This window comes from Caretta caretta, chromosome 2, assembly GCF_965140235.1.
Source record: "Caretta caretta isolate rCarCar2 chromosome 2, rCarCar1.hap1, whole genome shotgun sequence".
Lineage (NCBI taxonomy): Eukaryota > Metazoa > Chordata > Testudines > Cheloniidae > Caretta > Caretta caretta.
The window spans coordinates 164756580-164828668 of NC_134207.1; the positions used below are offsets into that span (position 1 = coordinate 164756580).

Here is a 72089-nt window from a genome sequence, read left to right on the forward strand (position 1 = left end):
GTAGCCTCCTGGAAAAATGCTTTGTACTGTTAGGGATGGGCAATTGTTTTTGAATTTGTAATTTTATTTGTTTTTACTGTGTTTCTGTACTGATTTTATTAAAAGTGTTTTAGAAGTGAGTATTTCTACCCCACCCCCATCCCATGACTGCTCTCTGTGGATAAATACTTAAGCAGTCACTAGGACAGAGTGAGAATGCACTTACACACATGCAAAAATGGACATGTGAGCTAAGTGGAGGCTTGAGGATGAAAATCACATTCTAAACGTCATTCAAAAAGAAGAGAGGGGACCAGATCCTCAGCTGGCATTGCTCCACTGAACTACCCCAGTGGAACTGGGGTAGTTACATTAGCTGAGGACCTGGCCCAGATTCTCAAGTTGAGGATCCCACATCAGAAGACTAATGGAAGTTTGGTAGTTTGGCATACTCTTTTGAATTGTACTATCCTATGACAGAGTAACCACTCACACACTAAAAATATATTGCAAAGCATAGTGTTCTGAGTTGTTACTGTAGCACAGTTGCATAAGGATAAAGACAATTACATCATAATCATTCAGGAAGTGCTAAAGTATTCTAAGAAACTGATAATTCTCCTGAAGTATTGTTTATCCAGCTCTGCTGATGATAACAAGCCTGCAAGGTAAACTATGCACACCTGTGTAATCCTATTCAAATTACGCTGTTCTCTGCTGGAGGCGGGGTGGGAGGAAGGAATGTTATTATTGTTTTGTTTTTTATTTGGTAGCCAACACGAGAATGTGCAGTTGGTGCCAATTATCTTGTACTCAAACATTCAGTAATACGACAGTGACTCAGGAGGGAGATGGCAAAGCCAAAGCTATAATACTTAACTTTTATTAGAAGGAGCCATAGCAATGGAATGGATGCCTTGTTCTACCTTCCCTATCAGTTGTGTGAGTGATTTATGCAGCTTTTTTCCTGCTCAAAAAGGAAGATGTGAGGAGACAGGCAAATGCCAGGATGAAGAGGGAAGCATGTTCCCAGTTCTCTGAAAGGAAAACTTAAAGGGAACAAAAATATTGAGGCCATGATGAGTAATAAAGTAAGTTAATAAATTGGTGGCTGCCCCTTTAGCTTTTCCTCTGGCACATTTTAGAAGGACGCCCATAGAACCAAACTGTTAAAAAAAAGTTTTAAAAAATGTTTATTAAACCAAATGAACTGTAAACTTCAATTGAAACAATCTTGACACTGAGATTAACAGCAATAAGTTAATAGAAATAAGCAATGTACAGTGCTTATCATCCTTAGATGCTCTATCATTTATTTATTTAACTTAGAAAAAATAAATAACAAGCCTATTCAAGGCTCTAGGCACCCTACCTCATCACTAATGACACATTAAAATCCCTGCAGTCTTAATGTAATCATTTCACAGAAACTCAGCCAGCCAGACATATGCACTAACTCCTTTCCACCCCTTCATCACTATGAGAAGCAAATCCTCAGCCCTATTGAAAGTGTTATGGCTGCTGATGACATACATCAATTGACGTCCTGCATGTACATCTGTGTTGAAAAGTTTGGCCACAATAGTCATTATTTACTAGCCTTATGTCCTCCATTGCCAATGGCTTCATTCTGTACTGTCTTCTGGTTAAAAAGAAGAAACAACAGGGACAATATTAAATCGCTGACATCGCTCAGTTCACTTTCAACTGCCACATAAACAAAACACCTCTTTTTTGCATTGATTTACTTTTAAATGTGCCTTTGATGCTTATATTTTGTCCTATTGCTAGCGGTAAGAATGAGTGCAGCTGCCATGTGATTAAGCTCACTCCTCAGAGTGGATGAAAGCTATACTCCTATAAAGAACCTTAACTATTTGATTACTACTTCTAATGGAATCTAATTAATGCTGTGAATTAACATAGGAACATAGCTATTGCCATACTGGATCAGACCTCTGATCCATCAGTCCAGTATTCTATCTGCAACCATGGCCACTACCAGTGGGTTCCAATTTCAAACTTGAGAGCCTAAATATGGTGCATGAAGCAGAATTAGATAGCTAAATACTGTGCTGTTCTAGGCACCTAAATGCTACAATGGAAATTGTTTAGGCTATAATTCTTTCACACTGAACATCCATGCTACTACCTCCTCCCCAGAAGCACACAGACATCTAATGGGATTCATGCACATAGGTTTTTGAAAGTCGGAGGGCCAATTTTTTAAGGTATTTAAGCATGTAAGGATGTAGATAGATGCCATTGATTTCAGGAGTTAGGCCCTAGACACTTCTTTGAAAATCCCATGGAGCATTTATCTGCCTCCGTAGGTGCATAAATACGTTTAAAAATTGTACCATTTAATTTCTTTAGATTCTTTACAGTGCTGAAGCTGTTGATTCTGAATCTTGTTTTTATGGTGTTCTGGTGATCTGTTTAATAAAGTACTTACTGTGTGTGCATTGAAAACAAAAATCCATGCTAACTTGTAAATATCCTATCCTGACCAACACCTTTCCACACTTGATCTCACATCTCTTTTGCATCTGGAGCAATATAAAGCAAAAAACCAACAAGAGCAACATACTGAAACTTGGAAAATCCTTATTAGGGGTTACACACTAGATCTGAAAAGGTGATCATAGAAAAACAAACAAGTTAATATGTTGTTTGCTGCAGAAAATTGGAAGGTAAAGGAAAAACATCTATGGATGTAAGAGAAAGGAAGTTAGATTAAGAAGCTGGCAGACTCAGCAGAGAAAGAAGCCAAGAAAGACAGATGCCAAATCTAAATACCAATTTTGCAGGAGCTAAATCACTTATTCAGCAACCATTCATTGACAGAGTACAATAATTGGCCTGGGTACAATGCTATTGTCTTCTAGGGGAAGAGTTTTTGCATAGTCAGATTGAAATGATTCAGAAGTCAAAAATGGCTGTGAAATCAACTATTTTTTATTCACACAGATACTATAATGATCCAGATGTTTCCCCTTCAACAGATCATAGAACGGTTATAGTAGGCCCTAAACATAGCTTTTCAAAAACATTTGATCATTGAGATTACTTACTACTGTGTGATACTTTCCATGGAGTGTGTGTGTGTGTATGTATGTGTATATATATCAAGTTATTTGCAATATCTATTATCTGTATGAGATGAGGAGCATTGTAAAAGTTTTGGATTTTCTAACAAGGGGACTGATCCTGAATTCACTGAAGTCAATTGAAAGGCTGCCATTAACTTGGTTTGGCACAAGTGCACAAGTCATCCTTACCATTTGACTTTGCCATGGATTGAACTTTATGAGTGAAGTTTGATTTTTTGAGTGAAGACTATTATAGAAGTTTGTTAATGGATAGTGAAATTATGACACCAGATCACTCAATATATCAAATAGATTTGAATGAAATATTAACTGTGATGTTTACGTTAAAATTTGTCCAGGTTTGAGTTGGTGAAAGATTTGAGAAATTGAGGCAATTTTAAGATTTTTTTTTTAATGTTTAGCAATATTTTATGCAAAAGCTTTTATGGTGCTGCCATGATGACTATCAAGATTTTGCAGCAAATTGTTGCATTACTTTTCAGATGTTGCGGTGGGTTGGTTTTTAATAGCCACATAGCCTGTATGGCATTGGGTTGTGGTTCCTGTCTGGTTTGGAGCAATCCACCACTGAAATAAAGGACGTATTGGGGGTTCAGTCAATGAAGATAATGGAGCGTTGCATCGTCAGTACCCCAGGATTCCAATGCACTCCAATGCAATTGGGCTGTAAGTCAATATTGAATAACAAAAATTCAGGCTGGCACCTTCTACTCTTATAATCTGGAAGTCTTTCTTTCTTAAGAAATATGAATCCAATGCCCTACCAGACACTTACTGTTCTTGCACACAAACAAACTGTGCATAGTGCTACAATAACCTATTCATTTTTTCTAGGTTGTTTTTTACACCAGTGTTATAGAGTTGTTGCCATTACAAGTCCATTTTTTCCAGCAGTTACCATACGGGTGGTTTCTGAAATGTGATAGCCATTCGCTAACCTCAATGCAGAGAATAAATGTTTTATCTCGTGCACCATTGAGTGGTAAATGTTCACTTTTTAACAGTGAACACTGAATAAGATGGAGAATCATAAGAATGTCAAATAAGATGAAAAGCTGTGACCACTTGCAGTCAATACATTTTCCATGGCACTCTTTGCAAGACTTAGGTGGTGGTCTGGCCATATTCCAACTTGCATAGTTCCATGCCATCCACATAAAATTTGTTTTGATATGGTAATCTCCACTGTCTTAAACCATTGTGATAGTGTTGCAGAGTGCTGTTAAAATGTTGCCAGGTTTCATTTGAGAGGTGGCTGCAATTTGGTGGCAAGTAAAGTGATTGCAGTACTGTATATCATTTTTAAAGTGCATTAGGACCCTTTGAGAGGAAAGACTGTATAAATCTAAGTTGTCATTATTATTAATAGTAGTAGAAATAGTAATAATTGAGAGAGAAATAAGGAAATGATATCGAGCCAACGATAAATCAGAGGCTCTTGAAGTTGGATACTAAAGTCAGATTTGACACCTTGAAAGGCAGACAAAGAAAGTTCATGGTCTTATTCATGGGAAAGTTGGCATTACCTACCCTGTCAAGACACAGAAAAAAAGTTTGCGTTATAACACTTCATAGAGAATAATGTTCCATACTAAAACCTATGCAAAGAGATGTTTGTAGTTGCACTGTTAGGATTGCATACACAACGTTCACATGGCACACTGGTGTGTGTAAGCATGCAAGATGATATACAACCTTTTCTACAACTCCAGATGCACATGTGTAGTGTCTTGTAATCTTTGTTTCATTCTTGTATACTTACGCTAATTTCATTGTCCTTATATATAGATATTTCCTTTCATAAATTGTCTTTTCTCAAAGGTTTGTATTTTGACAACTTTGTGGATCCCTGAGAACTAATATACCTTAAAAAAAAACAAGAAGAAACAAAACAGCACCATAGTCTGTCTTAGGTATAGTTCTTGGGATGGAGCAATTATTTATTAAGATAATCAGCCATTCCATCAAAGAATATGCAATGCTTTTTTCCGTGTCCTAAACAATTGCTGACAGTTTTTTGTCCTGTCATGTTTTCCCTCTTTCTCCCCCTGTATTAAGGTGCTCTTTTCTATCATCTTCACACTCTGTGAAGATTTTCTCCTGCCCTCAACGCCTCTGAACACCAAGACTTCTAGTCATTTTCACCTTCCTCTGCTTCGGTGCAGTGCCACTTTTAGACACCATCACCTTGCTTATTAATGGTACCTTTATCAGGACTCCTCATGGAACTAATAGATGCTGAAACTGATGATGCAGCAGATAGAAAGTCAACTACGCAGTAGCTACAATTGGTCATTCTAAACATGACTTCAGGCCAGATTCTCATCTGAGAGGAAAATTTGCCCCTAAAAAGCCTCCGGTCCACTAAAAAATTCCCTCTTGCCTGAATGAGAACAGAGTAAAAACATCAGACTTAGCCCTAATTGTGACTACTCCCTGTTTCTGGCTTAAGCACACACTTTCAGCTAGCAATGCTAATCTTATCTTAATTTGGTTACGGAATCATTTGAAATGATTGAAATATTAGTTCCTCTAGAGTCCTTTTCCCCCTTCATAATAGCTAATGTAAAGGCTATTTTATATTCATAAGCTTCCCTCTTTGATAAAGTGTCATTGTCTCTGTCTGGCTTTGGGGCTCCCTGCTCTCCAAATCCCAAGCCTCACGTGGCTTACAGGAAGCATTAGTATTTGTTGCTCTCAAGATTTTTAAAAGGCAACGTTCCAGTGAAGAGAGAGTCTTATTTTCTCTGTCAGGCTTGACACAGTATTCACATACTTCACATACTAAGCTGTCTTGCTCAACTGTATATGGGGACAAATATTTGTAGGTACATCAAGATGCATCTTATCACAGAAGAGACTCAAAGAACTATAACAGAAAAATGAGTGAATGAACTAACAAAAATACTAACAACAAAGAGATGTAAAGGAAAACACTCAGAAGATAATGGGAAGGAATTGGCATCCTGGTCAGCAGTCTCAATAGACAGGCAATGACAGGGTAGGCAAGAAGACCTCTAACATCCTAGAGATGATCCTTCCAGGACAATGCTGAGGACTGCTGGATGAACAATGTGGGGAAGCGGGCACAGCTGATCCTCACAAAGAACTTGTTGAACTTGTTCAGTAAATAATCAGACTATTTATCAATACCTATTAACTGATCCCCTACCTATTAATAGTGGCAACAGGACTAATATATCTTAGAGACAGTGCAGCAGGACTCACTGCAATGTTCAGTCAACGTTGCTGTTACCAAATGGGTTGTAGGACAAGCTGTCTAAATCCAAAAGACCTTCTCTTTGGATTGGGGGGATCAGTAGGCCCATATCCAACTTTTTCACAGCCAAGATAAAGTTGTATGGATCCCCTGCAGATGAAAGAGAATAGGGAGAAGGCCACTAGATCCCCACAGAAGACATCAATGGAAAGAGAGGTGAGCTTTGGACCTGAGGGAAGGAGGATCCAGATGTTGGAGTGAACCATCTTCACTTTCCTCCCCCTGGGATGAAGGAAGAGTGAGCCAGGCATCTTTACACACTCTTTGCAACAAAGGTGGCAGAAAAAGGAATCTAGCCAGTGTGTATTTCTTTTCTTTCCTCTTCTATGGGGACCATGAGAAGGGGAGCAGGTGAGGGGAATCCTCTTCTGTCATCTCAGCATGGAAAGTTTATTCTCCTAATATCTTCTTGTAGGGTGGGAGGAAGGGAAGTGTCCTGCGTAGAGAAGTGTAACACTATGTGCTCCTAACTTGGGCCCACTACTGGTTGGTAGTAAACACCTGTTCCTCAAAAGGTGCTGGCCTATATTTTCAGAACTGTGAAATGATTTTGCTTGCCTCAATTTTTGGGTGCTAAATATGAGACACTTTTATAAAGCCCCATTTTTTAGAAAGTGCTGAGTACCCTCAATCAGAAAATCAGTTTCCTTTAAGGTTTCTCAAGTTGAGCAACCAAAGTCACACATATGTTTTCAAAATTTAGTTTGAATCTTGTTCCTTATTTCAACTCCCTTGATTTTCAAGTGGTCTGACACTCTGCATGCTGTGTTCCTCCATCCCTAACGAAGGTGATAAAATCCTGTTGCTACATTCTATGGAGCAAGCAGTTACAATGTCTGATCAGTAGTTTGGATACAGATATGTCTTTGCCCTATCAAATAAAGAAAATATCCTTTGGGATTTGGATGTTTTTTTTATTATTCTAGCTTGATGTTTCAATGATAAAAGTCAAAGAATGTGGCTGATACAGAAGCTAGCTATATTTAGGCAAAACTCTAGAAGTGGGATTTGGTTCTAAGTCTCCTCTGTATTTTTGTTTCTTGCATTGCCTGCCAGGCTTGAATTATATAAAATTAATAATTGAGTGCTGGATGTTTTACATTTCTCTGCAATATATGAATGTCAGAGAAAAAGAAAAGAGGGGGGAAAGGGTTAGCAGCTTGGGGTAATAATGACAAAAGTATTCTTCAATGTGTCTGTCTGAAAGACTGAATTGAGCTGGTAGAGATGAAATAATAATGTAAAGTAATTCATCTATCAATCTACCTTTGCACAGTCTTTACATATTTATTCCTATGCTTCCTCACTTTCAGACATGACCTGTTTTCACCAGCTCCTATTTAAGTCAGTGGCAAGATTCCAATGACTTCCGTGGGAGCAAGATTGGGCTGTTTGTTCTTATTACAGTATATGCCATGTAGTAAGGGCAGAAAATAAGCCAAAGCAGATACAAACTACACAATGCATAGGTATGGTTGCACTGTTGTTCTCTTATGCCTCTCATAGCTGTGTGAAAATATTATACTCTAAGGGAAATGTACATTCTTTCTTAGTTTTGAGAAATAGATTCTAACTGTTTTGGCAGGCTTTGTGAAATTCATCTAAGTTGAGAGTATAGCCTTCACCAAGGGTTGGCCTACTGCTGAATCTTATAAAGTTAATAAAAAAAGGCAAAACCTCATATGCCCTTATACTGTTTCCAAGCCACCTGATTTTGCTAATCCTGATCTGTTGTGTATTTTTAATGACAGCTCCGACTAGCAGCCAGACCTATTCCTGGTCCCTTCAGTGCTGATAACAATGTATAGTGTAAACCTATGGGTCTGCTGTAAGAAAGGTTTAATATGATACAGTTTTGACTATCCTAACTGCAACTACCAAAAGAACTCCTGGACATGCTCATGTCCCAATTTCTTTTATTAATTACATTGAAAAATCTCTATAATTTCTGGAATCCCTGTTATCCAAAGCAGCCATACAAAGTCAGACAAGGGGTCCCCCTAACGCAATATCCTTTCTTTGAATGATGCCTATAAGTTAGTTTCTTCCTAACTACTAACAACTACTGGTTGGCTTATGGTCTGAAGCCCAAGGATTTTATATAAATTTACACAAACCTTTTAAAAACCTTTTTAATGTATCCAGTCTCATTATCCATTAAAAAAATCAGCTCTATTTAGAATCCTACTTTCTATCTTAACTATTTATATGGCCTCTACAACTGCACATCACAAGCTTTAAATGCACTTATCTTCACAACACGTTTCTGAGGTAAGGAAGGACTATTCTCCCTATTTTATTGATGTGGAACTGAGGAACAGAAAGAGGCCATGTCTTGAGCAAGATCACACAGAAGTCTGTGGCAGAACAGGGAATTTAACCTACATCTCCTAAGTCCCAGGTTAGCTCTCTAAACAGGAGACCATCCTTTCTACAAAGTGGTGGCCTTACCACTATTGATGGCAATGAGTTTCACAGGTTAATTTGTGTTCTTAAAAAAAAAAATCCTTTTACCATTTATAAATGTTTCTATCTCTCTTAATAATGAGAAAGGGTAAATAGGAGTGTCTTTTATAACCTCCTTTGTACCATTTGTTATTATGTATTCATCTTCTATATCCACTCTTACTTGTCTCTTCTTCAAGTTACAGTGCTATTTTTTTTCATTTTTTTAAAATGCAAGTCCATCCATAGCTCTAATCATTTTTCAACACTCACTATGGAACTCTTTCATTTTTCTGTTATACACACATCTATACCTAGATATATATTTGTAGATTCCAAGGACAGAAGAGACCATTGTGATCATCTAGCCTGACCTGTATAATCCCTAGAGCACCTCTTTTAGAAAAAACATCCAATCTTGATGTTAAAAATTATCAATGATGGATAATCCACCTTATCACTGGTAGATTGTTCCAATGGTTAATTATTCTCACAGTTAAAAAATTACACTTTTATTTCCAGTCTGAATGTGTCTGTCTTCAACTTCAAAGAACACTGGATAGTGTTCTACCTTTCTCTGATAGACTGAGGAGTCCATTATTAAATATTTGTTTGCGTGTAGCTACTTAGAGTTTAATCAAGTTACCCCTTAACCTTTTCTTTGGTAAACTATCACTATAAGGTATGCTTTTTAATCTCTTAATCATTCTTGTGGCTTCTCTTTGAACCCTCTTCAATTTATCAACATCCTCCTTAAATTGTGGGCACCAGAACAGGGCATAGTATTCCAGCAGCAGTTGCACCAGTGCCAAATTCAGAGGTAAAATAACCTCTCTACTCCTGTTCAAGATTCCCCTCTTTCTGCATCCCAGGATTGCATTAGCTCTTTTGGCCACAGCATCATACTGGAAGCTCATGTTTGGCTGATTATCTACCGCAATGGTCCCCAAACTCGTTCCGCTGCTTGTGCAGGGAAGGCCCCTGGCGGGTCGGGCCGGTTTGTTTACCTGCTACGTCTGCAGGTTCGGCCGATCGCGGCTCCCAGTGGCTGCAGTTCGCTGTTCCAGGCCAATGGGAGCTCCTGGAAGCAGCGGCCAGTACGTCCCGTGGCCCGCGCCGCTTCCAGCAGCTCCCATTGGCCTGGAACAGCGAACTGCAGCCACTGGGAGCAGCAATCGGCCGAACCTGCGGACGCAGCAGGTACAAACCGCCTGACCCGCCATGGGCTTTCCCTGCACAAACGGCGGAACGAGTTTGGGAACCACTGATCTACCACAACCCCCAAATCTTTTTCAGAGTCACTGCTTCCCAGTATAGTCCCCCACTCTGGAAGTGTGCCTACATTCTTTCTTCCTACTTGTACACATTTACATTTAGTAGTATTAAAAAAGCATATTATTTGCTTGTGCCAGTTTCCCAAATAATCCAGATAACTCTGAGTAAGTGACCTGTCCTCTTCATTATTTACCACTACTCCAATTTTTGTGTCATTTGCAAACTTTATCAATGATGATTTCATATTTTTTCCAGGTCATTGGTAGAAATGTTAAATAGTGTAGGGGCAAGAACCAGTCCCTGAGGGACCCCAAGGGAAACACACCCACTTCATGACGATTCCCAGTTTACAGTTCCATTTTGAGACCTATCAATTAGCCAGTTATTAATCCTTTTAATGTGTGCCAAGTCAATTTTATGTCATTCTAGTTTTTTAATCAAAATGTTGTGTGGTACCATGGCAAACACTTTACAGAAGTCTGTTACATCAACATGACCTTCATCAACCAAACTTGTAATATCATCAAAAAAGATATTTTTAGGTTGACAGCAATAAGTTTCCATAAACCCATGTTGATTTGCATTAATTACATTACACTCCTTTAATTCTTTATGAATCAAGTCCCATGCAGCCACTCCATTATCTTTCCAGGGATCGATGTCAGGCTGACAGGCCTATAATTATTTGGGCCATGCCATTTATCCTTTTAAATGATTGGCCCAACTTTAGCTTTCTTCCAATCTTCTGGAACTTCCTCAGTTCTCCATGACTTATTGAAAATCAATATTAACAGTCAACTCAGCTCCTCAACCAGACCTTTTAAAACTCGTGGATGCAAGTTATCTGGACCTGCTGATTTTTAAATGTCTAGCTTGGTAGCTTCTATTAAACATTTTTTCAGAAATGCTAGTGGAATGGAAAGAGGGGTATCATAATTATATGATAAGACTATATCATTCAATTTTTCCCAAAATATTTCTAAAATAGGGTGCCCAGAAATGCAAACAGTATTCCACGTCAGGACATAACAGCATTATAAAAACTGTTATATTTTCAGGTCTATTATCTATTCTGTTCCTTATACTACCTAACATTTGTCTCTCTGACTGCCAGTGTAGACTGAGTGATGATATTGTTTGAGTTAGCAACACTAAGGGCCAGGTTTTTTCCAGAGTGGTTACAGCTAATTTAGAAGTCAAAATATATAGTTGGAAGTTCAAATGATTCCCTGTAACATATATTATTTTGTCTTTCTTAACTGTGAATTTCATTTCTTATTGTGCTACCCAACCTAGCTGTATTATGTCCTTCTGAACTTCCTTCCAGTCTGCTCTAGTCTTGACTAGTGCTGGCTGGAAAACAAGAACTGCATTTTACAAAGAAAAAACAATACAAATATGTTTTGAGATTTGATTTTTGTTTTTCATTGGAATGAAGCTGAGACTTCAAAAATCGGGAGAGGGAGAGCCAAGTGGTACAGGCATTCACCTGGGCTGTAACAGACTCTAGTTCAAATCCCCACTCTGCTTGATTCCCCAGGATATTGTCTCTTCTGGGCTCAGTTGTTCTTGGATTTTCACCAGAAATTCCACCCTGAACCTGGAAAGTGTCACCAAAATCAATGCACTTCTACAAAGTTTCAGTTTTAACCAATTGACATTTTTAAAAAAAAACCCTTTACCCAAAAAATTCCTGACCAGCTCTAGTCTTGACTAACCTCAATACCTTTGTGACATCTGCCAATTTTGCTTCCTCATAGTTTATTTCCTTTTTGTGATCCCTGATAAATATATTAAACAATACAAACTTTAGCACAGACTCATGGGGCATCCCACAGTTAACCTTTTGTTATGTGTAAATTGACTATGTGTTCTTAGTGTTTTTCTGTCCGATGGACAGAAGTTAGCCATTCAACAAATATGTTCAATACCAGGTATTTAAATACTTGGTTGGAAGGATTATAATATTCACCTGAAAATATAGTACTGTTTCCAGAGTGCAGATATAATTATAAAAGTTAATGTAATTACCCTTACTCTTTAATTATAGTGTCAATAAAAGAATATCTGGGTTTGATCATATATTCCTTGTGAAAAAAGAATTCCCATTGACTTGAACAGGATTTACCCATATAAAAGCTGGTGATTGTTTGTCATATAACTTTCAACCTGGGTTATGATTCTATGTATTTTTCCTTTCATTCATCAGATATTTTTCTGTTCAAAAGTTTACATATACTTCATATCTGACATAATGCAAGTGACAGAGAATGAAAGCACTGGAGGTGGGCTGAATGATTCAACAGAAATGCTACTCTTCTATGTCCACCTACGGAAGCAACTATTGTTGTTACCCACACAACTCCTTATCAGTAGGGCAATCGCATTTCCAACATCATGAGCAGTTTAAAAAAAGTAGATTTGAAAAAAACAATTGTTTGGAGTTCTTTTTATTTCCCTTCTGCTTTTTGAGCCCTGACGGGGCACTCAGGTCACATTTTCAACCTTTTTTTCCCTGCAATTGTGAATGATAGAAACTCTGTCTAAATAAAAAAAGAAAGCTGAGATTTTCACATGAGTCCAGGACATAAACTTTTAACTAAAAGTACAACAATTGGAAAATTTGTGAGAAAATCACATGATTTGGCAACAATGTTGGCAACAGCTCTGAAACCCAAACCTCATTGTTTTAGGTCTCAGTCCTTCACAGGAATCCTCACAAAAGTAATCCATTTTGAACTCAGTGGGAGTGTTCCCAGGCATAAATTTGAGTACTGATATAAGGATTTGAAGTGCTGGACCATAAAATAGTTAGGTCAAAGCTGAAAATAAAACATAGTTACATAATTATATATTTTTAATTAATTTGAAATGAGCTGAACTGGGTTACACAATCCTTATTTTCCTTCTCTAAGTACCCTCATCACTGGCAATCAAGTATACTTTGGCAATCAAGTATTATTTTGGAGGGGCTGAATCCTCTAGGGTCTTGTCAAACTGCTGCCCTAGGCAAGCAGACCCCTTCCCCTACACAAGGCTTGAGTTATTAGGCCCTGATTCTGCATCTGATATGCATGGGACCCCACTCTCAATAGGGTTCTGCCAAATGCAGCAGTCCACTCACACACCGTCAGTTACAGGATGAGGAGCTCAGTCTTTACTTGGAGAAAACTACCATTGACATCAGTGGATGTTTTGCTTTGGTAAAGATTTGGCCTGTCAGCATCATTTTCAATAGCTGTTTGAGGATACTAGAGGGAATTGAGTCCTCCATTTTCTGTGTGTTGTGTTAGACTCCAATTAGTAGGCGAACCAGGTAGAATACTTCTCCAAACTTCTTTACCTCCTGTGTAAGCAGATAGCACACGGGGGAAACAGCTTTTGCTCTAATGTCTGGTTTAAATTAAATTAAAATGGTTCAAATAATGGTGAGGTAAATTTTAACAGAGTTTATTTTATTACAGAAATAAAGTGAGTGGGTATTTTTCTTTTAGTACAGCTGTGGGTGATTAACATCTCTGAAATTCAGGCCCCACATTGGTCACCCAAAACCTCAGGCACCCCAAAGCAATAGCCACTTTTGAAAATGTTGGCCTTGGTGTTTAAATATATCTCAAATTATAGTAACTCTTAAAACAGTTAACATTCAGAAAAGTTAGCATTAATTCAATGCTTTAACCCATTGCCTCTATGCCTGAAGTCACAAAATAGGTCAGTTGCAAATCCTGCAAATTATAAACAAAAGTTTCATGTAAACTGCACTGAATATTGCTTCAAAAGCTGAAAAATAAAATAATCATAGGAAAGACTATTGTTGTGGGTGACTTTTGTCAAAGAAATACTTGAGATTCTTCTTCCTTCTGAGATTTATATTAAGCAGTTTATTTTAAGTAGTTAGTTGTCAAACCCAATCATCTGTGGTATTTCTCAAGTTACATGGTATATAAAGAGTACAGAGGAATTAGTGGTCTATTATGTACATTCCAGCTTCATTGTGAGCTATCAATATATACAAGGCATGATTCTCATGTATACTAAGACCTCTTCACACACCAATATCTCCAATGAAAGGTGCTTTTAAATGGGCATACATTTCATTTGCTCCCACTTTAAGGCTCTTTGACATTCCTTGAGTGGTGTAAATGAGATTCAAACTCACAGAATTTCAGGCAGAAATGGGAGAAAAATATTTTCACCAAAATTCTTTTTTTTTCTGTTGAAAATTTTCAAATGTTGAGATTTTTCAAAAATCTCTAGCTTAAAGTGTTCTCTCAATTTTTTTCTAGGCCTTACTTCTGGCCTTCTTGAAACTGTTTTTATCCTATAGAGAAAGTATTCTGGGTTCATAGTTCATAGATTCCGAGGCCAGAAGGTACCATTAGATATCTAGTTTTATCTCCTGCATAACACAGGTCATGGAACTTCCCTGAAATGTAAAAAAATATTATTTTTAACACTCTGAATAGTCCATTGCTGACAATCTCTTTTAAAACTACATTTGTAAAGCTTACCAAATACATTTTGTTGGGCTTTTGTACTTAGCTCTCCAGCTACAATTAAATAATAGTATTTCCAGAACTGCACTGACAATATGATTGATGTCAAGTATCAGAGGGGTAGCTGTGTTAGTCCGGATCTGTAAAAGCGGCACAGTCCTGTGGCACCTGATAGACTAACAGAGGTATTGGAGCATGAGCTTTCGTGGGTGAATACCCACTTTGTCGGATGCATGTAGTGGAAATTTCCAGAGGCAGGTATAAATATGCAAGCAAGAATCAGGCTAGGGATTACAAGCTTAGTTCAATCAGGGAGGATGAGGCCCTCTTCTAGCAGTTGAGGTGTGAACACCAAGGAATGAGAAACTGCTTTTGTAGTTGGCTAGCCATTCACAGTCTTTGTTTAATCCTGAGCTGATGGTGTCAAATTTGCAGATGAACTGAAGCTTAGCAGTTTCTCTTTGAAGTCTGGTCCTAAAGTTTTTTTGCTGCAGGATGGCTACCTTTAAATCTGCTATTGTGTGTCCAGGGAGGTTGAAGTGTTCTCCTACAGGTTTTTGTATATTATCTTTCCTAATATCTGATTTGTGTCCATTTATCCTTTTGCGTAGAGACTGTCCAGTTTGGCCGATGTACACAGCAGTGGGGTATTGCTGGAACATGATGGCGTATATTACATTGGTGTACGTGAATGAACCGGTGATGGTGTGGCTGATCTGGTTAGGTCCTGTGATGGTGTTGCTGGGCAGAGTTGGCATTGAGGTTTGTTGCATGGATTGGTTTCTGAGTTAGAGTTACTATGGTGTGGTGTGTCATTGCTGGTGAGAATATGCTTCAGGTTGGCGGGCTGTCTGGGGGCGAGGACTGGCCTGCCTCCCAAGATGGTAAAAAATAAAGCTACTTTCTCCCCTCCCCCAAAATAAAAATCCCACCACTCCATCAAAGATATTTTGACATGATATAACACTATATAGATTTAAATTGTTGTTAAACAGAAACGGCCTAATTAATTGTAACTCCTTTCATAAACGAGAAAGGAAATTTTGCCTTATGCTGTAGAAGAGAAGTGCAGTATTGTCATGTCTGAGAGGGTAATATCAACAGAAAGGAATATTGTAGAATGGAGAAAATGAATTAAAATATTAACCTATGTTTGACAAGGTCCCTTACTTAACTTTCTAATTAAAAGGATAGCTAAGAGCTGGAATAGGTTACTGAACACCCATCATTCGAGAAAAGAAAAGGAGTACTAGTGGCACCTTAGAGACTAACCAATTTATTTGAGCATAAGCTTTCGTGAGCTACAGCTCACTTCATCGGATGTACCATCATTCGAGGTTTCTAAAAACAGGATAGACAAACAACTGTCAGGGATGTTTAAGGTATCGTTGGTTCTGCCTAAGCATGAGGGGATGGACTAGATGATCTCTTGAGGTCCCTTCCAGGCCTACATTTCTATTACGTCTATTTTTAAACATTCTTTCTTTTTAAACAATACTGATCCTTCTCTTTGTCTTTTATTTGCCTGTAATTCTTCCATTTCCTAATCTAGCTTTCTTCTTTTTTTAGTGCTGTCTCAAATTGGTGACATTAAGAGTACCAGACAACTATATAGCCTTTTCTGTCCATTATGTCTTCAACAAAACTTCATATCTAGGAAATCAAATAAAACAATGTTTGGGATGTTTGAAACAAGAGACTGATGCAGTTTCTGATGACCTGCATTAAACAATTTTCTGTGTGCTTATTGTTTAGCAAAGCTAATCTTGACAGATTAACCTTTAAAAATTTATATTGCAAGGTATTTGATCCCATTCTTGGATCTTAATACTTTTAGCTCTATGAGCAACATTTGACATTTACCAATAGTAATGTCAGGCACAAACATTCCACTACGAAGTTTTTGGCTGGCATTTTTTTTCCCCTCTTGGTGCTGGGAGGTGACGGAGGGAACATTTTCTTTATTTTTTAGCATATGATGACATAACTGCAGAGATTACTACTAAGAAGTTCAACTATTTAAAACTGCCATATGGCAATTTTAGGCTAATGCTGACTTTTTGGCTTTGACCACTCTATGATATGTGTTAAGAAGCAACTTGAAGATAATAAATTGGTTATTTCATCTTAGTGTCCATTTGTGTCCTGAATCAGCCGCATACGTAACCAAATGTGTGCGTTTAAGCACACAAATAGTCCTCCAGAAGTCAATGGCATGACGGCTCACATGCTTAAAGCTACCATTGTACTAAAGTACCATGCTGGCTTGGAATCTTTGTTTGTAACTAACTGACTGTGCTTCAGTCAGTAAGGTATTATATTGATTTCCTTTGTAAGAGATTATCAAGTAGCATATTGGTCTCAATGCACTGAAAGATAAAACTGAAATATCTTTACAGTATGAATGCCAGAGAAAATAATAATGCACATTCCCGAAAGTCAGTCTCCTGTAACCCATATGCTAATATGTGAAAAGAAGGTAATAAATTTGTCTTAAAAGTGAATTCACCAGGATTCAGTGCACTGTATATAAAACCTTTGTTTATAATTTGCAGGATTTGCAACTGACCTATTTTGTTACTTCAGGCATAAAGGCACTGGGTTAACTCATTTAATTTAATCTGACTTTTTTCACTGTTAACTGTTTTAAGAGTTACTTTGATTTGTGATATTTTTAAACACGAAGGCCAACATTTTCTTACCTGGTAGAGACTGTCTACTAATTTTGAGTGCTTCAGATTTTGGGTGACCAATGTGCAGTCTGAGTTTCAGAGGCAACTAATAAGAGAAATAACAAGAACCTTAAAATAATCGTTGTTTTTTTTTTAAATCTCATTTTTTTTTAAGCTGCCTTTGTGATGTTGGAAATCTGACTCATGATTTTGTATCTTTGGGGATTGCCCTACTGATAAGAAGTTATATGTGGGTAACAACAATATTGTCTAGGAGGACCTCCGTAGGTAGACATAGAAGAGTAGTGTTTTTTTCTGAATCATTCAGCCTATCTCCAGTGGTTTCATTCTGTCATTTGTGTTATGTTAATACGTGAAGTACATGTCAACATTTGAACAGAACAAATATCTGATGAATGAAGTGAAATGTACATTGAACCATAACCCATGTTTAAAATTATTTGAAGGAAACATCACCAGCTTTTATATGGGTAACTAATTTGAAATCTACAAAATCCTAATATTTTACACAGGAAAGGAAATTACTGCATTGCCATAATACTCTCCTAAGAGAAGTTTGGAATTTCTATTCTGTCATTGAAATTTGGTTCAAATAAGAGACCTAATCATTTAGTATGTGATATTTTAGTTTACATGATTTACTATGTAGAAGAAAAATGTCTAGACCTACAGCTTGAGTGGACACACAAGACGCAAAGAATTGTACATTAAATGAATCTGCACAAGGTAAGGCATTCCTTTTCCTCAGCAGAAGGATAACATGTTTTCTTTACACTCTTCTTACTGATCAAGAAATGATGAAATGACAACTACTGAACAGTGATGAAATGGTGTTAGATAAAAGTAGCACCACTATTTCCTCCCCTGAAACATATATGCTCCATTGATTGAGTTCCTTATATTAGCCATTTCCCCTCTCCAGAGGACTGGGATTTTAATCCCTCAGAAAAATATTTTTTTCAAAATGTGCACTTTACAAAGTAGTGCATGTTTTACTTTTCCCCAGGAAAACAATGCTTTATGGGCCTCATCTTGTAAAATGTGGAACTTTTTATGGGATGTGGAGTTATCTCAGCTACTAATGCATCCAATAGGGTTTGAGGACACTGAGGAAGAGGACCTTGCAGGAAGTGCTCAGTACCTAGCAGGATGAAGTCTTATATGAACTTGAATTGGATAATGGTTACCACAGTATATGCCACAAATGGACACACTTCTTGGAATACCATATATCTGCAGATTCGCCCTCCCCATTTTTAATTTCAGTTCTACCTCCCACTTTTTATTTTGTAGCTTTGCCTCTTGCCTTTCTCTACTTTTCTCCTTTTCTTTAATTCCATGTGTTTATACATCAAGCTCTTTCTATTTTGCATACAGTTTGTCCTCATTTGCATACAGTTTGCTATGTGTTTCTGGGTTTGGAAGATACTGTTTTGGTATATTTAATTGCTGATGAAGTGGAAAATTGGAGGGTAGAGGTATTATTTCTTTGCACAATGGTATGAAAATATCATTGGCAAATTAATCTCCATCACATAGAATCATTGAATCATAGAAGATTAGGGTTGGAAGAGACCTCAGGAGGTCATCTAGTCCAATCCCCTGCTCAAAGCAGGACCAAGAAGTAGAGCACAGCAAGTTAAGCTGGATATTATGATGCATGCCTACTGAAAGTGCCTGACCCTGAGTCAACTTGAACGCCAAAAAAAAAACTCCTTTGGAAATCACTGGGACTTCTGGTTGCTGAGATGCTGATAGACTGAAATGAGAGATTTGACTCTATGATTACCAAGTAAGGGTAATTAAAATATCTTGTAATGTTTTTCTTTTATAATATACTCTGGAAATGGTACTGTATATTAAAATGAATATTATAAACCTTCCAATCAAGCATTTACATACCTGGGTATTGAATTTTTTGAGTGGCTTTAACTTTTGTCTATCAAATATAAAACAAAGAGTAACACCTAGTCAATTTTCACACAGCAAAAAGTTAACTGCAGTGAGCCCCATAGGTCTGTGCTAAGGTCTGTGGTGTTAAATATATTTATCAGGGAAAGCAAAAAGGAAATAAACTATGAGGAAGCAAAATGTGCAGATGACACAGTTATTTAGGCTAGTCAAGACTCAAGCTGGTCAGGAATTTTTTTGTGTGTGAGAATTTTAATTTTTTAAATTTATTTATGGGGGAGGGGGGTTGGAAAATGTTGATTGGTCAAAACTGAAACTTTGTGGAAGCACATTGGTTTGGTGACATTTTTTAGGTTCCAGATGGAATTTTTGATGAAAAGCAAATAACAGCTGATCCTAGAGGAGCCAATAGCCCAGCAGAACAGGCAAAGTGAGAACTTGAACTGAAGTCTGTCACAGCCTAAATGAGTGCCCATGACACTTGGCTCTCCTTCTCTCTCGATCTTTGAAGGGTTTCAGTATCATTCCAATGCAGAACAAAAAAACAAATTTCTAAACCTCTTTTGAAACAAAACAAAGCAAAACCCCTCAGTTTCTTGTTCTCTAGCCAGCACTAGTCAAGACTAGAGAAGACTGGAAGGAGGTTCAGAAGGGCATAATACAGCTAGCTAGTACAATAACAGGTGAAATTCACTGTTGACAAAGGAAAAGTAATGTATGTTAGAAGGAATTAATTGAACTACTAATTGTATATTTTGGGTTCTAAATTAACTATAACTGCTCTGAAAAAAGACTGGACAATCATGTTGCTAACTCAATAAATATATTTCCTCAGTGTGCACTGGCAGTCAAAGAGCCTAATGTTAGGATACATAAGGAATGCACTGAATATTTTTTTTTCAAGCAAAAATTATGCTCGAAATTGTACTTGATTTACTCTTGTGAATATTCCAAATGAAGTAATTAGAAATGCCTTTGTGAACAGCCCAAAAAGGATTGCATTTTTATATTATCCAGACATAAGAACATAAGACCAGCCAAACTGGGTCAGACCAAAGGTCCATCTAGCCCAGTATTCTGTCTTTCAACAGTGGCCAATGCCAAGTGCCCCAGAGGGAATGAACAGAACAGGTAATCATCAAGTGATCCATCCCCTGTATCCCATTCCCAGATTCTGGCAAACAGAGGCTAGGAACACCATTCCTCCCCATCCTGGCTAATAGCCATTGATGGACCTATCCTCCATTAATTTATCAAGTTCTTTTTTGAACCCTGTTATAGTCTTGGCCTTCACAGCATTCCACAGGTTGACTGTGTGTTGTGTGAAAAAATACTTCCTTTTGTTTGTTTTAAACCTGCTGCCTGTTAATTTCATATGGTGGCCCCTAGTTCTTATGTTATGAGAAGGAGTAAATAACACTTCCTTATTTACTTTCTCCACACCAGTCAAGATTTTATAGACCTCTATCATATCCCCCCTTAGTCATCTCTTTTCCAAGCTGAAAAGTCCCAGTCTTATAAATCTCTCCTCATATGGCAGACGCTGCATACCCCTAATAATTTTTGTTGACCTTTTCTGAACTTTTTCCAAGTCCAATATATCTTTTTTTGAGATGGGGTGACCACATCTGCACACAGTGTTCAAAATGTGGGCATACCATGGATTTATATAGAGGCAGTATGATATTTTCTGTCTGATTATCTATCCCTTTCTTAATGATTCCCAACATTCTGTTCGCTTTTTTGGATTGCCGCTGCACATTGAGTGGATGATTTCAGAGAACTATCCACAATGACTCCAAGATCTCTTTCTTGAGTGGTAACAGCTAGTTTAGACCTCACCATTTTATATGTGTAGTTGGGATTATGCTTTCCAATGAGCATTGCTTTGCATTTATCAACATTGAATTTCATCTGCCATTTTGTTGCCCAGTCACCCAGTTTTGAGAGATCCTTTTGTAGCTCTTCACAGACTGCCTGGGATTTACTATCTTGAGTAGTTTTGCATTGTCTGCAAATTTTGCCACCTCACTGTTTACCCGTTTTTCCAGATCATTTATGAATATGTTAAGACACAAAGCATTAGTGCATAGCTCTTTTATCCTGGAGATATATGGTCTGATCTTACTCCCATTGAAATTAGTGGGAGTTTTGTTATTGACAGTAGGGCGAAAGGATAGGGCCTTTGTGGGTCTTTTAAAATTTAATATAAAGTCCTTATCCTCGTAGGATGTTAAATGTAGGTAAGCTCGTTTTTCTTCTCTATAAGGGAAAAAATATGTTGAGAGGTCAGTCTTTTAAGGCTGACCAGACATAGTTACAGAGTCCTCTAATAAACAGTACACTGCACCATGTAAAGTATTGTAACATGTTTGTCTGTGTTAGAATATGAAACAGCAGGAAGGATCTGGATTATTCAACTTGGGTGAAAAGAGGAAAGGACATTAAACGCTACCTAGCTGATTTAACAAACAAATATTTGTAGTTTTCCCTTCCTTCATTAATTAATGTAATTCATGTTATGTATATTACTTCCAGCCAACAGAAACATTTTCATTTTCACTTCATAGGCAGAAAGAAATGTAATGAAGAGTATGAAAGAACAATGGCTAGCCACCTATGGAAAGGGAGAAAAAAGATACCTCTTTAGCCATAGCAGGAAGAGTTCTTGAGTGAATCACTGTAGAAATTTCACTTGACTAAAACTCATCATTAAAAGAAAATCTTCCAGGAGCACATTCTGTTTTTTCTCTTGACCTTGCTTGCACGCAGTATTTGGCTAGAGACATTTTACATTCTCTGATGATAAAATCGTTTCATCCTCAATAAACATAATAAATTAAAAGGGCTTTCAGCCACCAGACTACAACATAGCATACACACAAGTAAAATAATTCATTGTTCAGAGACCATAACAAATTTTAATGTGCATTTTACAGAGTAAACAGAGAGCTGCATTGCCATCTGCAAGGGGTCAAACCAGTGGAAGTGAATGCATGTATTACAAAATCCACACAGTACTGAATTACAAATTAAAAAATAATGCTTCATCAAAAAAGGAAACAAAAATGTCTGTTGGTGGCACGACATATAGATAATATCAAAAACTGTCTTGCATGAGGACAATGGTATGTCTACTGTGAAGTTATATCACACATACTGTAAGCAATTTACAGAATTGAAGTTAGTTTTGCATATACAGGAGTTGCAAAATTAGAGAAAACACATCGAAATATAGAACACACACACACAAAAATGTATTTATATAACCACCACACAGTCAGTAGGGGTTGGCCTAAGTCAGCAACTGCCACCATTGGACAAGAAACAAACCAAGAGAAAAGAGAGGAAAAGGAAGGGGGTGGGGAAAAAAAAGAGGAAAAAATTCAAAAAAGTGAAATAAAAAACCTTCAATAGTGCTTCTTGCTTGTCTTCAAAAACAATGTCCTCTAGTCCTGTTAGTTGGTTTGCAATGTTGGTGGGTTTTTTTGCATTCCCCACCCCCACAAAAATAAGCTTTTCATCAAAGTTTCTGAGGTGTTTTTTGTCATCAGCGGTGATGCTGAGTCATTTTGTTTTCTTGGGATTTTTTGTTGGTTTTATTTATTTATTTTTGGCCACTGTTTGCCTCATGGCTGCAACAGTTCTTTCAAAGAAGGAAACCAAATATCATCCAGAGTGAATTTGTATAATACTAATGACTTGCAAGCCAACCCCTGAGCAGTCAAGGATATGATGCTTCTACTTGCTGAAAGAAAAGGAAACTAGGGCTTGCTGTTACAAAATGTCCCGTTACATCACACCAGTTCTCTTCAAATAAATTATCAGTGATACAGGAAAGAAAATAATATAGACCAAGAAAATGTGGTATCCTCTTCATATATATATTTATATGTTTAAACAATATATATATTTGTTTGTTTTGTTTTTTGTACTTCCTGAAGGTGCTCCATGTGTAGAGAATTAGAGTACATTGGGTGCAGAGTGGTGGTTGGAGGTTAGGGTCAACTTTGCTGTCCGCTCCGTGGATTTTACAGGCGATTTGCTCTTTGCTTTAAGAAGAGAAAGTGATATTGGAAAAAGTCAGCACTTTTAGATTAAAGCAAAGCACCCTTCACAAAGCCACAAACAAGAAGCAGGACAGAAAGTCCATGGCTTGTAGCTATCCTCGCACCTGCGGAAGAAGTTATAAGATATTCGCTCATCTTGCAGATTTCCAATGCTCCTTATAAGGCTGTTTAAACACATACATTTTATATATTTAATTAGCTCGCCAGCTTGGCTCTGGTGCCCATGAATGTCTTGGCATGCACTGCAAATAACAACACATACAAAGTATTTCAGTCCCAGGGAGGTTCTTTTTTTTTTTTTGTATGTATTTTTAAACAATGTAATCTAATTATAATATACATAGAGAAACAAATCTAAACACCTTCCACCTCAAAACATTAATTACAAAATAATTTCTGAAGTTGCTCTGTAATGAGAGTGTTTTCTTACTAACAAAACAGTCTATTGTTGACAGCAAAATATTTGCTTGCAAAATAAAAGCAATGCTAAGGAACCTGGGAGAATGGCAGTGCAGTGTAAGGGAAGAAATGTATGCTCAACTGTTTGGAGTATATTTATTTTTGAGTAATGAGATCTTTTGATGTTTTTTTTTCTCTTCAGAAAGCTAAGAGAATGATGCTTAAACTGTGGCACTAGATTTAATGTAAGATCCCTTAGAACTATGCTAATTAAAATTGAAAAGGTGGCATAGCAAGTATTTTGGAGTTCTAGATGTGTGACATGCTAGGTGTTAAAGTGTGAGACCACTGCTGTACATCATAAATACATAAAGGACTTGCATTACTTTAGGGGAAAGTTGTAAACTGAATCTGGCCATACTCTTCATTAAAGTTCTGTTTATAAAGGGTTAATAAATGATTGATTAGATGTTACAAATACGATCAGCATGTGTTTATAGATGGCAGTCAGGTCACCTGTAGATAGCGCTGTCAATGCTTATAAACAACCTGTTGTGGTTTTGAACCCTAATTTAACATTGAGGAAAACCGCTACTAATCCTTTATAACCTATCTACATATCGAAATTCAGCATCAGGTGTGACCCTGAATTTTCTTATCACAAAAAAAGTGCACGTATGACTTCATAAAGCTATAATATGCATTATTAGAAGACAAAGGAAGTTAGTGATATCAAAGATGCTAGGACAAGTGGTTTTTTTTCCCCTTCAGTTTACAGATGTCTGTCCAGTTAAATATCTGTCCTCTTTTGCCTAGAGAATATAGTTTTAGGTAAAAGCTAAAAATATTTGCTTTCCTTTCCCTGTTAGAATGGAGATCAAATTAAATTTCAGATCTCAATATACTGCCTCCTTTTGCAAAAAAAAGCGTGGCTCATTGTACATGGAATTAATATGAGTAACTGGCCGAACTGTGACTTTTATAGGCAGAAGTTGCCATTACAAGGATTTTTACCCACTGTAAACACATGAGGCTATCTGAACTAACTGAGGTATTGAAAATACCCCTGTAGGGGTAGAACAAATGAGGACTTTGTAATGACACCCACTGCACTCCAAAATTGGATTTTCAAAGGGAGCTAAGGAACCTGTGTGCCCAACTCCCATTGAAAGTCAGAAGGAGTTGAGAACATAAGAACGGCCATACTGGGTCAGACCAAAGGTCCATCTAGCCCAGTATCCTGTCTTCCAGCAGTGGCCAATGCCAAGTGCCCCAGAGGGAATGAACAGAACAGGTAATCATCAAGTGATCCATCCCCTGTCGCCCATTCCCAACTTCTGGCAAACAGAGGCTAGGGACACCATTCCTGCCCATCCTGGCTAATAGCCATTGATGGACCTATCCTCCATGAATGTATCTAGCACTTTTTTGAACCCTGTTATAGTTTTGGCCTTCACAACATCCTCTGGCAAGGCGTTCCACAGGTAGATTGTGTGTTGTGTGAAAAAAAATACTTATTTTGCTTGCAATATTCAAGATGTCGGTGTACCATGAATTTATATAGAGTCAGTATGATATTTTCTGTCTGATTACTTATCCCTTTCTTAATGATTCCCAACATTCTGTTAGCTTTTTTGGACTGACGCTGCACATTGAGTGGATGTCTTCAGACAACTATCCACAATGACTCCAAGATCTCTTTCTTGAGTGGTAGCAGCTAATTTAGACCCCATCATTTTATATGTATAGTTGGGATTATGTTTTCCCATGTGCATTATTTTGCATTTATCAGCATTGAATTTCGTCTGCCGTTTTATTGCCCAGTCACCTCATTTTGAGAGTCCTTTTGTAACTCTTTGCAGTCTGCCTGGGACTTCACTAACTTGAGTAGTTTTGTATCATCTGCAAACGTTGCCACCTCACTGTTTACCCCTTTTTCCAGATCATTTATGAATATGTTGAATAGGACAGGGCCCAGGACAGACCCCTGGGGGACACCAGTATTTATCTCTCTCCATTCTGAAAGCTGACCATTTATTCTTACCCTTTTTGTCCTATCTTTTAACCAGTTACTAATTCATGAGAGAACCTTCCCTCTTAACCCATGACTGCTTACTTTGCTTAAGAGCTGGTAGCCTAATTTCTTTATTCTCATTTGAAAGTCTAATGTACAGTAGAATATAATATTATCTGATATTAAGGACTTGATTCTGCACATAAGTAAATTTGCTCACAGGACTGCAACAGATGTACTCGCTATGGATAATTGCTGACACCCACAACTGTTCACAAACTGGACCCAAACGCCACTGCAACTCAGTTTTATTTGTTGCTTGTAGTATCTTATATACATCATCTCTTTTTATCATGGAACGTACCCTTTCTTTATATGCTTTACCTTATTTTAAATCAAGCTTATGGTTCATCATATTTTCAGGAGATTTCCCTCTGTTCCTTAGTTAAATGAGGGCTTTTATCTACAGTTAGACTAGCTCATATTATTTTTATATTTGCAAGTATTTTTACTATCATTTTGTGATCTTTGTCTTATCCATAGAAATCTATTTGAATTGATCGATCAAATTCTTTAAAAAGTCATTTGAATCACACCTTCTCTGCATGAGATCTACAGCACAGTTTATGCACAAATGTTCACAAATCCCATGTGGATATTTTTTAAAGGGGCCTATTTTGAACAATTATTTAATGACAACATAACTTGACAGTTTGAAAACCGTAGCATGATGTTGAAGGAAACTACTACCTTACAAAATGAAACTGACCTAAGTGTTTCAATTTTGGAAAAGGCAAAACTGCAATATTTGCGACCAATCTTTTCTTTTCAGCTACCATTTTGTAGAACACAGAAATGATGATGCACTGAATAATCAAGATGGCATCCTTTTCTCTCAACCATTGCATAAATGTATGCTCCAGATTATATCATTTCCAGCACACAAATTGCAGGCTCTTCTGTTTGTGCTGGGGTGGTTTTGTTTGTTTTTTCAAAGATTTTTAGATCAGGTTTTATACAGTATGTGCACGTTAAAGCTTAAGTGAGCTTATTGGGAACAATCCCATTAAAATATTTCAAATTTCTTAATAAAAAGAGGCTGTTAGGAATATCTGAGGTTACTTAGTTATGTAACATGGTCATCATGGACCTGCATCAGAATCCTTAAGCAGTCTCAGAGGTTGACCCTGTAGCATCCCAATGCAATATTGGAGTCTTACTTTTTCTAAGTACTTTTATTTCTTTTCAAAATGCTCATCCAATCATGAAAGCCACATTCCTAGTAATATGTCCTATCAAATAAAATTGATTTCTAAGCTACAATGAATATGAGTGAGTATGAATGATGGTGAAGATTAAATGAACTTTTATCTTTTCAAGGATACCTTTGAAATACTGTAGGAATCTAAATGTATTCAGATTTTTCACTGAAGCACTGAATACGTTTCTTCAGTCTCATACTGGCTCAAACATCTCTCTTCCCTATTTGCAGGTAGTGGGAAGCATATACAAAGTACAGACCACATTAAAGCAATAAAACAAAAAGCAACTATTTAAGTTTCCATCCTGTTTCTTTTGAAGTCACTGATGGAAGCTATCTTTTATTCCTCTCAATTTCTTCTTTTAATGATATGATAAAGCACTATGTAACAGAAATAGACTGCGGTGCACCTTTCAAACCCAGATCTACATTTCCCAAAAGGTCGGGTGGGGAGGGGGGCGGAAATCTGGCCTTTTGGTTCAACACTTCATATAGACTAAAGCCAGATGCAAACTTCATATCTGGATCCAGATCCAGATGTTCCCGAAGTTCAGGATGTTCAGATCCAGGGTTTTGGTTCAGATGGACTTCTAGTGTACATGACTGGCCAGAGCATGAGTAGCACCACTGGAACTGTGAGCACAGCAATGCTAGTTACAAACTGTTTATCTGGCTGTGGATTTCCAAAGTTTATCACTCATATGCCTACTATTTCTAAAAGGTTTTTTTTCTATAATTAACAAACTAACAGCTAAAAGAGATTTTATTGCACAACACGAGTGCTGTGTAAAGCTTGAACATGATTGTCAGGATCCAGGATAGTGGTCTGAAGAAAGAATGGATGTGTGTGTGCACTATTGCTACATTACTAAAGAAATGCTACTTAATATGTATACTAGTGATTCTCAAACTGTGGTCTTTGAACCACTGGTGCAGAGCACTTGCTCATAGTGAGAGGACAGCTGGCTGGTCACATGGTGCTGGGTCTTCCTTTTGTTCCAGCTGCTAAAGTGCATTGAAAGAAGTGAAACATACATTAAATATTTTCCTAACGTTACTTTTCCATGTAGCTAAATATTCTATTTGCCACAGACATGAGTGTGCATGGGAGGAGAGGGTTCTATGGGAAACTCTTAAAATGTGGTGCACACTATGAAAATCTTTGAGAATCCCTTTGATACAAATATGTGATTTTACTTAAATGCCAATATGATGGTGGGGTGTTGAATAGTGTTCCACACACTTATGAAAAATAAAAATTAACAAATTTTGGCCTTAGTGTTGAAAATAATAAACCCATCTTTAAAGCTAACATGGACACATCTATCCATGTTGTGTACATATCAAGCATGATACGTACAAAAACCTAAATGTGTACATATACTGTATACTAGTGAATGTTAACTTTATTCTGTAATTAGCATTATTGTTAGAATGTCAACATTTTAAATGTTACTTTTCAGCAGAAGGGATGATTTCAAAAGTATAACTGCAGAATACAATTGGTCAATTGGTCATGTGACTCATGCTAGGCTGACAGACCTGATAATGAGAGTAGAGTCTCCAGCTTCCATTTGGTTATTGATCATATACAATTTTACAGACAAAGTCAGATTTAAAAAAAATCTGTTTCTTATCATTTGTTTTTGTTTTCCCTTAAGGTTGAAAATACCAGTTACATAATTTTTTTAACTGTTTTAGCTCCTTCTAGTTGCAGATGTATTTGCTCAAAGTCCCTAAAATGCTTACCTAGCTGAGGTGTAAGGCAGTCTGCTTCTAGGAGCATGGAACTTCAACAAATTTAGTTAGGTACACCCTTAGGAACAGCTAACCTCTGCAGAATGCTTAGTTACTGAGTGCCTCTCATACTCCCAGCTCTTCCTACCTTGCAGATATACTAAATTCTAATGGCCAGATCCTCTTAGAACTTTACTCACAATGAATAGTATCCTACTCCTGAGACAGTCCCACTGAATGCAGGCTGGTTAAGAATGTGGCCTTCAGGATTTGGAATGTCAGGAGAAGTCTCAGATTAATGAGTAAAGTGCAGGTTTGGTGCTCAGAGATCAGGACCAGTACAGTTAAGCACAAACTTTTCAGGTCATCATGTGGTCTCAGTACAGATCACCTGGCTTTCAACACCACATTTGTATATACATTTATAATGTTTTTTTTTAACTACACTGAATGCCTTGTATTCTTCTGATCATCTAAATCATAAATAGAACTGTGTGAAAATGTGGCTGTTTTGTTTTGCAAAAATTTATGCCGGCATTTTCTTTAGCTCACGGTTTTCAGACTTGGACCCTCCTTCACTCCTATCAGTTTTTCTGTGTGATTTGAGTTTCAAATAAGTCTAAAAACCAAATCCAGTCAAAATTCTGCATAATTTCCATGTAAAATCAATCCAGGATAATTTAATACTTGCCCTAAGTTCATTCAAACTATTTATGAATCTTAAACCAGATGTATTGAAAGGTTGTCTGAGTATTGTGTTTGTAAAGACTGGTCAAACCAGGAAGGTACATTTAATTTCAGCTTTGATTGTGTATTATTTCACACAGTCCTGAAATGAATAAATTCCTTCTCTGCCCTCATTCTATCCATCTCTGTCCTTGTTCAACTGTGGAAATCTCAACCTTCCTATGTTTTTTTCTTACCAGATATATAAAAAAAAATTCCCATCCTGAATCAGGCCTAAAAGTGAAAAATCATAAAATTTTTCATGAACCAAAATCTGGAAAAAAAATTGGTCCAGGTCAAACAATCATTTTATTTTGAAAATGTCAGTGTCTTTCATTTTGATTTCAACCTTTGTTCATTTTTTTTTTTAATAATCTATATGTACTGAAATTTCAAGCCAAAAGGTCACTTGGACTTGAAAAAACATGTTTCTATATTTTTTACAATGAAATGTTTTGATATTGTGACAATTTCAAAACTTTCTTCCAATAGTTTGTATGAGTAAGGAGAACTCATCAAACTGACCCTGGTTTGTAAACAGCTTTGGTTTCAACAACAAGGCATTTTCCAATTAAAAAAAAAAAAAGCATTCTTTATAAAAAAAAATTCCTGACCTGTTCTACTCCTTCTCTCTCTTATGCAACTAAAATGTGCACACACACTATACTTTGAAGAAATTCACCTTAAACTAATCTGAGAATGAATTGTATTTTGGGGAAGGAATTCTTTCTACCCTTAGCCTTCAGTGCCCTTTATTAATGTATGTCTGTGAGGAGTTAAAGATTCCAGATCCTTGCCACCAGACTGTAACATTCTGGTCTGAGCTGGTGGTGGTGTAGGGCTACCTCAGCCTGTAGGTGAGCTGTCCCTTCTTAAGGAACCTAGTGCCTCGGGGAGCTACGCAGACTGTATCATCTATTCCTGAACTTCGGGACTGGAACTGTGACGTGCCATTGCATAAGATGAGCCATGGAATGGAGGAGAATCCTTGAGTGTGCCCCTTCCCTGCACACCTATCATAGAATCACAGAACTGGAAGGGACCTCAGGAGATCATCTAGTCCAGTCCCCTGCACTCATGGCAGGACTAAGTATTATCTAGACCATCCCTGACAGGTGTTTGTCCAATCTGCTCTTAAAAATCCCCGATGATGGAGATTCCACAACTTCCCTAGGCAATTTATTCCAGTGCTTAAACACCCTGACAGTTAGGAAGTTTTTGCTAATGTCCAACCTAAACCTCCCTTGCTGCAATTTAAGCCCATTGCTTCTTGTCCTATCCTCAGAGGTTAAGAAGAACAATTTTTCTCCCTCCTCCTTGTAACAACCTTTTATGTACTTGAAAACTGCTATTATGTCCCAAACAAACCCATTTTTTTCAATCTTCCCTCACAGGTCATGTTTTCTAGACCTTTAAACATTTTTGTTCCTCTTCTCTGGACTTCCTCCAATTTGTCCACATCTTTCCTGAAATGTGGTGCCCAGAACTGGACACAATACTCCAGTTGAAGCCTAATCAGCGCAGAGTAGAGCAGAATAATTACTTCTCGTGTTTTACTTACAATACTCCGGCTAATACATCAGTGTGCCCCTCCTCTGCACACCTATGTAAGGGTCTGTCACTTTCTGACTTTTGGTGTTTTGGAAAAAGGAATAACCAGAGCATTAGTTAAATTATCAGAAAATGTTAAGGGTAGGAACATGACAGGGACTACTCCATAAGAACTCCTCTTAAACCTCTGTGCAAGCTACCTAGACTTAGTCCAAGCCTGTAGGTGTAATCAGGTGCTCTCTGCTCACTTTATCTTTCCTTCTTCTGAATAGTGGGGCAGGTGAATGGGTAGAACTCTGGCTCTGGCTCCGCAACTTGCTGGCTAGTACAGCAAAACAGTGCAAGCTGGTGGTGGTGTTTGCTGCTGGTGGAGGACAATAACAAATTACTATACACCAACCTTCAAAGCAAAGGGGAAAGCTGGGGAGGGAACTGTGCCTGCATTATGTTTCTGAGTCATGATGCCTTCCTGGGTTGGTGCCACATCTTGCTCAGAGCTGTGTCTAGAATTACAATCTAGCCCAAAATTAGGAGGATTTGAAAACACTTGTAAGGACAAAGACAGAGAGAAAATACAAACATGCACATAAAAGAATAAAATGAGACTCACTTGCTGAAATGGAAGGAGGAGCAGAATGGTCCAAAACTGGCAAGGAGAAACCTATGTAAGGGGTAATGATGAAAAGGAGCTAGGACTGATTGTGGCTAGAAAATAAGGCATCCATTTATAATCTGCTATGGCTGCAAATAAGGCTAGTGCAATGTTAGGGTTGGTTATAGATGCAAGACATAAAGTTAGTAGACCTCAGTGTGGCACTGCTATGACCGCACATTGAATATTACTTTCAGTTCTGTGGACATCAAAAGGAAATCAGAGAAGACCAACATAATTGACCAAAGGCTTGGAAGGATTGCAGCCTTGGCATTATTTTTGGGTTCTCCCTTGGCCTTAGCGCATGCATGGAGGCCACAATCAATCATGCTGCTTCCTCCTCCACAACATCCTAAAGATGCATCCTTTTCTTTCTACCCCTTCAAGCAAAGCTCTTGTTCATCATTCATTATTTCCCTTCTTGACTATTGCAGTATCCTCCTAACTGGGCTTCCAGTCACACACTTCTCCCTGCCCTCTTCCAGTCCCTGTTTCCAGTCCCTACAAAATACTGTTGTTCAAACAATCTTTCTTGCAGATCAGTTTGACTGTGTCATCCCACAGGCTCTGAATGTGGAGTAATCTTGTAAGTGGTAGAAGCTTCATCACTTGGGACTTGTCAGACTAGACTGGACAAAACCCCAGAAAAGATGCTGGGTGCAATCAAGTATTTGCAGGAAGATGGGCTGGACAATCTAATTGGCTGTTCCGTGTCTAACATATATTATTTTATAATTCACTGTATCCATTCAGCATTGAACCCAAAAATCACTGTTTGGCCTGTTTCATTTTAAAGTGTAAATTGTTTTACACTATATTACTATATACACATATATGACTAGGCAAGATTTTTGCCATAAGCATGACCAGGAGATCTTGACATGAAATTGTTTAATGGAAGTTCATTTACCCCATGATATGTGGCATTCATGTGCGTTGCTGCTAATGATGTGAACTCACCAGGTTCAGCACTCTGTTTAAATACTTATGAGAAGCTTATCTAAACTTTGTTTTGGTCTGGAAATGAGGCCAGAAATCTTGCAAGGACAGCTTTTTTCCCATGAGAATACTGCTACTTTGCATTTCTATAGCGCCTTCCATTTAAGAATCTCAAAGCAAATATAAAAACATGAAAGACCCCTAGCAATCCTGTGAGAAAGGTAAGTAGTAGTGTACCCACTGTACAACTTGGTACAATGAGACACAGAGAGATTACCAGTGATTTGCCTGAGTTTGTGGAAGAGCAAGGATTAGCGGTCAAGTCAGTATTAGAGACCAAATGTCCTGTACTCTAACAACAAGAATATTTTTCTCTCCCAGGTACTTATAGACTTAAGCTGTCGTGGGAAATATTGTGAGGCTAACAGCTTGTCTACATAAACATTTAGTTTGCCGCAAGGTGGGGTGTGAATCAACCCCTAACCCTAACCCCGGCACAAGGTAATGGGTTGAGCTCTTTCCAAATTTTGAGCAAAGGATCTATTCAATTCTTGTATAATCTACTAGTCACCACTGTGCTTCAACATGGACATTCCAAGCTATATATTTAGTGTGTTGTCACTCTTTATTTTATCCTTCTCTTCTTGTCTGGATCTTACAACTTTCTTGGCCCACTTCAGACTAACCCTTCAGAGTATGAGGTTGTATGTATCAGTAGTTCTCAGTCATGAGTAGGGATGCTCGTACTTCAGCCTTTTATGACCCATATCTGAGTTCCCTTCCCTAATTTAGGGCCTGATTCTGTAATGTTTTCCTCACACTGAATATTCTTTACTCATATGACTATTCCCATTGACTTCAACAGTCTACTTGCATGAGTAAATACTTTTCAGGGAAAGGGTTGAGATATAAGGGGCCTTTCTATACAGGCCTCTGAAATGTCACTGCTGGTTACTCACACTGGATTCAGGGGGAGCGCAAGATCCAGTGTTGGTAAGAATAGGCACAGCAGGTTGCAGGCTCTGGTAGTCCAGCTAAAACCCAAACAGTAAATTGGTACTTACTCCTAATATTTGGAAAACATTGGCAGCATGTTCTGGGAATACTCATATTTGATTCCTTGTGCACTGAACAGTGTTCTTCTTTACTTCCCCACTGGGAACAGTGGTCTTAAAATATCTTTGACATTTTTTAAAATGCATGATACACAAAGGAATAAACCATTGCTTTAATGCTGCTTGCTTACCAATGCCCTAGAATTTGTTTGAACTGACATTTTTAATTGTTGACAGCTGTATGGCTGATCAGCTTCTCAAACTTTATCTTAACTAAGCATGGCTGTCACACCTTCTTATTCCTTAAACCCAAACCCAAAATAACAATACAGCTTCTGGCTGGTTAATAGACTTTCAAATTATCCACAAAAATGTGAGTCACATTTCAAAACTTAATTGCACCAGTCCCATTCTCCTACATACCACTCATCCATTCCTCAAAAAAAAAAATATTAAATATATATATATATATCCTAACTAGGATTGGCCCTAATACTATCTCACAAGTGTTCCAGAAGCACTTCTATAAAAAGAACGTCTGCAAAAATAAGCTTGTGTGTGTCACAGACACTGAAGAATTGTTGCTCATTACAGAGAAATCTCTGTGCTACATATCACCTTTTGCACCCACCTGGCAATGTTCAGCCTCATCTTTTAGATGTGGTTAGCCTGATTGTCCCCTCATTTGCACTGGTGTAAATTGGAAGTAACTCCATGAAAATCCACTAAGTCGTATTGGTGTCAAAATCGAGTGATGGGAGAATCAGGCCTAGAGTGTTTCTCTCAATGTTTTAATTTCATCGTCCCACAAATTCTAAATCACTGAGCTTCTCAACCATTCCCTTTACATCTATTTTTTACTTTTTCCCCGAGGGCAGTGAGGGTAGGGGTGGTTAGAACCATGGGCAGGCCTTTGCTAGTATTTTATGTGGTAAACACCTAGCACATAGCATGGTCACCCACATATATTTTTGTATATATTTCAAGAAATAAATAAATGTGTGAGCTCTTATTTCAGCAGATGAAGATTCAGGCAAATAGAGTACTATAATATTTAAGACCTGGTATAAATCAACATTGCTCCATTTAAGGTAATGGGCCTACATCAGCTGAGAATCAGGCCCTTAATGATTTAGTGACAACCTACTGCCTCTTCCTCAGTTCTTATTTTTTTTCCTTCTCTCCAACAAACCTTATCATTTTAACATTTTGTTCAGTGGCACGGGGAATTGGAGGAGGGGGAATACAGTAGATCTATTTCAGTGTTCAGCAGTGTATTTTGTTTTTCGTTGTGTCAATGGGCACTGCTCTTCTGCAGGCATTAGTTCACTGGGCAGTTTCCCCAGTGACACTGTGTGTGGAAGCAACAATAGCAGCCAAGGTAATAACAGCATTAGCATCAGAAGAAACAGCAGCAACAAAATGGTTTCCTAACTGTGTTTTGGTCACTGTTGCAGAACATGTAGAGTCTGTATGAGTAGTATCTACAATACAGTCTGTGGCCATTATCTTTCACTTTTATATTTTAACTCTTTTCATTATGTTAGACAGCTTTGTTCCAGGCAAGTAGTATTTACCGATAGGCGGGGGTCAAACTTCAATGAGATGTATCTCACACATAAACTCTCTCTCTCTCTCTCTCTCTCTCTCTCTGTCTCTCTAGCAAATTGCAATAACAAAGTGTGTCATACACAGTTTGTGAATGAAATGGTCAAATGAAAAAGGGAAAACACCCAACATCCTGTCCATGGTGCGGAGAGAGATCCTCATATGTTCTTCAAATGACATCCAACTTTCTAAACAACCAACCAGGATTAATTATTTTTATTATAGCTACTACTCACACCCAGAGGAGGGTATCTGATGTTAGCATTGCTGTGCCTTGTGAATTATTTAGTCCAATGAAAAATCTCAGAGAATGACTAATTACTAAGAGTGCAGTGTTTTAGAGCAGACCAGGGCTAAGCTTTTAGAGTGAATCGTGTAGGAAAGATTCCATCCGGGGGAAAAAAATTAATCATAGAATCATAGAATATAAGGGTTGGAAGGGACCCCAGAAGGTCATCTAGTCCAACCCCCTGCTCGAAGCAGGACCAATTCCCAGTTAAATCATCCCAGCCAGGGCTTTGTCAAGCCTGACCTTAAAAACCTCTAAGGAAGGAGATTCTACCACCTCCCTAGGTAACGCATTCCAGTGTTTCACCACCCTCTTAGTGAAAAAGTTTTTCCTAATATCCAATCTAAACCTCCCCCACTGCAGCTATTTGGAATCCTGAAATAATTCCAAATAGCTGTGTTCTTTTGTCTTTCTTTCTCTTCTTTCAGTTCCCAGCCAGCTTGTTATGCCTCCCCACCTAATATGAACTGGTAAAAGCCAGGACTCTCCACTCTCACCCCCAGGGCCCTGTGTAACATTAAAATACATTTACAGGGGCTTACTTCTCTGTTAACATAAGCAGATGCAACTCTATTGACTTCAGTAGTGTTTTATCCATTTAAGCCAACAGAGAATTTGGCCCATTCATTTTACATTGTAACCGTTGTGAAGGGAGTGGGTTTTTCTATCAGAGAAAGGAAGTTCCCTGTTTCACATCCAAAAGCAGGCAAAAATGCTGTGTATTTGTCAGGTAACAAATGGGATGGTTTCTGAAGCAAGGAAACCCCATCTGTTTTCTAAGAGCGTGTTATCACATGCTCTGCCATTTCCAATGTCCCGGTGCAATACACCAGACTAAGCAGCAATGAGAAGTAATTTGGATGAACAGACAAACAAAACTGCATGACCTATGTGTATTCTTCCCACTGGTTAATTAGCAGTTGTACCAGACATGTGGAACTGAATTATTTGCTCTATGCTCCCTCTGCTAAGAAGATTTCTCAGAGGCTCCCCCATGAAATTTATCATGTTTGGCTCTGGATGCGAGGCAACCCATAGAGGTTAAAGCACTTTTAAATGACTAAAAATTAAGTGATACGCTTAAGAACGTACATGGCAATATCTATAGGTAGTTAGGAAGATGGATCGCTAAATGTGGTATGTACATATATAGGATAGATCTAAATATAGGTGTGTGTTGGTAAATAGTATTGTAGTCACAGAAAGGGTGAGATGAATTTCTGAGCATGGGAAGGTATTTCAAAATGAACATTTCCATTTTCAGCTCTATTATGACCCCAACATACTACCTTTAGGGGAGCTGACTTTAGGGGAGGCAACTACTCAGCACTCAGCCCACAGAACAAAGCAACTAATATTACTCTCCACGCTTGCCTCAGAAAAGTAATCCTCTTATATGACTCAACCCTGTAAGGTGCTGAGCGCTTTGGCCCACATCCAGCATGTGCTTAACTTTAAAGCATGTGAATACGCTCATTGACTTCAGTGAGACTATTCAGGTGCTTAAAGTTAAACATGTGCTTATGTGTTTAATGGGATCTGGTCACAGTGCTCACCACCTGTCAGGACTGAGCCCTGTAATTACTAGAACATTTAGAAAATTAGATGAATTCTTGGCTCACTGAAGTTAACGGGAGTATTGTCATTGACCTCAATAGGACTAGGATTTTCCCCAGGGTGCCCAAAGCCTGGAATAGGCATATATACAAAATAAATTAAACTGGGTTTTTCAAAGAACCCTAAGGAAGTTAGCAACTTAACTCCTTTCCTTTCCTTTCAAAATCCCAGCCTAACAAAGTCTTGTCATCAAAATTTACTTTAAGGTAGAACTTGGAACAAAAATAATCTCACCCCAGATACAGCTTTATAATACAATGTATAGACACTTCTATCAATTTTTTAATTACTATCTACCATTCTGCTTTGCTTTAGTCAAAATGAATGGTATACAGTCATTTAAATCAGGTATAATAAAATGTGATGGGCTGGTCATATAGCGAGGCTCACTGACAATCAATGGACTGCAGCTGTCACTGAGTGGTACCCAGGGGAACTGAAATGACCACTCAGCTAACCTCCATAGAGATAGGAAGATTTTATTGTGAAAAGGCATGGCCACACATGGGGAAGGAAGGCCAAGATAAGAGAAGAATGGAAAACGTGTTGTAATCATCTCAATCTATATGAGTGCTGAAGGTGATCAAGGTATACCATTCAAGTAGAAAAATATGATTCCCTGGACCACACTTTATTTAATAGAAAAGAGTGTGGAGAAGTGTTTGGAGTCTGTTACATCACTCCTTGATTGAGAGAGGTGTTTATTCTCCTCTGTTGCTCATTCTTGTTTTCTCATATCATTTTTGCTCCTTGCATCACAAGTGAGAACAATGGGAGCTGAAAGCATTTAGCACTTTGCAGACTGAGGTTCACATTTACTGAGTATCAACTAATAATTTCATAGTTTATTTTGTTATTTGAGACTAACTAAAAATAATTGTTGTTATCAGAAAAGGTGAATATGCAAGTCCTTTTAAGTAAAAAAAATATTAAAGATTATGGTATGTAAAGATATCTAATTGTAATAGATAGTAGATAGCCTATTAGCTACACATTGTCTTATTGATGGAATTATTAAATAGATGTAGAAAAGATTAAAGAAAACAAAATCAATGGTGCTCTTTATTATTTTTAAAAAAAGAAAAGGAGTACTTGTGGCACCTTAGAGACTAACCAATTTATTTGAGCATAAGCTTTTGTGAGCTACAGCTCCGATGAAGTGAGCTGTAGCTCACGAAAGCTTATGCTCAAATAAATTGGTTAGTCTCTAAGGTGCCACAAGTACTCCTTTTCTTTTTTGTGAATACAGACTAACGGGCTGCTACTCTGAAACTTTTTATTATTTTAAACCCCAAATACTTATGATCCTGATTTTCTTCAGTGCTGAGCACCCAAAGATATGTTGACTTCAGCTGGCATTGTGGATGCTCAACACTTCCAAAAATCATCCCCAAAGGGGTTCCCAGTGACACCAGTGAGAATTTTGCCGGTGACCTCAGAGAAGGCTGCAGGCTTTTTGTAGGCTGACTATATATAATATAGTCTATAATATATAGACAGAAAGTCTATATATTATAATATAGTCAATAATATATAGTCAGAAAAAAATGTTGGTGAATATTCTATAACACTACAATCTGGACATAAAAGTATGTCTTGCATTCAAAGCTGGTAGATTCGGAACTACGGACTAAACAGACCCAAATGGCGGGGAGAGGGGGGGAGCACATCCATTTACCAGAATCAATAGATTCCAATAATGTTATAATTTCCTCCCTTTGTTCTCCTACCTGGTACTGAAGTTTGCTGTGGGTCTTCCTGATTCAAGGAATTCAGTTGGTGCTACAAGATGCAAAGACCCATCTTCCCCTGCTTGCTCCCTCCCAGGTTACATACTGAACCCCGAGCCATCAAAGGAGTTCCTCCTCAGATATCTCTTTTCTAAGATGGTAGAAAGGTTACTAAGATGTAGCCAGTTCTGTGTTTGAGTTAGTGAATCCTGAGAAGCACACAGGTTTCCTAGGAATCTGAGAAATCTGAATTTAAGCAGTCAGAATTTGGGCCTGAAATGATTTCTTTATCTGTAGCTGTGGCCTCTTTGTGATCTGTCAGCCCAGACTCAATGAGAAAAAATAGATTTTTGTTTGTGCACAAAAATTTGAACAGAAGCACAAAAATTTGAACAGAAGACATTTTTTGCACGCACGGCCTGTCAAAAATTAGAGGGAATGTTGCATAGGACCAAATTAATTTCACAGTTTGCCCCTAGAAAATTACACCATTACCTATAGTTACAAGACCTTGTGATATATGAAATGTGTAGTATTACCTTTGGAATATGATACACTCTTATGAATTATGCAGAGAAAATGTCTATCACTCCACCTACATAAGAATTTTTCTGAATATATGCATATTAGGCTGTCATATTAGTCAGACTGCTGTTATGCCGTGATGGCAAACTTCATTTGCAGCAGCCCAGGCATATGAAATCAAAGGGTCAAGCTATGACAGCTCTGACTTTTGCTTCCCTTTTTGTTTTTATTTTAAAATAGAATTTAATACTTCTTCAGTGTATTTTTTTTTTTTTGGTGTGGAATACATGTTTTTTGTTCTTTCTGGTGCACACTCTCTCTGTCTATTCTGTATCTGTTTCTATAACTAGAATACTTTACAAGTATATATAGCATTTTTATTTAAACATTTCACAGTGATGTGTGAACTTTTATGAATTAAGATTCACAACATCCTGTGAGGTAAATAACGGATATACAAGAGCCACAGAGATATATAAAAGCCCATAAACTATACATACAGAATAAGCCATCAAAAAGTTATCATTTGCCAACCGTTCCTATACAGTTCCCTCACAGTTACCACAAATATTCTTTCTCCTGAGTATAGTGGGAAATTATGGTAACCTCGGGTACTTTAAAATGGTAATAGCTGGCAAATGTTTTTTTTTATGTTAACGACTGCCCTTGGGTTGAGAAATTATTCTCTAGTGGTACTTTTTAGATCTCTATTGCCAACTGAAAACTGACACTTAAAAGAATGTTGGGTGAACATGAGCAGTGAAAGAGTTCAACAGAGTGATGCCTACCTTTCAAATATAAATTGTGCGGTGAAAACATCATACAATCAGAAGGAACTGATCTTGCCTACCTCATAGCTATACCCTGCAAAATATATAGATTTAAAATTTCCTAAATCCCAAGTCTCTTTCCTGTAATTATAGGACCCAGATTTTTTGCAATGTGCTGATCAATGCAATGAGAAAATTTAATGTTGGTCATAAGGTAATACAACCCCAACTCTAATACTGGACTAAATTCTGACACCGTTACACACACTGCGTGAAACCTTATTCTGCAAGCAGTCCCACTGATGTCAAGGTACTACTCAACAAAAGTAAAGATATCCCAGTCTACCCCATTGTATGAAATATAATCACAAACATTTGAATTATGCAGGTATATTTTAATTTTTAACAATGTTTCCATTCCCTAGGAAAGGTTCCTTCACTGCATAAAATTGAATGAAACACGAAAATGTCAGTCTCCTGCTAGTTTCTGTATTTGAGCACTACGTTGAAATATGGGAAAAGAGATTAATTTTCTTTTGAATCACATAAGGAAATTAGGGCAGACACATGTTGATTAATTACATTAGTAAGAAAGATCATACACAATGTGCCTGCCTATAACTACTATCTCTGTTCTGCCATTCTGATGTCCCAAAATTGGATGCTTCTTCTTCCTCAGTTGGAATCACTAGACATGTGGGCCAAATTCTCCGTTGCCTGGTACCTTCTGTAGGCATTTACACTTCTGTAAAATGAATTCAAAGTGGGTCTAAAATATCACCAAATCAGATTGAAAGTAAAAATTAATTCCCCAGTCTTCTCAATATGAGGAAAATCAATCTTGAGCCTCAAAAGTTAAACTATTGGTGCAGACTCCACTGTCAGTTACATTATGGCATTTGACTGTTGATTAGGTGAAATCAACATACAATATATTGAGTCAAAATCAGTACTAGTGAAAGTCAATTTTCCTCAGTAGGTGAATTTGGCTTTGTGAATGGAGCATGAAACTTTGCTTCATCAGAAACCACACATGAATGTAAGAGATTAAATTACTAATACTTTATTATTAGGACTGTCTGTACTTGGCCTACAATAAATATCATTTTGAGAAAATGTTGAAGCATGAAGATAAGCATATGTCTTGCCCTCTCAGAGCTATGACTGAATGTTATTTTGATTTTGGAATGCCCGTAACAATCAATGAGAGGTTTGCATCCAGATCACTCGCAGGACACAGCCCTTACAGGGCAAAATGTTGGATAAATTATTGAATTAGTGAATCTTTTATACCTGTAATGCTACCAGAATAGTTTAATGGACTACCTGCTGCGTCCAAATTCTGGTCAAGGTGCTTAAGTATGTGTCTACCTTTAAGCTTCTAACTAGTCCCATTGACTTAAGTAGAATTACTCACAGATATTGCTGTTCGAGGATTTCAGGTTCTGATTTGAAGGAAATTCTGTGATTTTGAAATTAGTTTTGTTTTGAATGAAAACAAAGGATTTCTAAAATTCCTGTGACATGAAATTTACAGGAAAAAATGTAATCATGTCAAGAAGGTTGAGGGGAGATATGATTGCTCTCTATAAATATATCAGAGGGATAAATACCGGAGAGGGAGAGGAATTATTTAAGGTCAGTACCAATGTGGACACAAGAACACATGGATATAAACTGGTCATTGGGAAGTTTAGACTTGAAATTAGATGAAGGTTTCTAACCATCAGAGGAGTGAAGTTTTGGAATAGCCTTCCAAGGGAAGCAGTGGGGGCAAAAGATCTATCTGGCTTTAAGATTAAACTCGATAAATTTATGGAGGAGATGGTATGATGGGATAACGTGATTTTGGTAATTAATTGATCTTTAAATATTCATGGTAAATAGGCTTATTGGCCTGTGATGGGATGTTAGATGGGGTGGGATCTGAGTTACCTAGGAAAGAATTTTCTGTAGTATCTGGCTGGTGAATCTTGCCCATATGCTCAGGGTTTAGCTGTTTGCCATATCTGGGGTCGGGAAGGAATTTTCCTCCAGGGCAGATTGGAAGAGGCCCTGGAGGTTTTTCGCCTTCCTCTGTAGCATGGGGCACGGGTCACTTGCTGGAGGATTCTCTGCTCCTTGAAGTCCTTAAACCACGATTTGAGGACTTCAATAGCTCAGACATAGGTGAGAGGTTTTTCGCAGGAGTGGGTGGGTGAGATTCTGTGGCCTGTGTTGTGCAGGAGGTTGGACTAGATGATCATAATGGTCCCTTCTGACCTTAGTATCTATGAAAACACTTTGTTTCAATAAAATTGAAACATTGCATTTCAATTTTGACATTTTTAGATTACATATATATATATATATATATATATATATATATATATATACACACACACATACATATTTACAATATAAACGAAAATAAATTTCCAAACAAAAGGTCATTTTGACATGAAAAATCAAAACATTCCATTCCAAAAATGTCACAGTGGAATGTATTGATTTATCAAAATATTCCCCCCCCCCCTTTTTATTTCCCAAAAGGGAATTTCTTTGGAAATCAACACATTTCCATAGGAAGTTTCTGTTTCAATTAAATGACATTTTCTGATGGCAAAACATTCACTTGGAAAATTTTTGAGCAGCTCTTTTTACATGCTTAAAGTTAGGCACATCCTTAAGTGCCTTGCTCAACTGCATTCTCTTTTGGTAAATTGGAAGTAACCCAGAGAATCATAGGAATGTAGGACTGAAAGGGACCTCAATAGTTCATCTAGTCCGGTACCTTGCAAAGAGGCAGGAGTAAGTATTACTAAGAACCATCCCTAACAGGTGTTTGTCTAACATGTTCTTAGAAACCTCCAGTGATAGAGATTCCACAAACTGCCTAGGTAATTTGTTCCAGTGTTAACTACTCCTACACTTAGGAAATGTTTCCTAATGTCTAATCTAAATCCCCTTTGCTGCAATTTAAGCCCATTACTTCTTGTCCTGTACTCAGTGGTTAAAAAAGAACAATTTATCACCCTCCTATTTATAACAAACTGTTACATACTTAAAACTGTTATGTCCCTTCTCGGTCTTCTCTTTTCCAGACTAAACAAATCCTATTTTTCATCTTTCTTCATAAGTCATGTTTTCTAGACTTTTAATTGTTTTCTTACTCTTCTCTGGACTTTCTCCAGTGTTTCCACATCTTTCCCAAAGTGTGATGCCCAGAATTAGACACAGTACTTCATCTGAGGCTTTATCAGTGCTGAATATAGAGGGAAAATTACTTCTGGTGTCTTGCTTACAACACTGCCACTAATATATCCCAGAATTATGTTCACCTTTTTTTAAAAAATTTTTGACTCATATTTAGTTTGTGATTCACTATACCCCACAGATCCTTTTCTGCAGTACTCCTTCCTAGGCAGTCATTTCCCATTTTGTGTCTGGGCAATTAATTATTCCTTCCTAAGTGTTGTGCATTGCATTTGTCTTTATTGAGTTTCATCCTATTAATTTCAGACAATTTCTCTAGTTTGGCAAGGTCATTTTTAATTCTAGTCCTGTCATCCAAAGCACTTGCAACCCCTCCCGTCTTGGCATTATCTGCAAACTTTATAAGTGTACTCTCTATGCTATTATCAAAATTGTTTATGGAGATATTGAATAGAACCAGACCCAGAACAGATCCCTGTGGGACCCCACTCAATATATCCTTCCAGCTTGACTGTGAACCATTGATAACTATTCTCTAAGAATGTTTTTTCCAACCAGTAGTACATCAATGTGTTGTAGGTTTGTGTAGGCTATATTTCCCTAGCTAGTTTAAGAAAAGGTCATGTGAGATAATATCAGAAGCTTTAACTTGCACAGCTGACTTTTCAAAACTTTTTTTTGGTTGTTTTGCATTTCCAAAGAGCTTGTATTGATCATTTGTGTGTTCTATTTCTTCATTTCCTCACTCTCACCATCACTATCATGTAACAGTGGAGAGTCACACTGTATGTGTAATTGTAGCATTCACCATTGTATATTAGATGGCAAACACTCACTCCAGTGTAGGTTATTCATAGCTTCCATATAAAACAGAGGTTTATTTCTGTGTGACAGAAAATGAGGCATTACCATTTTAGTGTCTTCAGTCTGACGACTGACAAATGGCAAATGCATATTCTCTGTGCAACCATTCCTAAAGCATACACAGTGCAACATTTTCAACAGCATTTATGTGACTTAAGAGTCTAAGTCCCATTTTCAGAAATAAGATAGGCACTAGGGCCCAAATCCTCAAACATCCGTAGGCACCTAACTCCCACAGATTGGAAGTTAGGTGTTAAATATGTTTGAGGATCTGGGTTTAGACGCCTAAGTCCCATTGACTTCCAATGAGATTAAGGCTCCTAAGCCTCTTACACATTTTTGAAAATGTTTCCCATAATATTTAGTTTTAATTACTTATTCTTAGCATATATATGTATATATTGGGCACCAACCTTTCCCTATCACAGTGATCCCGTCTGGGTTAACCTCATGTTGCACGCTGGTTAGCAAGACATTGAAATGCTCAAAATGCTTATCATACCTGATTGTGGACTCTGTTTTGGGATTTTAGCTGCTGCTTCGGGGCTGGTGGTAGAGCGCAGACGCTGATTGGAAGAGTTATGGACGCTACTGGGAACAGCTGCTGAGATGTTCTTGCGAGGTTTCATATCTTGCAGCCACATTGGGGATGCTTCAAAGGCCTGCATTCGCCGAGAGTGGCTGTTAGCATTGACTTTGAGAAATGCCTGAGCCTTGTATTCCTGAAGGTCTCCATAGTTGGCATCTGTCACCCTGCACTCATACAAGCCTTCATCCTTTTTCCTCACTTTTGAAATCTGCAGCTTGTGGGAGATGTCATTCCCTTGTACTTTCACTGTCTGCAAATTTTCCAGGAACAAAAAATATCAGACATTACCATTCTCATATTCTTTCTCTATGAAGAATACACTGACATACAGAATGCAGCTATCCTAAGAGGATGTCTGCAGTTAGACACCTGGGGCTGACCTGTGACAGCTGATTTGGGCTTACAGGACTCATACTGCAGGCCTGTTTAATTGCAGCATAAACTTCTGGGCTCAGGCTGGAGCCCAGGCTCTAGGACCTGCAAGGTGGAAGGGTCCCAGGGCTCAGGTTGCAGCCTGAGCCTGGAAGTCTACACTTCAATTAAACAGCCCTGAAACCCAAGCCCTGAGACCCTGAATCAACTGGCAGAGGCCAGCTGGAAGTGTCTAACTGCCATATAACATACCCTAAAAGACCATGAGCCAAACCAATGTGGTGTAATTTTTCTTATTTCAGTGAAGTTACACCAAAGATGAATTTTGCTTTCTGTAGGCATATGGACAACTGGTGACTTAATTCCAAATCTGCTTTGATGGTATGCTCTGAAATGTTAATTGGCCTCAGACAAACAACCCAGTCTCCCATGCTCTTTAATTAATTCTTTCAGATCATGAGCATTCTTAATGAGCTTTCTTGCATGAAGCTGCTGATAGTGTATTTCTTTGGTTAAACCTTTCCAATTAGATAACTTTGTTGAATCATTGAGATTTTGAACCACTGCATTAACAGCCTTATTTAAGATGTTTGCCAATGTTTACATTTCTTTAACACTTTATTAGGCTATCTTGTAGTCTTCCTTGTTTTAAAAAGTACCACTTGACATTAAATGTGTCTCCTTCAGGTTTGTGCAAGGCTTTGTGAATTCATTTGTTAACAGTAATGATGAGGCATCTGGTGACATGTAGCCAGTTTTCCCCCCTTTTATTTATAGAAGCATGTGCTTATTAAAATATTGTGACAGTGATTTGACAATAGAAAATTGCTCATACTCTATGTTATGTTGTGAGGCATCAGCTAATACCAAGGCACGCAATGTAACCTTTGCTATCCTAAGGCAGCATAATGCATTTTTCACCTTGTGTAATTAATTTAAAAGCACAAATTATTTATTTTTGAAGACATAACAAGACATTGTAATTTACTCATAAGTGAAAGTTACCAAGAAACACTAGCAAAACTAGCAGATTTTTCCCCCTGTACGCTTCTTTCCATATAGTCATTTATATTTAAGTGTATATTACTTTATATCTGTGATTCCAGAACACTTTTTCATTTATGGATTACCCTAACAGGAAGCCAGTTTGAGGGTTCATCATCATTGAAAGCTATGAGTTTTAGGGAGTGCCCTTAATTCTGCTGCCTATATCCGTTATATAAATTCAGGTGCAAATGTAGCTTCATTTCATGTAAATACAGAAGATTAAAGGCAATATGCAGTAGAGAAACATTCGGATAATGAAGATGTGACAGATCTTGGAAAAGGAAAAGTATTACACTGCAATCAGGTATGTGTTATTTATGATTATGCAACATAATGTTCCTGACAGCTTGACATATCATAGTTCCCATTTTGGCAAAGCCCTTATCCAGTCTGCTGTGTAACTTATGGATACATGTCAGCAGCAAGAAATGTGATAGACTTTTAAGCATACAATGTTATTGTTCCCAGCTCTGCATATGAATTATTTTATATGGCAAACTCTACTCACGGCATAAATTAAATGTTTCAAGCATTAAATGTAATCATTGTAATCATTGTAATAATGTAATCAACATTAAATCTACAGAAAGTGCTGGATAGTTAAACTTAATCAGTAATAATATAATACCTATACTGATCCAGTTATCAAAAAAACAATAAAAGAGAAATGGAAAGGGCAGTCAGCATGTAAACCGTCTCTGTGGGCCAAATTCTGCCTTTATGAATCCCCGTGCAACATCAACAAAGTCAATGGTGTTGCAGAGAAGTAACTGAGTGCAGAATTTGTTTTCTCTTTAGCCATTTCTAAATTTTAAAATGCAAAGAGAGCATGCTTAATTATATAGTGTTCCTCTTCCAAATTATATATTCATAGATTCTAAGCCCAGAAGGGGCCACTGCGATCACATAGTCTGACCTCATGTATAACACAAGCCATAGAACTTCTCCAAAATAATTCCTATAGCAGATCTTTTAGTAAAACATCCAATCTTAATTTTAAAATTACCGGTGATGGAGAATCTACCATGACTCTTGGTAATATGTTCTAATGGTTAATTACTTTCACCATTAAAAATGTACACCTTATTCCAGTTTGAATGTGTCTACCTTCAACTTCTGACTATTGGATTGCGTTATACCTTTCACTGCTAGATTGAAGAGCCCATTATTAAATATGTGTTCCCCATACATGTACTTACAGACTCAAAGGTACTGGAACTAGGGATGCTGGGGATGCCTGGCTTGAAGTGGTTTCTCTTATATACAGAGTTTACAGTTTGGTTCAATGGCTCTCAGCACCCCCACTATAAAAATTGTTCCAGCATACCTGTATAGACTGTAATCAAGTCACCCTTTAATACTCTCTTTGTTAAACTAGACAGATTGAGCTCCTTGAGTCTATCACTATAAGGCATGTTTTCTAATGCCTTAATCATTCTTGTTACTTTTCTCTGAACCGTCTCCAATTTATCAACATACTTTTTGAATTATGGGCACCAGAACTGGAGAAAGGATTCCAGCACCAGTTTCAGCAGTGCCAAATACAGAGCTAAAATAACCTCTGAATTCCTACTCAAGATTCCCCTGTGTATACATCCCAGGATCACATTAGCTCTTTTGGTCACTGTGTCACACTGGCAGCTCGTGTTCTACTGATTATCCACCACAACCCCACATCTTTTTCAGAGTCACTGCTTCCCAGGATAGAGTTCCCCATCCTGTATGTATGGCCTGCATTCTGTGTTCCCAGTTGTATATGTTTACATTTAGCCATATTACAATGCATATTGTTTGCTTGTGCCCAGTTTAACCCATGATCTAGATCATTCTGAAAAAGAGACCTGTTCTCTTCATTATTTATCATTCCCATAGTTTTTGTGTCATCTGCAAACTTTATCAGTGATGATGTTATGTTTTCTTCTAGGTCATTGATAAAGACATTATATAGCATAGAGTCAAGAAGCAATCTCTGTGGGACCGCACTGGAAACAGACCCACTCATTACAGTTCCTTTTTGAAAACTATCAGTTAGGTAGTTTTTAAATACATTTAATGTGTGCTGTGTTCATTTTATATTCTAGGTTTTTTTTATCAAATGTTTCGTGGTACCAAGTCGAACACCTTACAAACATTTATGTATTTTATATCAACACTATTACCTTTGTCAACAAAACTTGTAATCTCACACAAACATAAAAAAAAAAAAGATATCCAGGTAGACAGGTTCTATTTTCCATAAATTCATGTCAATTTGTATTAATTACTTCACCCTCCTTTAGTTCTTCATTAATCAAGACCCTTAACAGCCACTCCATTAGCTTTCCAGTGATCGATGTCAGGATGACAGGCCTATAATTACCCATTTCATCCTATTTACCCTTTCTAAAAATTGGCCCAACATCAGCTTTCTTCTAGTCTTCTGGAACTTCCCTGGTTCTCCAAGACTTATTGAAAATCAACATTAGCAGACCAGTGAGCTCCTCAGTCAGCCCTTTTAAAATTATTGGATGCAAGTTATCTGGATCTGCTGATTTTAAAATGTCTAACTTAGTAGCTTCTATTAAATATCCTCCAGAGATACTAGTGGAATGGAAAAAGTATTGTCATCACCATATGATGAGACTGAATCATCTGTTTTTCCCCAAATACAGAAGAGAAATATTTATTGAACAATTTCATCATTATTGGTAATTCTAGCATTTCCGTCCAGTAATGGAACAGTACTATTGTCAGGATTCTTTTTATTCCTAATACATCGAAAAAACTCCTTATTGTTTTTAACTCTGCAGGCCATAGATTTCACCTAATGTCCCTTGGCTTCCCCCTTACCAATTTTCTTCAATTCCTAACTTCTGATTTATATTCTTGACTATCAACTTCTCCTTTCTTCCATTTGTTATATTTTGTTTCTTTTATTTGTTATAGTTGTCTTCATTTCCCATTAAAAGAGGTAGGGGTTTTGTTGTTGTTGTTTGTTGTTTTTAACCACCACATTCTTCTTCAGTTGTGGGATTGTGGCTTTTGACGCATCTAGTTAGGTGTTCTTAAATTATTCCCAATTATCATCACATTTTTCTGATTAAATTCTTTCTCCCAGATGATTTGTTTCATAATTGTTTTCAGTTTTGTGAAACTGGCTATATTAAAGCACTATATATATATATATATATATATATAAGTTAATGGTAGCTTAAGTACAAGTCATCATGACTTGATCACATTTAAAATGTGCAAGAAGAATTACGTTCAGACCATCAAATAAATAAATAAATATTTTAGTTCTGTGATCAGTTCCTCTTTATCTGTTAGGTAAAGGTCTAATATATAATTTCCCTATATTGGCTGATTTAGGACATTGTCATCTATAATGTTTAGAAATTCCAGTGATGGCTTATGCTGGAGTTCTCATGCTGCCAGTCACTCAAATTGAAGTCCCCCATGATCAACTTTTTTTCCTACGTATTATTGATAGGTGCATAAGGAGATGGTTGTCCTGTTGCATAATGTAAATTAGTAGTCTGTAGCAGACAACAGCTCATGTCCCACATTGTGCTTTATCTGTTAGGACATTGATCACCAGAAATGGTGAGATTCAGCATTGTTAAAAACCCAGCCCCTACATGTTACTGTCTCTTGATAAGGATTTATCAAATACAGTTCACCGTTTATTCTCCATTTGGTATGGATACATTCCATTAAAGCTAATAAGAATTCTATTCAGGCATCCAAGAAAAAGTAGTCTTCTTTTATAGTCAGTAGATTTAGAATGCCAAAGTAATGTAGACAACATTTTTATTACAAATATAAAATATCTATTACACAAGCCTATGAATATATTGGGCTGTATAATAGAATGGCCAGGCTTTAATTATCGACACACATAATAAGAGACAAGTATAATGTGAAAGGCCTGAACTGTAACAAAGATGAGCCAGATCCTGTAGTTCTTATTCAGTCAACATTTCTATGGACTTTGGTGGGAGTTTTGAATGAGTATGTTCTGAGTAATTAATGAGTTTATTGGTAATGGTTGTATTTCTATTGCAATAGTGCACAAAGGCCCAAATCAGGGGTCCATCAATCCTCTCCGGAACATATGGTCCATTCCATGAAGGGTTTACAGGGTAAAGTGACAAGCAACATAGGAAATGTGAATGAGGGGGCTGTGGTCAAAATACGTACAGTGTTTGATATAATGTATATACATTAAAATGTCACTTTAACTATAGCCAACTGTCCTTCAACCTCCCATTAATTAGTTGGCTAATTACATGTAGGCACCAGAGAAGAAGGGAGTGAAGGCTTTAACATACATGATTATCTTATATTGCTGATTAATGTGGTTGTTGCTGATTTAGGGCCAGATTGTGCCTGTGTCGGGCTGCACTGCCCCGTGAGAATTCAAGATGGATTCTGTCTGAGAGGCAAAATCCCTTTGGAGATCATGTGAGATGTGTACACTGCAGTATTTGTTAAGAATGAACAATGGTCCCATCTCCTTAAATCTCTGGGGCATTGGAAGGGAGAAGTCCCTCAGCTCCTCTGAGTGCAGGGACAGCAAAAGAGGGGAAAAGCTCCTGTGCCCTCCCCTCCCTGCTATCAGGTCCGGTAGCAGGGAGGGGAGGGCACAAAATTGTGTAAAAACTTTAATCTCCAAATGGGAGATAGAGTCCAATCCTGCAGGCTTGGCACAGAGAGAGCACACCCAATAAAATCAATAGAGGTATTGCCACAGGAAGAACTGCATCCTGACTCTTCTCAGGTCAGTTGCCCTCTCAGCAGCATCAATGTCTGTTCTCTGCCAGCTTTAACTAATTTCTGAAATCACCCATTTAAATAGCTACCTATTCAGCTGAAGGGATATGCCATTTCTGGGCAAACTTTCAGCATTTATTCCTCATTTAGAATTCTGGGACTGCATCAAGCTCTCCAGGGGTCAATCCCACAGGAGGGGTTAATTGGGGGTGGGATTCTGTGCCAGGTGAGAATAACCTTGTGGAGTTGCTCCATTTGCAGAGTGGAAGAGGGCATAGTGGGCTTTTCTCCTGTTGAATAAGCCAGAGGGTGCACCCATCAATTTAATGGATCCCCAGATGGCCAGGGCCAGCCAAAGGAAATCCATGTACTTCTGTCAGCCCTGCATCCCCTCCATCTTGTCCTGTCACCATGACTCCAATGGAACTGTGGTAACAGGGCTCCCCCAGCACCATCATAAAAGGAGGAGAGGGGGAGCGATCTTGCCACCAAGAGGAGACTCCAAAGCAGAGCTTGTACAGTCCCAGGATTTCTGGGAGGAGGGGGGTGATTTGCATGGCACTGGTACAGGGACCTCCAGCCTTCACCACTACCCAAAGTGTGCCTAAACCACTGCCCACCTTCAGCATGCTCCGTTCCCCCCTGGCAGATCCCAGCCCCATGGAGAGCCCTCTGCAGGGTCTTGGAAAGTAGGTCTGGGGTGAGGTGAAAAGGGGAGCAGTGCTCAGGAGGAAACTGATCCAGCTTTCCTTGCAGGATGAGGAATATTTGGGGCAAGCATGCCCTGGACCGTTATTTTGCTTTTGTTGAGGAAATCTGTACCAATGCAGTTTAATGAACCCATTGGGGCTGTATTGTTTTCTGTGATAATGTGTACAGGACTAGGAAAGCCTCTCTTTCTGAGTCTCTCTCATCCTGTAAACCAGCCTGGGGAGGTGAGAGGGGAGGAACAGAGAAACTAAAGTAAGCTCCATGACTGTGATTAGTTGGTTCCCCACAGGCTTTTGGGTGCATGTTAAATTAATGGCAAATGTAAAGTAATGAACTATGTAGGAATGCTCTCTCTCTATTTTTTCCCCCCTCAAATACTTACGCTTATCTTTGTTCCGTCATTGTCCAAGTCTCTCTCTGGTAAGAGCTCCACCTATTGGGAAAGGATGACAGTTGTAAGGAGCTGTTGCCGTGCAGTGCTGGGCTACTGGCCCTTGTGCAAAATAATCACTAAAGCGAAGCAGATTGTATCAGCCAGCTTTTCCCCGAGAACACTTGCATGCCAAGTGTGCCACCTACAGGCAGAACCACATTGGGAGAGTTGAACAGACTGAATTTAGCTTCAATTCTATGCAAGTGCTATTGCGGCAGCCAGCATTATGGGATTGTGGCACACTGAAAAAAACACTATTGAAAACGAGGACAGATACGTAGCGTCTTCTCGTAAGACTAAACTGTCACTCTCCATCCTATTACGATCAGGCTTCAGGACGGATCCTTAATATAAAACTCGTGTGGACGGCATAGGAGGATTAAAATGTTAGAGACAATGAATTGTTTTCCAGTCCAATCTCAGTGAAAATGTTCAAGGCAAAGGTAGAGCTCCCTCTCCCCTTTCTTTACAAAAGTAAAGACTGAGCCCAGTGGATGCTTGTGTGGTTGTCCTGAAATCCTAAACTGATTCCTATTAGAAGGATGTTTAATCTTTTTCAGTGTAACTATCAACCAGAAACAACGCAAGGGGGGGAAAAACCGAGGTTCTCCCCAGAAAACAGTCCTCGACGCTGGACTTGGAAGGCTACAATTATGGTTTGTTTGTTTGTTTGTTTGTTTGTTTGTTTGTTTGTTTGTTTTGAAGGTGTGCATCCCCAATAACAGCATCCCCCCCCCCCGCTGAATTAGACTTACAAATGCGAGTGCCCCAATGGCTAATAAGGGATTGTTGTAGTATCTTGACCTTGGGGAAATACAGTCCTGCAAGCAGCAACTCTATTAACATATGCGTTGTTTGAAGAGAGAATCAGGCTTGAGAAATCCATGTCGCTTTCCTAAAATGTGAAGCTGAGCTAGGGGAGCTAAGATCCCATCCCCTGGGGTGGGCATTTCTCCCTGCAGCCTGCTGGGTTAGTTCATGAGTAGCACATTAAGCCTTAGGCGAAATCCACTTCCCTCCCCCCCCCCCCCCGCCACTTTTGGCGTGCTTGGGTGGATTGCCCGCTTGGAGGGGGAGGGGGAAGCCCAGTGGAGGCGCATCTGTACCTGAGTGCCCGTCACCTCGCCTCCAGCCTCCTGCTCCTCGGCTGCTCGCAGAAACCACCACTGGATCTCGAGGTACACGGAGGCTGAGCCGCTCTGGAAAGCGCACGACATCTCCACGTTCTGCCCTTCAGTGGCTGTGACATTTCGGGGGAACTCGGTGAATTTTGCTGCAAAACAAACGCAAACAGCTTATTGGGATCTCCTGCTGCTTCTTCTCTCATCTTCCCACTCTCCCCACCCCCCATTTTCGTCTGTGGTTTTTTTTTTTTTTTTCATGTTCTCTTTCTCGCTACCTTTTCCCATCCCGGTTTCCTTGTCCATTTGCTCATTGCCTCATTTAGTCTCCCTTTCTATGTATCGTTCCCATTTCTCTGTTCCACATCGTTTCTCACTCCCTTTCCCCATCTCTTTTCTCCTTCTCTCTCACCCCCCCCCCCCATTCTCCTTCCATCCCCGCTTTGTCTCACACATTTATATATTTTCCCCAATCCGCACAACTCCCGCTCTTGTACTCAAGTCCGGCTAATGGGAAAGCTAAGTACCCCCTCTGATAGCTCCCCTGGGTTAAGAAAGTTACATATTATTAGATGCAAAATCCCTGGGTGGGATGCAGTACTTCACCAAACACATTGAGGGATTTCAGTGAAAGGCAATTTGGAAAATCAGCACCCCTCATGTATTGCATTTGCTAGGTGAGTGTATACCTTGTGAATGATTAAACACTATGGGGTTAACTGAAATAGATATTCAGAATGTGTAATGTGCTAAGAGGTGGGTTATGATCACTCATCAAAATGCACGTTTCAAACACATTAACTGAGTCACGTATTCTTTTATGATAATTCATGCTCGCACAATGAAACGAATAAACAGTGATTCTTATCATTCTTCATCCTAGCAGACTCACTTTCCAAAGCGAACAAACATCCCACCTCTTTAAATATGACTACTCCCATCTTACAACACCATTCTACGGTTGAGCAAAATTCCTACAAATGCACACAGTGCAAGACACCAATGTTTCTTAAAAGTCACCATCGAGCCTCCCTATATTTTCCTTGGGCTCGTGTGTAGGTCATTTAAAAATTGAGCAAACTTCATGCTAAATCTTGTAGACGCCACCCTGGCCAGAGAAAGAAAAATATATAAATAAACCTTCTGGTTCAAATCTAAGAAACACTGGACAGGCACAGACCCATTGCTCAAAGAATTCAACAGTCAGTTATCCAGTCCCAGCTGTGTGTTGTTATAGGCTGACAAAGCTTAGAAGGAAATATTTGCAGTGATCCCCCTTATCCCTAATGCGTCCAAGCTCGTTATTTGAAGTTTATTTGTGGGGTGATTTGGGAATATACTGAACCACCTTTTGCTTTCTAAACACTTGTACTATGAAATAGAGGCATAATAAAGCTGCTATTTCTTTTATTTTGCAGTGCCTCCCCCCCCCCCGCCCCCCGACATTATTTTTAGTCAGTGCTAGCTATTCAGCTAGTTAACGGGCAAAGGGACTCTTCATTCTGCATGCACAGGGATGGAAAGAAGTTCTCCTCCCTGGTCAGTGCTAAACAAAAACATATCAAGACGGGAGTTGCGTGTGCAGAAATGATGCAGCGTTCAGCGGGCAGCCTGAGACGCTCTGTCCTAGGTGCTGAAATGATCACTGCAGCCCTCAAAGTCCCAAGCAACTGGATTCTGCAGAGCTGGGGCTGCTTGGAATGCGAGACGCCCTTTTCAGTGGGGTCTTCAAAGAAGTCGATCTTTTTTGAGGTCTATACATAGTCACTAAAGGGAAACAAAGGGCTGAGACTGAGGAACACGGAAAAGAGTGGAAAGGGAGCCAGATCCTATATAGATTTCAATATTTAATGGATGCACACGATTTAGCCATCTTATATTATGTGTACATGTAATAGTTATGTATGTCTGGGTGGCTATTCGCCGTAAGCATATATAGACACACAGCCCAAGCACGCGTATGTATGCATTCATTACAAATATACACACAGCATTTTCGTCTGTTTCTCATTTTTCCTCCTTGCAATGTAGTATAAGCAGTCGGTTTAATTCTCACGAGGGGTAAACTTCTCCCCTCTTTTGCTGCTTGTTTGTAATTTCTAAGGCTTGAAATCTATATTTCCCTCTGCATCTTTTTGGAAGCCCTGCTTCGGATTTTAGGGAGTACACACACGCACACACATTTGACAAAGCGCGATCTTACCTTGGGTAGAAAGTCCTTGTTGAATATACAAAACGGAAAAGAAAACGCATCCAACATAAGCCAGAAAGATCCCCATCATTCCAAAGCGAAGCAAAAGTCACATCAGGGTAACAAAAAGCAAAGGTGCCCTCAAAGAAAGGAATCACACACGCGCGCACACACACAAATTTACAAAAAGGCTCTCAGCTGTAGCCCTGGCTGCGACACTGCGAGCATTCTGCTACTCAGTGGAATCTTTTCTTTGGGAAGAGAAGGTATTGCAATACACTGAGGGTTCAGATCAGCTGGCTCGGGCGCTGTGATGCTTGAAGTCCAGACCCAGACTAAAAAAAAAAAAAAAAAAAGAATCGTTGAAAAGTGGGTATCAGCTGCCTTCTCTGCCTTTTTTTTTTTTTTTTTTTTCAGCTACCTGGCAGCTCCGTCCAACGTCAGCTCCAGCTGCTCAGGATTGCGTGATGATGACTGCCCTCCCTAAACGCTGATCCGGCTTAGGAAGTGGGGAGTTTGGAAAAGGGGAGGGGAAGAAGGGAGAGGAGCCTACCGTGCTTGCATTGCTTCAACTTTTCCCTCTAATGGCTGCGATGATGCCTTTAACCCTTCACGCCTTCTGGGTTCTCTATACCTTTCTACCTGCTGTTACTTGGGCTGGGTAACATGCTGGATGAAAGCCGATTTTTGCGTATGATTGTGGAACCCAGGAGCCTTTATTGTACTGATACAATCTCCAGTCTGGCATCGGTCAAAGACCAAGAGGGCAATGCAGTGGTTTGTTTTTTAGTGGGTCTCTCTCTCTCTAATGTAGCTTACGGGAAAACAGTTAAATATTATGAGTATGCTGTTGAACTTCTTGTTCACTGCCCCAAATAACTATGATCACCTAATCTTTTTATTTCAAAATGTTGATCAGCTTTTTTTTTCCAAAATAGATTAACAGGATTTAAAAATAATCAGTTTATCATAGGATACAAGTATTTATATAAGATGTTAGGATATGTATGGGGAAATACCTATACACACTTATGCATGCGTATGTGTGATTTGCCCAGAAAAAAAAATCATCAGACTTTGACACTTTGATAGTCTATTGATGTGCCATAGTTAAATTTATGTATCTATAGTACAGAGAAATTTTTATCTACATAAAGAATGTTTCCTTCCAGACTGTATTCATTGCACATTCCTTGTATCGACTGGGATTCATAGGACTATGATACCATATTGCAGTCAAGAGGCAACACTTGACTATAATAGGTGTTCGAAGAGTCTTAAAAAGACCCCTCTGACCAAAATATCTGGCTGCCTATAGGAAAGGGCCATCCAGAAAGTATTCATTGCATTTAGGAAACACTAAATACCTTTGCATGTATATCAAAGACTACGAAAACAATCAGGACACGGAGTGGATATATGACAAGCAGTCAGACTGCCAGATCGTTTATATCATTCATACATATAAGGTTTTTAACAAAAATCATTTACAGCCAGTTAGGAAAGAAATGTAGCCATACAGTTGCATTCTATCCATATGGACAAACTGTTTTCCCATTGAGTGAAACGTTGGGCAGGTCGGTCATTTAAAACAATGGAAATGTAGCAGTTCCACAATGGTTAAGGAGCAACTTTTGCTTTACTCACTGCACCAGTCTCTCACAGATCAAGTGATTATATCTACCTTAGACATTCGACAGAAGAAAAATAACTGTTTAGAACCTGACCACGGGACTAAAGTGTCTCCAACTTTAAAAGTGATCATTTTGATTTCACCTCAACGTTTATTTATTTTACAAATATCAGATGTCCCCTCGTTATTTATGTAGCAGAAGGAGATATTTCCCCATGATAATGGTCTGTTCCACTGATGTCACCTTTTAAGTATAGCAATGGTTTTTAATAATAATAAAAAAGAGTACATTATAAATACTCAGAAATGACTGCAGATACAGCAAAAGTACTTAATTTGGAAGGGTTTATTTTGCTATAAAGGTTTAATTGTGCTTATGGAGGTCATGATAAATGTATTGAAAATCAGAGGAAAGCCAACAAAAAAAAGGAAGAGAAAAACAAGTCCTTAAACACCATGAAACTGAATTTTCAAAAGGAACTAGTGATTTTGAGCATCTCAGTTATTAGGTACCCAACATGAAACACCTTAAAGGGGCCTAATTTTTCACAGGTGGGATCTCAGCATTTTCTGAAAAGTCAGGCACCTTTCAGGTGTCTCAAGTTGAGCTGCCAAAATCCCTAGTCACCTTTGAAAATATAGGCCGACTGATTATATGCTTCAGTTTAACTACATACGTGTCATCAGTCATCAATGTAAATTACAAATTACACATACGTTATCAGCAGTCAAGTTGAATGCAAACTAGATTGAAAAAAAGATTCTATGCAGCATCACCTGGTTTGGAGGGAAAGAGGGAACCATAAATAGAGCAATCTTTTTCCAATCCAGACAAAATTTAATTTTTGCAATTTGCAATTCCACGTGAAAGCAAACAGATTTCTCAGAAAAGTCTTATAATCAGCAGAAGTAACTAAAATTTGTGCTACCATGATAGCAAGGGGACTCTTTACTGTATATACAAAATAACGTCTATCCTTGTTAATTTTATAGCGAGCGTACACTTATTAGAAAGTTGAAATAGGGAAAAGAATCCTAAAACTTGGACTATGGTCAGTATATTGCTTTATTCACACAATGAAATAGTGTTATATGATGTTACCAAATGTTGCTAGTAGAAATTATTAGCTTTAAGCAGTTTCACATAGGAAAACAATTCCTTTTCTGCCTGTCCGAGTAAAATGCACTCTGATGTAGAGACGTTGCCCAGAGTCAACTGCATCATGTACATCCCACATTGGGGCTACAGGGAATTACTTGGACCAGCCATGCTGGGAGTCTCTGCATTCCTCTTGTGCTGCAGAAAGGGTTTTTATGCTGACCCCTATAATATGGTGTGAAGGTCACTGATGATGGCTTGTGGGAGGAGTTACTGAATTGATGTTTTTGCCAATAGAGTGGCTCTCAGACGTGCATAAGTGGCAAGGAGGGGCTGTGGACACTCAGTCATAGGCTGGAGCATCTGCACACAATAATGGAGATTTTCAAAAGTGCTTAAGGATTTAGCAGCAGAAATTCCATTGATCTGGAACTGAATATTGCAGTTTCAGCCAATTTCTAATGGTCATTCATTATAATTATTGTTTAATATGTATATCACTGTAGCACCCATTCAGGATCAGTGTGTCCTTGTACGCTGTTCAAACACATAGAAAGATGGGTTCTCTAACCCAAGCAGCTTACAAGCACAAGAAATGTATACCTCTATTGATTGGTCTGAGTGACTTCAAGGTTCATATTGATTATGAATTTTCTATGTGAATTATTGATCTCATTCAAAGTATGTCTTTATCTAGATCTATTGTTGGAGAAAATTGTCAGCTCCTTGAGAAGGGAAGGGCACCATCATCTGTTAAAGAAACTGTCATTAGGTTCCTCCTCAAGAAACCATGTCTTGATGTGCAAAATCTTACTTATTGATCTGTCTCAGATTTCTCATTTCTGAGGAAAGTTATCAATAAAATTGTGGGAAAGCCAACTTTAATAACATCTAGTTTTCTTTGATCCCAGCTGTGACACTGGAAGACCAGGTGCCAGCTTATTCTAAGGTCCCAGGCCTTACTGAACACTGACAAACGCATAGCTGGAAACCAATCTGGCCCACCCTAATGTCTGTATCCCATACTATATGTTAGTATTTACACATTTGCTCTGTCATTATACAAAGAATGTTTGCTAAGGGCTTGTCTACATTTATAGCACTGCAGTAAAGCAGCTGCACCTGTGGTAGTGCTTAGATGTTGCCCATGCCCTCGGGAGAGCTTCTTCTATTGGCATAGGTACTCCACCTCCCCCAGAGGTGGTAGCTATATCAATGGGAGAAGCCATCCCATTGACAAACTACTGTCTACACCAGGGGTTAGGCCAGTATAACTTCATTACCCAGGGGTGTGGATCTCCCAAACTGCGGAGCGATGTAGTGATACCGACATAAGTTTGTAATGTAGACCAAGCCTAAGACTGTAAATTCCCCACAGTCAGGGGAGAAGCATTACCAAGTGTGAAATACTTCACAAGAGGTATTATCTCCTGCCCATCAGGAAGGGCTATTGCATCCAAATGAGCCATTGTGGAACAAAGACTTTGTTGATTGCTTCATCCACAGCACTGAAGAGGGTATATGCCCAAGCCTTTGTCCCATCACAGCTTGGACACTGGGGGAAAAGAATAAAAATGTCTGTTAAGAAGAACTTAGTATTCCTTTGTTGCTTGACTTCTGAGGGGTGAGGATTTCTAATAGGGCATGGCTACACTTGGAGATGTAGAGCGCTTTGAGTTAAACCCACCTTTGGAGAGCACAGTAGGGAGAGCACTGCAGTCTGTCCACACTCACAGATGCAAGCGCACTGGCGTGGCCACATTTGCAGCGGCATTGGGAGTGGTGCTTTGTGGGCAGCTATCCCACAGAGCACCTCTTCCCATTCTGGCACTGTGGCTTGTGGGAAGGGGGCGAGGGATGCAGGGCATTCAGGGTTCTGTCCCAACGCCCCGTGATGCATCGATTCGCATCCCAGCAATCCCTCTGCTTCTCTCCACATTTGGCGCCATCTTTCAATGTTTTTTATACTGCACACCCTGTCTTCCCTTTCGGTCTGTGGGAATGGAGCCCGAACTGCTGAGGAGCATGCTGATGAGTCTCACCAGCACGTCACATTTGGCAGTCGAGTTATTCCTTATGATCCAAAGTGACAGTGAGGGCTCTGATGATGATATCGATTCGAGTAACGCATATGACGCGAGTTTGCTTGTGGCATTCACGGACGTGCTCACCACTGTGGAATCCCACTTTTGGGCTCGGGAAACAAGCACTGAGTGGTGGGATCACATTGTCATGCAAGTCTGGGATGATGAGCAGTGACTGCAGAATTTTCGGATGAGAAAAGCCACTTTCTGTGTGAGAAGCTTGCCCCCACCCTGCAGCGCAAGGACATGAGATTGAGAGTTGCCCTGCTGATAGAGAAGTGGGTGGCTATTGCAATCTGGAAGTTGGCAACTCCAGACAGCTACCGATTGGTCACTAACCAGTTTGGAGTGGGAAAGTTGACCATTGGAATCATGTTGATGCAAGTTTGCAGGGCCATTAATCGTATCCTGCTCAGAAGAACCGTGACTCTTGGTAATGTGCATGACATTGTGGCTAGCTTTTCACAAATGGGTTTCCCTAACTGCGGAGGGGTGATAGATGGCACACATATTCCAATTCTGGCACCAGCCCACCTACCCCCCGAGTATGTTAACCGGAAGGGGTATTTCTCTATGGTTCTCCAGACACTTGTGGATCACCGTGGGCGTTTCATTGACATTAACGCAGGCTGGTCTGGAAAGGTGCATGATGCACACATGTTTCGGAACACTGGCCTGTTCAGGAAGCTGCAAGATGGGACTTTTTTCCCAGACCAGAAGATCACCATAGGGGAAGTCAAAATGCCCATTGTGATCCTTGGAGACCCCACTTACCCTTTAATGCTGTGGCTCATGAAACCCTACACAGGCAGCCTTGACAGCAGCAAGGAGCGGTTCAACAACAGGCTGAGCCAGTGCAGAATGACTGTGGAGTGTGCTTTTGGCCATTTAAAGGGACACCGGCACTCTCTGTATGGGAAGCTGGACCTGGCCGATGACAGCAACCCTGCAGCTATATCTGCGTGCTGTACGCTCCATAACATTTGTGAAGGGAAGGGTGAATGATTCATTCAGGGATGAAACTCGGAGGTTCAACACCTGGAGGCTGAATTTGAACAGCCAGAGAGCAGGGATATTAGAGGGGCCCAGCGCGGGGATGCAAGGATTAGGGATGCCTTGAGGGAGCAATCTGAGGCTGAAAGCCACCAGTAATGTCTGGTACCCTGCAAGGGAGTGAAGTGCAGTAGTTCCAATGTTAGTAGGAATCTGTGTTTGCTATGCTTACTTGCAGTGCCTGTTTCTTTCCTAGGCTAAGGTATCTCTTACTTTATAAAATAATAAATAATATTTTCAAAGCCAAAAAATCCATTTATTGAAATAAAATTCATTTATTGAAAAGAAACACAACTGCTTGGGAAACAGAAAGGTCAAGGAGGTGGGGTGGGGAACGGTACAATTACAGATTTGCGTATGTCCTGTTATCATACTCAGCCTTCCTGTCTGGAGTTCTGTGCAATGAGTGCTGCACTTCAGGATGGCTATACTGCATGGTGATGGGGGTTGAGTGCAGTGGGTAAGGGTCGTAGTTTTCAGGGGTAGGTAGTGAAGCTTCAGGTGTTGGAGGCAGCTGGTGGTGGTAAGAACCCAGATGTTGGGGAAAGTGGGTTGGAGGTGACATGGAGGCACAAGGGAAAGAGTTTTGGGACAGAGCTGGAGGGGGGGGGCGGGCAAGGTAGTGCTCCACCTGCATGGTGACCAGCGTCTGGGTAGAGTCCACTTGGTGCTCCATTATGCTTATCAGCTGATCCATGCTTTGCTGCCGGAACACTGCACTTTTGTGCCGGTGCTCCTCATTCTGCTGGCAGATCCTCCTTTCACTGTCTCACCACTCCTGCACTTTTTGATTTTCATTACTTGAATGCTGCATTACTTCATGGAACATGTCTTCCTTGCTTCTATGTGGGCTCTTTCTGATTCTTTGGAGTCTTTTGGCCGGTGATAATTGGACGGCTGAGATGTCAAGGTTGCATCTGTAAAGGCAAAATGCAACACTTAACAGAGGCAGCGTTGTTCACACCAGACAGAGCAACGATTCTCCCGTACTTAAGGGCAAGCACAGTCTACACAATAGCATAATTTGCCCATCCCGAAGTGAGCATACATAATCCACGGGAGCTCCAAAATGGTGAGCAGCACAGGGTCAAGCGTGACTGATTGTTTCACGGCTGTACTGTCCTCTGGGTTTCTGTGCCTAGGGGAGAGCCCACATTTTCCACGGGAGTTCATCCTGGAAGATATCTCACTGCTGAGGGTGACCTGGGAAGCAAGGGAGGGTCTTCTACTGCAATGCAGATTCCACCCTGGCCCATACGCAGCTTGCCTGTGTGCAGCAATGGTCCCCTGCCCCTCATGGCACAGTGGCGCGGACAAAGTTAGCCTTACTGGGACAAGGACCACAAGGACTCCTGAGAAACCTGCGAAGCACATTGCCCAAGTTCTGGATGACACCTTTGAATAGATCACTGAGGCCGATTACCATGATGTGCAAGAGCACATCAATGCCTTATTCTGCATGTAGGCATGCATGCAGCCCTAACCCTCCTCACCCCAAGAGCCCGCACCGAATAACTTCCTTCCCAAAATAAAAGCCGCTTACCGTTTGTCCTTCCCCAAGCACCGACTGCCGTGACTGGCTACCTTCCTCCTGGCTTGAGAACAGCTCCTGGCTGCACACATCTAGGGATTCCGGGGTGTCTTCCTCCGCCTCAGCACCCTCGCTCCTGCTTTGCTCCTCCTCCTCCTCCTCCTCTCTTGTTGAACTGGGCTCTGAAGTGTCCATGGTGGTACTCGGAGTGGAGGTGGGGTCACCCCCAAGTATCACATCCAGCTCTTTGTAGAAATGGCAGGTCGCAGGGGCAGCACTTGCCTTACGGGCTTTGCGGAAGGCATTCCACAGCTCCTTCACTTTAATCCTGCACTGCAGTGCGTCCCGGTCATGGCCCCTTTCCATCATGTCCCTTGATATCTGCCCGAAGGTGTCATAAATCCTATGGCGGGAGCACAGCTGGGACTGAACAGCTTCCTACCCGCAAACACTGATGAGGTCCAGTACCTCGCCATTGCTCCATACTGGGGATAGCCTGGAGCATGGAGAGATTTGCTGAGAGCACTCCACGCCTGGCTGAGCAAACAGGAAGGGGATTTTCAAAATTCCCAGAGAATTTAAAGGGCGGGTCTGACGGTTGGTCACCTGAGGGCAGGGCAGTAGAGTTCAAAGTGATGACCAGAGTGGCTAGAACAGGCAACGTGGGACACTTCTGGAGGCTGATCAGAGCTCACTAACAGACCAGGGCGTCTACACTGGTGCCGCGATGCTCCAGTGGGGGCGCACAAAACATTATTCCACTCGCTGAGGTGGAGTACCAGGAGCGCTCTAGCCACAGAGTCAGAGCGCTCTATGTGCCTTGCCAGCGTGGACGGGTAGTGAGCTAGTGTGCCCGGGGGTCCTTTAATGTGCTCTAACTTGCCAGTGTATCCAAGCCCTCAGTGTATGCAAGTAGTCCCCAGCTGTTTTGCCTGGGTTGGTCCTAAAGGATATTCAAAGTCTGCTTAGTATAGAAGTTATGATTACCTTTTGAAACCTGACTGTAACTCATTTGTGTGTATAGGCTTACCTGCTTTAACCTTGTAAATAACTCTCATTTCTTTTTCCTAGTTAAAAGGTCCATAGTTAGTTTACTATAGGATTGGCTACAAGATTTGTTTTTGGTGTGAGATCTAAGGTGCAAATTGACCTGGGGTAAGTGACTGGTCCTTTGGGACTGGGAGTAACATGACTATTTTGTGAAGTAAAGTGACCATCTGTCACAGAGTCAAGCTTGCCTGAGTGGCAAGATAGAGCAGAATGCTGAAGGAGACTCTCTGTGACTCTGTTGAAGCTGCATAGTGCCTGGGGAGTTTAAATTTGTTATTCGGTTGGGGAAATCTAAGTAAAGAACTCACAACCAGTTTGGGGTTTGTGCACTGTTTCTTAACAGTCTGCCCTGAGGTTGTTATTCTCACTCATGAGCCACTCCACACAGAGTGACACTGCTCATTCCTGTTTTAGGTGGTGGTATTGTATGGACAATGCACTGTTCATCTCCTTTTGGAGATGGAGGAATATGAAGTTCCTTTTAAGTATTTTAGGTCTACCAGAGGACTATTTTTACTCCTAACCATGAGGTATTGTTGGCATGTCTGCTGATCCTAGCAAGGGTTGGCAAAGTTGCTCTTGTCTGGCTCAATTTCTTTCTTTGGAATGGTCCCAGAGGGTGGTATTGGGCAATTGATCATCTATCCTTGGGGGTCTCTCATCAGAGTTTTGGCAAGATTCTAGTATATCTCCTCTTCCCTTCAATATTTATGTGAGGTCACCATGATCCTTAATTAAATTATTTTGGCTGTGTTGCCTTCTGTAAGAAGATGTCATCTAACTCCATATATCTATTTCTTTGGACTGGATAGTTCATTTGACCAGTATGTCCAGCATCTGGTTGAGATGTAGGTGAGATTTAGCTGGCTGAGACTCAATCTAGAAAGGATATGTGGATCTTTGGCTGCTTGAGGGTGTCCAGTTAGTAGCAGTGGACAAATGTGCTTTTTCATATGCACTTGTCAAGAAGGGTGCAACCTTTTCCGTAGATGTGAGCCCTGCCACCATTAACCATGCCTTTATATTTTTTCTGTGTAAAGCAAATGATTTCTTTCTTCCAGGAATAAAATACAAGTAAAAAGATAGCTACATGTACTTTTGCAATGTTTTCCATTTACGTACCATGCCTAACCATGCAGATAGCTACACACATAATACATTACATGATAGCCACATGGTCTGTATACATACATATACAGTCATAGTTGCATGAAGTACTTGTCATAGTATATGCTGATAGGCAGACTGTTGGGGATGAATCCTCCTCTAGGATGCTTTTGCACAATTCATGTTTTAAATTATTTAAGTGATTGGGGCTTACTAAAGGGCATCTGAAGGCAGAATAGTACCTTAGGGCTTTGCTGATCACACTGTTATGTAGGCTTCCTCAGCAGCACAAAAAGGGCTTTCTCAGGAACCATTTGTTTAGCCTGTTCTGTGAAATGTCTCTATTGCTAAGACTAAATAGAGTTCAGTGTGATGGAAGAATGTGTAATACCATTCTCTGTCCAATCATTTGCCCCTTTTTCATAGATTATGAGGCCAGAAGTGACCATTATGATCATCTAGCTGACTTCCTGTACAACACAGGCCATAGACTGTCCCTAAAATAATTCCTACCTCATATCTTTTAGAAAAAAAACAGCCAGTCTTGATTTTAAAATTCTCAGTGATGGAGCATCCACCACGATCCTTGGTAAATTGTTCCAATAATTAGTTATTCTCACTATTAAAAATGTATGCCTTATTTCCAGTCTGAATTTGTCTAGCTTCAACATCTGACCATTGGATTGTGACCCTTGCCCTGGTGAAATACAAATCATTATACATTTGCTCCTTGAACATGTGTTACATGGGCTAGAGAAGTTTGTTCATTTGTTTGCTTTTAGGTTAACCTCTCACTAAGTTGGAACAGTAATGATGTATTAGAACTTTATGCTCAATATGAGAAGTCATTTACATTTTTAGCCTCTTGTCCTTAAGTGCTGCTAGGAGGGGTAGAGGACATTCCTAGTGCTTAGTAGGCAACAAAAGTTGGGGAGTTAATCTTGCAGCAGCTGCTATAACCATAATCATGGCAGACGTCATGGCATATACCTAGACAGATTGGAGGATTGAGCCAAAAGAAATCTGATGAGGTTCAACAAGGATAAGTGGGAAGTCCTGCACTTAGGAACAAAGAATCCCATATACCGCTACAGGCTGGGGACTGACTGGCTAAGCAGCAGTTCTGCAGAAAAGGACCTGGGCATTACAGTGGACGAGAAGCTGCATATGATTCAGCAGTGTGCTCTTCTTGCCAAGAAGGCTAACGTCATATTGGGCTGTATTAGTAGGCTCATTGCCAGCAGATCGAGGGAAATGATTATTCCCCTCTATTTGGCACTGGTGAGGCCACACCTGGAGTATTGTGTCCAGTTTTGGTCCCCCCACTACACAAAGGATGTGGACAAATTGGAGGGAGTCCAGTGGAGGGCAACGAACATTATTAGGGGGCTGGGGCACATGACTTCTGAGGAGAGGCTGAGGGAACTGGGGTTATTTAGTCTGCAGAAGAGAAGAGTGAGGGGGAATTTGATAGCAGCCTTCAACTACTTGAAGGGGGTTCCAAAGAGGATGGAGCTAGACTGTTCTCAATGGTGGCAGATGACAGAATAAGAAGCAATGGTCTTAAGTTGCAGTGGGGGAGGTTTAGGTTGGATATTAGGAACCACTATTTCACTAGAAGTGAAGCACTGGAATGGGTTACCTATGGAGGTGGTGGAATCTCCATCCTTAGAGGTTTTTAAGGTCTGGCTTGACAAAGCCCTGTCTGGGATGATATAGTTGGTGTTGGTCCAGCTTTGAGTAGGGGTTGGACCAGATGACCTCCTGAGGTCTCTTCCAACCCTAATGTTCTATGATTCTATGTCCTCACAAAGCAGAAAATACCAGGGTGAACAGAGTTGGTTTGATCCCAACATCAGAAAGGACTGAATAAGAATTGGCTTTACTGTTTTGCGATGAGCCTGCAAAAAAAAACAATTTGGGGACCCAATCATCAATTATTCCCAGACAACGTTATCACATTACTGTGTGTCAAGCCAGCCTAAGCATTTGGGGTAATGTTATCAGGTGCTGCCTTTGGATATGTCCCAAATTTTGGACTCATTTTATACAAATGTAAGCGTAAAATAATGTGTATGTGTGTCAGTCAGTGCATAGGTATCTTTAGCCTCATGCTCATTCTGCAAAAGTGAAGTCCAGTTGGTTGTTCTTTTCAATCCTAGAGATCAACTTACCATTTCAAAGATATCTTTGCAAGAAAAAATTGAGCTATAAACTTTTAAAAAAGAAGAAGTTGGGTTTCTTCATGGGGCCCTTCTGGCTCTGCTAATAAGGGGCTCATGCAAGTCCATACCAGCATATCACTGCTTTAAATATCTTGGTAACATTTAATTTAAAAATAATACAAGTCTGATACTTAAACTTCATTTTTAAAGAAAAAAATGTTATTCAAGGTTTCCTGGGCTGCAAATTTATCAAAGCTACTGCCAATCTAACGAAGCACTAATTACTTAGGCACCAGTCTCAAAGGGTTTGATAGGATTACTCACAAACTCAAAATTAAGCACATGCATAAACCTTTCATGATCAGGGTTTGGGGCTGTAAATTCTTTGGGCCAAGAACTGTCCTTTCGCTATATGCGTGGGCATTGTCTAGCACAATAGGGCTCCAATCCCTGATTGAGGCTGCCAGATGCTATTTCAATGCAAATATTAAATCATTAGCATCATCAGAGAAAAAAAAACTTTACAGGCTTCTAAGAGTTATATAGGGGAGCTTACAAAAATCAGAATATATTTTTAAATGAACCTTTCCTTTGAATATTATAGATGGGACTTGTAGAGCTGACTATTATTAAGGTTACCCAACACTTTCCATTATAACATTCTGTCTTCCGTTGTGTATAACTTTTGGGATGAAATTTACCATGCCAGGTATCTGCCTTAGATTGAACTTTTTTTTGGAAATCTTCAGCCAAAATGGTTTAACTGTTTCCAAGAACACGGCTAGGAAACAATACATTGTATTTCCATGTTAAAATGCTTTGAAATGCTCTAGCATCCCTATGCTTTGGAGCAGAGAGTTGAAATTTGGCAGGGAGTTGGCATTTGTGTCTTTTGCCATGTCCCATGAATAGCCACTTAAAACTGACCAAGTTATATATCTGTAAAATCACATTTTGCACATGCTCAGTGGAGACTTCATTGCTTTTAACCGATAAAATCTCCAGAGTCCATCCTCACTGAGCATACTTGAGCCTCTCACTGCTCCTAGAGCTGACAAGACTGTGCATACCATCATCCTTATAGTTACTGAGTGTGCGCCTGTCTAGATCTACAGGGGCAAAGCTAGACTTTTCCTGTAATGGCGGATCCCAGCTGCTGTGGGGCAGGGTGAGGTAGGTCACTGGCACTAAGAGCAGGAAGCCTGTTTCTCCTGTGCTCTCAATTGCCCCCTTGCTCGCCATCAGGCAGCATGGAAGAGGAAGCTGTCTGATTTGAGGGCAGAGGGGAAAAAAGTCTAACCGAGGAGTGGGAAAGTAGATTGAGAAAATTGGTTGGTGAGACTGGGCCTGTAGTGTGCAGGGGAGAGAAACTGTGACTAAGGCTATGTCTAAACTACCACGGTAAGTCGACCTATGCTATGTAACTCCAGCTACATGAATAATGTAGCTGGAGTCGACGTACTTTAGGTTGTGTTACCAAGGGGTCTACACCGCGGGGGGTCGACGGGCAAAACTCTTCGGTTGACTTAACTTACTCTTCTCGTCGGGGGTAGAGTACTAGGGTTGACTGGAGAGCGATCTGCTGTCAATTTTTCGGGCCTTCATTAGACTCGCTAAATCAACCAGCCAGGGATCAATCTCAGAGCATCGATCCTGGCTGTAGTGGAGATATAGCCTCACAATTGAAAAGGGGACCACTGGGCAAGGAGACTGGGAGTAAGAAGGCCATGCTGAGACTGGTTGTGCAAAGAGATGAGATTGGGAGCCCTGTGGGGAACACTGGGAGCCAGTAAGGAAAATGGGAAGGACGGACTGGGGGCCAATTGGCTAGTGGGGGCAGGAAAATAGTGGGATTGTGAATCCAGAGGGGGAGCCCTAGGACTGGCCAGGTAAAGAGACTGGGATTGGGTTGAGGAGCCCGAGGAGTAGAGTATAGGTCTGGGTAGACAAGGAAAACGGGAGTGGTAAAGAGATGGGACTGGGACAGGTTGGAGGGGATGGACAGAATGAGTTGAACTTGTGAGAAGTGGGGAAGAATCTGAGCCCACTCCCTTCTAGAGCTAGGAACAGAGGTTCCTGAGTCTCACCATTCCTCAGTTGTCAGCAAGTATCCACGAAACCTACTGGCAAAGTGGGTTTCTCATCCCTTTCTAATCTGTTATCATAATCAGTTGCCCTGTTAGTTCAAATGGCAGAGGTCTGTGCCCTCAAGGTACAGATTCCAACCCTGGTGACAAACCATGGAAGTGTCAGTATGGAATTTCTGGCAGGAAGGAATTTCTGTTCTTTTCAGTTGCTTTTATAAAAACCTAGGAAATTACACACAGAGAAATAAAACTGCTGTGACAGGGCACATTCCTTCCCTTAATCAGGCCCTCTCCAGGGAAACTAATTGAATTTACAGTGACCACAGTGCTGATTCATCTGCTGGCTCTCAGCAGCCTGTCACAATTGCATTAAAAGAAGATTGCAAAGTCTATCACTCAGAAGTTAGGAAATGAATATACATTATGATAATCTATAATTTACCTGATCACATACTATTAATTACATGATCACATACTATTTTCCCTAAGACCTCAGCTTCATTTAATGTTCAGGATGGACCTGCTCTGGAGATGGAGCAGGGCTGTGTACTAAAGGAGGCTGTTGTCTATGGCACCCTTGTCTCATTTATTGCAGAAGTTGGAGGGTCTGTAATAAATAAGGCAGGGGACTGCAGGAAGAGAAAGGAGGGTCTCATGATTAAGGGAGGAGAATGTTGTCTTGGATAATTGTATTCTATCCCTGCCTCTGCCACCGAGTTCCCATATGATGCTAGGCAAGTCACTTAATCCAACCTTTTCAGAGGTAGGCACCAATTGTGTGTTCCTCATTTTCTTGGGTGCACAACGTATGACCCTGGAGTCTGATTTGAAGAAGCATTGAGCACTCACAGCTGCAGCTGAAATCACTGGGAGCTGTGGTTTGGATATATAAAGTGCTATAAAAGGCTACGAACTCTGTAAAAACATGTGAAATTGGGCACCCAAAATTAGTAGATATTTTTTACCTTAATCACACTGGGTAGGTCTACACTGCAATTGAAAAGCTGTCTTGGGCTCACAGGGCTTCAGCTCAGGGACTGTTTACTTGCTATGCAGGCAAGATCTGGAACCATCCCACCTCTCAGGGGCCTAGAGACCAGGCTCCATCCTGAGTCCAAGTATCTACACTGCAATGAAACAGCCTGAGCCCTGCGAGCCCAGGTCAGCTGGCACGAGCCAGCCACAGCTTTTTTAATTGCAGTGTAGATATACCCTCTGTCTCAATAACCCATACGTAAAATGGGAATAATAATACTCCCTCACCTCACAGGGATGTTATGAAGATAAATTAATATCCGTGAAGCACACAGATACTACAGTGATGAGTGCATAGAAAAGCCCACAAGGACATTAATAATTCTGTCATCAGAACAAGGTTTGAGTAGTGTGCAGTAGATAAGACACAGAGCCACACATTGAACAATGATAATAAAACAAGAGATTAAACAGTGGCACAAAACCTGACCACTGTGAATCCTGTTCACTGAAGGAAGCAAGTGTCCAGTGAAAAAATAGTATGTGATCCTGTAATTAAAGACTGTGTCATGATGCATAAGAGCAAGGGGGCCAAATTAAGATTACTTTTGCAGCCTTCATTCTGGTTTTGCCAACTTTTGAGTGCTTGACTTTGCCACCTTAATATTGTTCTTTTAATGTAACTTTGTGTGTAATATGAATAAGATTTGTCCTGTGAATATTTTATGGCTCAATCCAAACTTATCTCCTTTTGTCGCTAGTATTATATGGGAGGGAAAACATAAGAAAAACCAAAAAGCCTTAAAATGGTACTTTGGGCATCAATCCAAATGCTCCTTCTCTCTTGTTTTCCTCTTTGTCATTGTTAGAGGAAAATTATGTTCATGTGCTGTTTTAAGCACAATATCTACTTCTGGGCTTAAATAAAACATGATAAAAATCACATCCAGAAAACACACTGTTCTTGTTCTGAACATTACCTTTTGTTTAGTTCACACCTGAAGCCGTTTACACGTTTTGTACACCAGGTGTACACCTATGCAGCCTGCAGAAGCAAGCCTGCCAGCCTGGATCAACGCTACCGAGCTAAGAACAGTTGTGCAGGTGTTGCTGCTTGGGCTGGAGGTTAGGCTCTTACACCTAATGCAGAGGGTGGGCTTCAGAGCCTGAGCTCCAGCTTGAGCCACAACTCCAAAGTGCTGGGACTGAGAGGCTCACTTCCGGGGCTGCATAGACATACTCTCAGTAGCAGAATCTTGACCCTTATTATAGGCTTATGTTTCAGGAGTAAATAATTTTTGAAGACAAGATTAGGGTTCTTATGTCACTTAAGGGCACTTTTGTAAAGGTATTTAAGCCTTCGAAGATGCACCTAGGTGACTAGTGGGATTTTCAAAAGCACCTATGCCAGTTAGGTGACAAATGCCTGTTGATTTCAATTGGAAAAGAGAATCCATTTTGTGGCCATTTAGTGAAATGGATCAAAGTTTTTCACCTGTAAAGGCTTCTCCATCAAAAAAAAAAAAAAAAAAGTGTTTCTTTAAAAATGAAACATAGTGAAAAGGTGTTGACATTATCCACATTTCCCACAAATTTTTCAGGCATATTTTTGCCAAAATGTGCATTAAAATCTATTATAGAAAATTGTAACTTACCAAAAACCACATTTACCATCCAACACCCAGCCTTTAAATAAAGAAGCATATCAGTAAATATTCTGTTGAGAAATATTGTGGGATTTTTTTTTAACAGTAGATGAGTAAATTTCAAACCCTGCTAAATGCAAACAACCTTGACATTTCCTCAGTTTTTTTGTGCAGTTGTTTTCCCATTTGTCAATGAGCTTTGCCATTTTGCTTTTCTGAGAGTTCTGTTCTATACTAGGGAATTGG

The 72089-nt window shown here is 39.5% G+C and overlaps 1 protein-coding gene and 1 long non-coding RNA gene across 7 annotated transcripts; one reads left to right on the forward strand and one right to left on the reverse strand.

Annotated features, from left to right (window-relative positions):
* Positions 1–22086: 22086 nt before the first annotated feature.
* VSTM2A (V-set and transmembrane domain containing 2A) lies at positions 22087–55936 on the reverse strand. Of its 6 annotated transcripts, XM_048839272.2 has the most exons (6): positions 55835–55936; positions 55426–55748; positions 53208–53374; positions 52051–52101; positions 44697–45033; positions 31463–31611 (listed from the first exon to the last, which is right to left on the reverse strand). In XM_048839272.2, the coding sequence occupies exons 2-6, from the start codon at positions 55502–55504 to the stop codon at positions 31478–31480; spliced, it is 768 nt and encodes a 255-aa protein (XP_048695229.2). In that variant the 5' UTR covers positions 55505–55748; positions 55835–55936; the 3' UTR covers positions 31463–31477. The 6 variants fall into 6 exon arrangements, with proteins under 6 accessions (XP_048695230.1, XP_048695233.1, XP_048695234.1 ...); XM_048839273.2 differs by lacking the exon at positions 31463–31611 and adding an exon at positions 22087–23244 and having other exon boundaries at positions 55426–55868; XM_048839276.2 differs by lacking the exon at positions 31463–31611 and adding an exon at positions 22087–23366 and having other exon boundaries at positions 55426–55868.
* Positions 52336–55952, forward strand: LOC125631877 (uncharacterized). Its single transcript, XR_007355089.2, has 3 exons — positions 52336–52544; positions 52662–52757; positions 55831–55952. It is a non-coding gene; the product is annotated as an uncharacterized LOC125631877 (long non-coding RNA).
* The last annotated feature ends 16137 nt before the right edge of the window (positions 55953–72089 follow it).

What these genes read in the sequence shown, in the direction of transcription:
- VSTM2A (XM_048839272.2), bottom strand. Translation starts at nt 55,504, where the DNA reads ATGATGGGGATCTTTCTGGCTTATGTTGGATGCGTTTTCTTTTCCGTT. An exon ending in ATGACGGAACAAAGATAAGC is followed by an intron (nt 45,034 to 52,050) that starts GTAAGTATTTGA and finishes GAAAATTTGCAG; the next exon opens with ACAGTGAAAGTACAAGGGAA. An exon ending in AAAACAGAGTCCACAATCAG is followed by an intron (nt 31,612 to 44,696) that starts GTATGATAAGCA and finishes CCCCTTACATAG; the next exon opens with GTTTCTCCTTGCCAGTTTTG.